Source organism: Alnus glutinosa, chromosome 6 (genome assembly GCF_958979055.1).
Source record: "Alnus glutinosa chromosome 6, dhAlnGlut1.1, whole genome shotgun sequence".
In the NCBI taxonomy this organism is placed as follows: Eukaryota; Viridiplantae; Streptophyta; class Magnoliopsida; order Fagales; family Betulaceae; genus Alnus; species Alnus glutinosa.
The window spans coordinates 17,798,260-17,870,154 of record NC_084891.1 but is presented as its reverse complement, the minus strand read 5'-3'; the positions used below and the strand labels follow the sequence as shown (position 1 = coordinate 17,870,154).

General features: G+C 39.0%; 4 protein-coding genes across 5 annotated transcripts; 2 read left to right on the top strand and 2 right to left on the bottom strand.

The window, feature by feature from the left end:
• The first annotated feature begins 20,915 nt into the window (after positions 1–20,915).
• On the top strand, positions 20,916–52,859 carry LOC133871727 (pumilio homolog 6, chloroplastic-like). Of its 2 annotated transcripts, XR_009900864.1 has the most exons (11): positions 20,916–21,074; positions 22,028–22,722; positions 23,010–24,394; positions 24,479–24,620; positions 24,711–24,818; positions 46,041–46,253; positions 46,353–46,463; positions 47,500–47,694; positions 50,848–51,019; positions 51,983–52,102; positions 52,428–52,859. XR_009900864.1 is itself a non-coding variant. In XM_062309140.1 (10 exons), the coding sequence occupies exons 2-10, from the start codon at positions 22,090–22,092 to the stop codon at positions 52,003–52,005; spliced, it is 2,982 nt and encodes a 993-aa protein (XP_062165124.1). In that variant the 5' UTR covers positions 20,916–21,074; positions 22,028–22,089; the 3' UTR covers positions 52,006–52,368. The 2 variants fall into 2 exon arrangements, 1 of the variants encoding a protein (XP_062165124.1); XM_062309140.1 differs by lacking the exon at positions 52,428–52,859 and having other exon boundaries at positions 51,983–52,368.
• A 653-nt stretch (positions 52,860–53,512) lies between these two features.
• On the bottom strand, positions 53,513–64,395 carry LOC133871867 (18S rRNA (guanine-N(7))-methyltransferase RID2). Its single transcript, XM_062309312.1, has 9 exons — positions 64,096–64,395; positions 63,796–63,871; positions 62,564–62,647; positions 62,396–62,451; positions 61,740–61,796; positions 60,578–60,627; positions 60,009–60,161; positions 58,703–58,838; positions 53,513–54,101 (listed from the first exon to the last, which is right to left on the bottom strand). Exons 1-9 carry the CDS (start codon positions 64,192–64,194, stop codon positions 53,937–53,939), a joined length of 876 nt encoding a protein of 291 aa, XP_062165296.1. The 5' UTR covers positions 64,195–64,395; the 3' UTR covers positions 53,513–53,936.
• Positions 64,396–67,082: 2,687 nt separating this feature from the next.
• Positions 67,083–67,970, top strand: LOC133871195 (zinc finger protein ZAT10-like). The gene has a single exon (XM_062308585.1). It carries the CDS (start codon positions 67,142–67,144, stop codon positions 67,712–67,714), a length of 573 nt encoding a protein of 190 aa, XP_062164569.1. The 5' UTR covers positions 67,083–67,141; the 3' UTR covers positions 67,715–67,970.
• Positions 67,971–68,480: 510 nt separating this feature from the next.
• Positions 68,481–69,478, bottom strand: LOC133871196 (large ribosomal subunit protein P3). Its single transcript, XM_062308586.1, has 2 exons — positions 69,190–69,478; positions 68,481–68,885 (listed from the first exon to the last, which is right to left on the bottom strand). The coding sequence occupies exons 1-2, from the start codon at positions 69,385–69,387 to the stop codon at positions 68,712–68,714; spliced, it is 372 nt and encodes a 123-aa protein (XP_062164570.1). The 5' UTR covers positions 69,388–69,478; the 3' UTR covers positions 68,481–68,711.
• Between the last annotated feature and the right edge of the window lie 2,417 nt (positions 69,479–71,895).

Below are 71,895 nucleotides of genomic sequence, written 5' to 3'. Positions count from 1 at the left end.
AGGCCTATGAAGTGACTGATGATCTGGGGATCAACAGTGATGATGTACCCGTCAACAATGGACTGCAGTACCATCCCGCGATCATCATCCTGCGCCACCTCCAGATTGGCATAGAAGAGTCTGACCAGCCTGATGAGAACAATGCAGGCATAGATGTAGAGGTATCCCCAGTGGTAAGTCTGGATAGTCTCATAAATACTATCCAGCGAAGGCACCATGATGTCAGATCGGACCACATTGCGCTCAACAATGACTGTGCAATCCATGATTTTGGTTTGGAGTGCGCTCCTCTCTTCCTCAGTCCTCTGGCAGACCCTGCGCTGGGAACTGATTGCAGACATAATTCTGCACAAAGAAACCAACAAGATTTTGCCAAAAATAGTCCAAAAAGATTCTTGTTAGGTAATAAAAATTGGGCAGAGTAATGGCAGTACAAAGGACTATTTAAAAAATAGATAGAAATTATCACATTTATAGTCCCACAAAGTATCACCACAAATAATCCCAACATGGCAAATATATGCATCTCATAATCTCAAAAAATTCCTAAAGAAATCAACATTCTAACAGTTAAAATAAACTGAAGAGAAAAGGACTAGAAGAATACCTGGATTGTGAGATTAATGCACAAAAAGACAAAGAGGGATGAGATAAGGCCAAAAGCACTCAAGAAATAACTCACTAAAAGCCAAAAAGTGAGATTGTGGTGGGGTAGGGAGGATAGACGTCGACTAGGGTATATATAGCTGATAAGTACTGAATGTGACACATTTAATCCCTTTAATTTACATATGTTAAGCTCTTAGTTTTGTATAGTTTGATGTTTTGTATTTTTTTGTGTTTTCTTGTATTTTTCAGGTTTTGGAAGAAAATCTGTCAATTTTTCAAGATGATAATGAAGTCAAATCCATCAATTCCAAGATAACAATGAAGTCGGCCCACTCACTTTTGGAAAGAATCAAAAAGCCAAATCAAATTTGACTTTAAGAAAAAGAGAAACCGGCAAAATCTTTTATTTTTGGAAAGAATCCAGAATGAGGATGACTCATTGTTTTGGTCATAACTCTCTGCTCAGGAATCAGATTGTGATAAAATGTGTGGCGTTGGAAAGCTAATAAAAAATGAAACAATTATGTCAAAAATAGATTTTTCCTAATTTGGACTTCCGCTATGCCAAAATCTCCCCGCAATAAATGACTGCAAATCTGGACGATTCTTATTCCGATTTCTACCATGATTACTTCCTAATTTGACCCAACAGACGATTTTCTAGAATTTCAAAGGTTCTAGGGCTTGTTTGCTCCCTATAAATAGACCCTTAAACTTCAAGAGAAAGGGGTCCTGAGGTGTGCGGGTACTGGGTGCTGTACTGGGCCTGGGTGCCTAGGTGCTTAGTTTTAGATAGAAAATTCTTCTTGGAGGCCTGACAAGTTGAAGAGGAGAATATCATGGCAGGAGGCCATCCCAGCACCACGATAAATAGCTAAATTCCTAATAGGGTGTTGATGTAGCTCTTTCCAAGTGACGATGGTTTGATTGTATTTTAGTTTGGGATTTTCTATATGCATGATGGTTATATAACTGTGAGAATTGATCTTAATGTTTATATTCAATTATTATGAATTACTTATCTTGTCTTAGAAAGTTTTTTGTATTGATTGAACTCGATCCTTCATATTTTCTGTGATTATGTGAATGATTATTATACAACGGTTTTAATTGGCATATGATCAAAAGGGTTAGATAGGCCATGCCTAGGGAAGATGGATTGTACTACACCCTAGTTAGTGTAATTTAGGTAGATAGTTCGTGCCAACCGAAGATGGGTTATACTATTCCATTGATTGTGTGTATATCCTATTAAAGACATAGCTAGTCTATACCTAGGGAAGACGGGTCGTACCGCATCTTAGTGGTTAAGTGGACGGTCCGTGCCAACCAAAGATGGATTATACTTATTCTTTAAAGGTACTTTCTTGACTACTCGAGTGAGACGAGCCCTATATCATGCATAATATGAATTTTCCTTGTTAATTTATGATTGACCTTTGTTATGCGGTGAGCGGTGAAATCAACCCCCTATTCTTTATCTCATCACTATTCTTTTTAAATTTATGTTTCTTTTACTTTTATGTATTTATTTTAAGAAAACAAAAACAAAAACAAAAAATCTTTTTAATTAAGTTATATTTAATCTCGAGAAGCTTGATAACCATACCCTCGCAGTCCTTAAGGTTCAACACCTTCTCTATAGCCGACGAACCCTATATCATGCATAATATGAGTTTTTCTTGTTAATTTATGATTGACCATTGTTATGCGGTGAGCGGTAAAATCAACCCCCTATTCTTTATCTCATCACTATTCTTTTTAAATTTATGTTTCTTTTACTTTTATGTATTTATTTTAAGAAAACAAAAATAAAAAATCTTTTTAATTAAGTTATATTTAATCTCGAAAAGCTTGATAACCATACCCCCGCAGTCCTTGAGGTTCAACACCCTCTTTATAGCCTTATCCTACAAGGATTCGTTCTATTGCGAGTGGTTTATTTATTATTGATATATTTCGGTAAACAAAAGACCGCAATCAATTTTTGGCGCCGTTTCCAGGGACTGCAAACGGTTGTGATATTAAGTTTTAAAGATTAAATTTAACTTGATTCTTTTTTTTTTTGTTATTTTATTTTATTTTTGGTTTCTTTATTTTTATTTTTTTCCAATTTTTGTTTTTATTTTCTTTTGTTATTGTCAATTTAGTTCATGTAGGGAGGCATTCCAACACCCCATGAACCATGTTCATATTGCTATAGTCCTTATCATCATGTTAAAGATTGTCCTACTGCACGACAATTTTCTAACTATGCTTATGAACATATGAACACACAGTTCTTTAAACCAAGGAATGAGTCTTACTTTGATTCCTATGACCCGACATAGAGTAACCAGTCTGATATCTCGTGGCAAGCTCAAGCTCCTGAAAATTATGCTCCACAATTTCATGAACTGTACCATCAGGCATATCCGCAGTTCAATGATCAAGCGGCCTATCCACCATCTAACTTCCATCCTCCCCACCAGCAATGGCAATCATCTCCATATTGTGCTGACTTTGAGGATAACTAGCAACCTTCTTCTCAGGCCATACCCTTTCCTCGGTTGGATTATGATCTTCGAGATTAGATGATGAAATTTATGAGCAAGATGGATCAGAAAGTGAGCAATATGGATCAGATAGTGACTTCTCTTAGTCAGACATGGAACTCTCACTCTGAATCCATTGCTAAGATAGATGCTCACGAAGAGGAGCTATCTCCCATCGACTAGTCTCCACAACAACAATACCATGCCGAACCACCTTCTACTCAGTCAGGTTCTGACTTTCAAGTTCAAATGTTGAAACTTATGGGTGAGATCAATCAGAATTTGAAATCTCAGGATCAGACAGTGACCTCTCTCAATCAGACAGAGATCACTCTTGATCGGATATTGACCTCTCTCAATCAGGTCACAACCTCTCTAGCTAGAATGGAAGTTCATATGAAGCAGATGGCAAATCAAATAGAAGAAGAAGAGCTTCAAAGACAATCAGAGGCCAATCTTAATGGGCATTACGTGGTGGATAAGAGTACTTCTTATCATGAGCAAGCCATCACCACAATGAAGAATGGAGAAGTGGTCGAAACTCACGGGGAAGAAAGGAATGAGGAACAAATTAAGGCCCCATCATCCACTCTTATTCTCGAGACGCCATATGAACCCCGAGCCCCTATTGCTTGTGACTTACCAAGAGATCAGGAGAGTAGTTTGTTAGGGATATTAGAAGAGCAAAAAGAGACCATCAATGTAGGAAACTTCTTTGTGTATTCTCCTCATTCTATTCCAGTTCATAATTCCCTTCCGGATGAGAAACTGTTCGAGAATACTCAGAGGGATCTACCTCAATATGCGGGCATTCGGAATTACCTTTCTTTAGGTAAAATTTATTCTCTTTGGTCCAAGAAAAGAAAAGATTGGTGCTTTAAATTTAAATTTAAGGGTCAGAGAGCACTGAGGGCATCAAGGATGTGGATTCCGTTGGCTTGGCGGATCCCACATATTTTGACTAAATGAGTCAACATCATAGGTTCGAGCACAGGTCATGTACGCTTGAATCCTCCATCAGGCTAGGATACATGATCTCCTTCTAGGTTTATCTTCTCCATTGTTGCTTCATTCTTAGTTTATATTTTTACAACAATGTGTTGCACTTGATTAGTATTTGGTTGAAGTATCACTCTCTTTCTCAAGACATGTGTTTTTGAACAAGTTTGGGAGTATGATATGCCCCACATCTGCTCATTCATGTATTCCTGTCCTCTCACCGTTATGTTCAGCTCTATACACACATTGGGGACAATGTGTGATTCAAGTTTGGGGGTATGGAAGAGCGAAACATTGTCCAATATTTTGCTATGTTATTCTTGAGCATACTGTTGATTTTGAATTATGATTCGTATTTCATTAGTGAGCTTAACATGATGAACACATGATCACTTAACTAGGGAATTATGAAGTTTTGTTATTTTCTTTGGCAGCATGAGATATTACTTGTTTCAATTTGATTCTCACAAGCACACTAGTACGTAGTCTGTGGGGCATGAAATTTGAAATCAGTTATGTCTGTTATCAATATCATAGATGCAACTGGGTAACTTATTAGAGGAATAACCTTGGCATAAGTATTAAAAGAGAGAGAGAGAGAGAGAGAGAGAGAGAGAGAGAGAGAGAAAGAAAAAGAAAAGAAAAGAAAATAAAGAATAATATTGATCACTTTGAGCTTTTCACTGAGTAACCGGATCTCTTGCCTCATTAAGCATTGAGTATTTGCGTCAAAAGGTGGAAGTTTACTTTGATTAATAAAATGGCTAAGTTTAGCTTCGTAGCCTTTTTTACTAGAGTTCGTAAGTCTTAAGGGTGTTTTACACCTAGTGCCCTAAAACCATCTGGTTTGGGAGTCATTGACCTAACACTCATTACATTGGTCAATTAGAAAGCTTAAGGGAGCTAAGCATTGCACAGCCTGCATATATATAAAAATAATAATAATTAAAATAAATATATATGCCTTGGTTGTTTTATCTAATGTGGAGTCCAATGAATTTTGAGTGTTGAACCATTCATAATTGAGATTAGTTTTCGAAACCCCATGACTATGTATTAAGTTCACATTACACTAATTGAATCTTGTGATATCTCATAATGCCATGTTAGTAGCTTAATTTTTAAATTCCCTAAAATTGTGAAGATGAAGTTTATTTTGTTAAGCTTACCAATGAATGAGAACCATTATTTTTATAATGCTGCATTCTTGAGGATAACATGGCAAGAACAATGTTTGTGGGTATCATTATGGGCAAACCCTCATGAGACTTCACTCGTCCACTAGAGAGTCCTAGGGGTTTAAAAGGCTTGTTGCATACGTTAAATGCAAGCGTACATCCCACGAAAGAAGGATTTATCTTTTAGTTTTCCTTTTATTTTCAGTTTTGTATTGCTAAGGGACTAGCAATATGTAAGTTTGGAGGTGTGATAAGTATTGAATGTGACACATTTAATCCCCTTAATTTACATATGTTAAGCTCTTAGTTTTGTATAGTTTGATGTTTTGTATTGTTTTTGTGTTTTCTTGTATTTTCTTGTATTTTATAGGTTTTGGGAGAAAATCCGTCAATTTCAAGATGATAATGAAGTCAAATCCATCAATTCCAAGATAACAATGAAGTCGGTCCACTCACTTTTGGAAAGAATCAAAAAGCCAAATCAAATTTGACTTTAAGAAAAAGAGAAGCCGGCAAAATCTTTTATTTTTGGAAAGAATCCAGAATGAGGACGTCTCATTGTTTTGGTCATAACTCTCTTTTCAAGAATCAGATTGCAATGAAATTTGTGGTTTTGGAAACCTAATAAAAAATGAAACAATTATGTTAGAAATAGTTTTTTCCTAAGTTGGACTTCCGCTATGCCAAATTCGCCCTGCAATAAATGACCACAAATCTGGACGATTCTTATTCCGATTTCTACCGTGATTACTTCCTAATTTGACCCAAGAGACGATTTTCTAGAATTCCAAGGGTTCTAGGGCTTGTTTGCTCCCTATAAATAGAACCCTAAACTTCAAGAGAAAGGGCTCCTGAGGTGTGCGGGTACTGGGTGCTTAGTTTTAGATAGAAAATTCTTCTTGGAGGCCTGACAAGTTGAAGAGGAGCATACCATGGCAGGAGGCCATTCCAACACCATGATGAGCAGCTAAATTCCTAATAGGATGTTGATGTAGCCCTTTCCAAGTAACGATGGTTTGATTGTATTTTAGTTTGGAATTTTCTATATGCATGATGGTTGTATAACTATGAGAATTGATCTTAATGTTTATATTCAATCATTATGAATTACTTATCTTGTCTTAGAAAGTCTTTTGTATTGATTGAACTCGATCCTTCATATTTTCTGTGATTATGTGAATGATTGTTATACAACGGTTTTAATTGACATATGATTAAGAGGGTTAGATAAGCCATGCCTAGGGAAGACGGATTGTACTACACCCTAGTTTAGTGTAATTTAGGTAGACAGTCTGTGACAACCGAAGATGAGTTATACTATTCCATTGATTGTGTGTATATCATATTAAAGACATAGCTAGTCCGTACCTAGGGAAGACGGGTCGTACCACATCTTAGTGGTTAGGTGGACGGTCCGTATCAACCAAAGATGGATTATACTTATTCTTTAAAGGCACTTTCTTGACTACTCGAGTGAGAAGAGCCCTACATCATGCATAATATGAATTTTCCTTGTTAATTTATGATTGACCATTGTTATGCGGTGAACGGTGAAATCAACCCCCTATTCTTTATCTCATCACTATTCTTTTTAAATTTATGTTTCTTTTACTTTTATGTATTTATTTTAAGAAAACAAAAATAAAAAATCTTTTTAATTAAGTTATATTTAATCTCGAAAAGCTTGATAACCATACCCCCGCGGTCCTTGAGGTTCGACACCCTCTCTATAGCCTTATCCTACAATGATTCGTTCTATTGCGAGTGGTTTATTTATTATTGATATATTTCGGTAAACAAAAGACCGCAATCAATAGCCTCTGTGGGGTCCCCGTCCGGACGGTGTATTAATGTCGTCCGAACGCGCGCTACCTCTGAACCATGCGGATAGGTCGCGTGCGTCCGGACCATATCCTTACCGTCCTGCCGTTGGTTGCCCCGCGCGTTTGAACGTAACCAGATCCTGTCCAGACAACTAAACTCTGCCCGTTCGGACTCAAAAAGAAAATCGTCCGGACAACGAAAATCCACCCGTCCGGACGCTTCACACTGAAAAACAAAAAACTAAGGAAAATGTACAGAAATCAATGTTTCTCAAGTCAGTTTCAGAACACGCATATATAATCCACTGATAACACAATCAGAGAGCATCTCAAAACTAAGCAGAGATATAAAAGAGAGTTGAGATTTTGATCAGCACAAATAATTTTTCCTGGACATAGAAAATTTCAAATAGACAACTCAACTCATGCAATGCGTGTGTGTGTGTGAAGACTTAACCCGCATGGTATGACTATCATAGATATGACAAAGAGCAACAAGATTTTCTAGACAAGAGAGAAAATCAATGCAAGATTAGTCAAAAGTCAAACCTTATAACTTACTAGGGCCTAGCCACTCTCATCTGATACACTCCCCCTGAGATGCAGCACCTAATTGTTTTACTTGTACCATGAAGGATAAAGTAAATGTTTTACTTGCACGTAGAGGGCAAGGTATAAATCAAATTCAGCACATAAGCAGTGAATAATTAAAGCACAGAATTCATATGATTTACTGCTTGATTCTTATGATGCTGCAATCTAGAGGGAACGCCAGAGTTTTTAGGTTCTAGATTCAACTAGCATGTGGTCAATTTGACCATCTTAACAAGGACCTCTCCTCTTATCCAAAATTTTTAGAAACACAAAGTCAGAGAAGGAAAGATGTACCTTTTAGGGGAGTCATGGATAGTGTACATTTTTCATCGCATGAGAAAAGAAGCTATCCTACTTTAGCATATACAGGAAAACACTTGGCAAATTATAGTCAGAGACTCTCAATTATATCTAAGCAAAGTAAATTAATGCCCAAAGAATTGAGATATCAGGAGAAAAGACATGCAATTATCTGTTATGTCAAGAGAAAAAAAAAAATCCTGCAAATTCTCCCCAATTTTTTTTTTATTTAAAAAAATGCAATATAGAAAAAACATCATATGCAAGGCAAGATCAAACTTGATGATGCCAATACAGAAAAACAGTCGCTCGACCTGCTTTTTCTGTCTTCCCCAAAAAGTACCTGCAAAATTCTCTTAAGAGAAATAGGGGGCAAAACACAATTAGTTCCTAGATTGCATACAAAATATAACAAGCAAGATAAGCAATCAAACTTGATGTCGTAGGATTAGGAACCAAATCTTAGGCATGAACACCCGAACCTGCTAGGTGTGTCTGTTCCCCCTCATAGGGTGACTGTCCTTCTGAACCCAAGCCTGCCTTGCTGTAGGTGGTTGCTGGTAGGACTGCATCATCCACTCCATCATACTCTGCATCCAGATAGGTGGCTCTCTGAGGAACTGCTCTTCTTTCACCTTTTGAGGCCTCCTAAATTGCTTGGATTTGTTCTTGGAGTTACCACTGTGATTGGCAGGTACAAATTGTTGCTGAGGTCGTTGATGCTGGGATGCCTGGTATCGTGGTCCATGAGACCAAGGAGCTTGATATCTTGGTGCTTGATGGTATGGGGCCTGATACCATGGAGTCTGGAACTGGGCCGCAGGTCTAGTGCCATGATCAGCATGTTGCGGCACTTCTTTCTTGGTCTTGGCTTTCTGAGCTTTTAGGAGGGAGCACTGAGGACGAACATGCCCACTTAGACCACAGTGATGGCATATGGAAGGTCTTCTAATGGAATGAGGCTTCTGAGTGCCTGGAACATCATCATTGACCTTGTCCTTCCCTTTATCTTCAACAGTAGGAAGAGGCTCTAGGACTGTAGGTTTGACAAATACAGTCTTTGAAGTAGAGGGAGCATCAGAAGAGGGTACTACATACCCGAGACCAGTCTCGTCAGTTGGGCTCTTCTGGATGGATAGCATACGAGTCAGCTTCTCATCGGTGACTCTTTCTAGCTGGAGCTGCGTCTCTAGTAGCTTTTCCTCGAGCTCTTGTATTCTGAGTAGCAATGAGCTCTTCTCAGTTTGTAGACTGTTCAGATCATAGAGGTGCTTCTTACGACCTTCCCTCAGCTTCTCATACTCTATATAGAGTGTCTTGTAAGCCTCCTTGAGCTTTTCCCCGTTATCACTATGCTCCGAATAATAAGAGTCTTCTTCTTCAACGTGTGGGGCTACAAAGGCCAGAAATTTTTCAGACTCTGGAGCTTCTTCTTCTAACTCATCACTGAGAGTTACATTGTATGCCTTCCCCTTGCCCTTCTTAAGATTCCCGTAATCGGCTCGGATATGCCCAAAAGCTAAGCATTCAAAGCATCTGGGCCCTCTGGGATCCTTCTTTTCTTCTTCCTCTAGTTCAGCTTCTCTGGGAGCTTTCTTCACTTTTTCAAAAAACTTCTTTTTGAATCGGTCATCTCTCATAAGTCTTCTGAAATTCTTGGCTAGCATAGCCACAACTTTTTCATCCTCCTTAGAGTCATCTTCAGATGAAGCTTTTACCTTCTTCTTGGAAGCTTTCAGGGTAATGGTCTTCAACTTCTTGACCGGGGGCAGAAACAGCTCATATGTTTGAAGAGATCCCACCAACTTTTCAATCTTCATTTCTTCTAGATCCTTGCTTTCTTCAATGGTGGTCACCTTGATCCTAAAATGCTCAGACAAAGATCTCAGAATTTTTCGAATGAGTTTTACATCCGAGATAGGCTTCCCTAGACTCACCATGGAGTTTCTCAGGTCACTCATCTTGGAGTAAAACTCTCCAAATGTCTCATCTTCCAACATCTTAATTTCTTCAAATTTTGAAATCAACATTTAAAGTTTGGCAGATTTTACTAGTTTCGTGCCTTCATATGTTGTTTCCAAAATTTGCCATGCTTCTTTGGCTAATTCGCAATTTGAAATTTTTGTGAATTCTGATGGATAAAGTGCTTGGCACAGAGCATGAAGGGCTTTATCATTTGAAAGACGTGCATTTTTCTGAGGGACTAGTTCGAGTGTTGCATCTTCTGGTTTGGTCCAACCAGTTTCAACAATACTCCAACAGTCAATAGATTTCAGAAAGAAACGCATACGTGCCTTCCAATAGCCATAGTTCGTACCATCAAAGGCAGGAACATAATTAAGAGTTTGAGACATTATAATAAATAGAAGTAAAAAAGAATAACACTGGTACGTCGCTTAACGCGACGATACGTGGATTTTAAATTTATATGTTTGAATCACTCGCAATAGTACGTATCGATTGTACTATAGTAAGAGTGATCGGTCCACAGAGATTATGGGTTGTTTTGCGTGACGGGATACTTATAGAGTGTATTTAACTTAACTTAAAAATAAAAACAAAGGCAAGGTTGTAGAATTGAAGCTACAACGAGTAAAGCAAAGGAAAACGGAATTGAAAAACAACTTAAAGAAAACTTAGGGTGTTGATCTTATCCAATCCTCAACCAATGAAATGCTTAAAGTCTATATGGTTCTTCCTAACATGCATGATATGAGCACGTAATGGGCGTCAACCATTACGACGACCTCGACGTGAAAATACTTTCGTTAAGACGTAGTTATAAAGCACATAGTTTTACATTAATCTACCCCACGTAAAGATTAGTCTATAATTGAAAAACGTTTACACTATGAAAGGTTTGGAGTGATTAATGCTCCCTAGCTTACTACTCTACAACACATCCTAATAAGTATACACAATACATTAAAACCCTAATTAGGCCACAATGATAAGATATCTAGTTTCACACTGATCGATTCATGTAAAAGTTACACTACAATTGAAAAACGGGTTAAACTACCAAAGGTGTGAAATGACTGGTATTCCCTAGTATACCCTATAAGGTAATTCTAATAGGTAAATACACATTATGTCAAAAAGCATCATTGCAAAAGACATCGTTCTTGTTTCCAAGAACGTTGGTTTTACTCAAGAATCCAAGAAAACTTATAGACAAGCAATCCCTTTTTCATGAATAATTAGATTTGAATTTTGAAGACAAAACCTTTTAGCATGGGTTTTGAAATCCTCTAGCCTTACACAATCATCAAACATATCAAGAAAAACCAAGAACATCAAGAACACTTCATGGTTTTTGGAGAGGATTTGGATCAAACCCTAAGAACTAAGTTAGCTAGACATGAAGTAAACTAATCTAAGCATGAAATTAAAGGAAAACAGTAAAAGAACAAGCTAAAATTGAACTAAAACAGTAGATTAAAACTTAAGAAATTCGGATTACAAGTAAAGAAAATAAACCTAAGCTAGAACATGAAGAACAAAGGAAAAACAATAAAGGAAACAAGCTCTCTGGATTTCGGTTCAGAGAGTAGCATCAAAGTAAACTAGAAATACAAGAAATTAAGTTGATACACCTGAGCAAATCCAAATCCCCAAAAGATGCATCCTTTAACCTAAAATCCTAATCTCATATATATAGAGATTTAATTTACAAGGGACTCATCAAGGATCAATTCTAGCCGCACAAACAGAGCTGGTCGCCGTCCATTTATGTCCATTAAACCCAACTTTTGATTTGGATTGCACAAATATTTGGAAATATCTTGACCTTCTGAAAGATGCGAAGTCGATCGATCGACAATTTTGTGTTTTGAGAATCGATCGATCGCATCTGGATCGATCGAATTTGAGTCTACTGAAAGTCGATCGATCGAATTATTAGCTGTACAAATAATCGATCGATCGAAATGCCTTGGACGATTTTTCATCTTTTTAGGATCAGCCTCGAACTCTGGAAATGACCAAATTGCCCTTGATGTATTTTCAAGTCTAATTCAAGTGTTTTGAACTAGATTTCAATTAAGACCTGAAAATAAGACAAAACACAAAAACTACAACAACACATTATATATACAACAAGAACTAGGTCTAACAAATGCAAACTACAACAACACGTTATATACACTACAATTGAAAAACGGGTTAAACTACCAAAGGTGTGAAACAACTGGTATTTCCTAATATACCCTATAAGGTAATTCTAATAGGTAAATAGACATTATGTCAAAAAGCATCATTGCAAAAGACATCGTTCTTGTTTTCAAGAACGTTGGTTTTACTCAAGAATCCAAGAAAACTTATAGCAAGCAATCCCTTTTTCATGAATAATTAGATTGGAATTTTGAAGATAAAATCTTTTAGCATGGGTTTTGAAATCCTCTAACCTTACACAATCATCAAACATATCAAGAAAAACTCAAGAACATCAAGAACACTCCATGGTTTTCGGAAAAGAATTCGATCAAACCCTAAGATGAGATTTAGCTAGACATAATCAAACTAATTTAAACATAAAAACAGTAAAGAAACAAGATTAAAATGAACTAAAAACAATATATTTAAAGTATGGAATTCGAATTGCATAAAAGAAATGAAAAGCACTAAAATTAATTAAGAAGATACATTTGAGAAAATGAAACCCCCAAAAGATGCATGATCTCTACCTCTCATGTTGCTCTCTATTTATAGAGGAAGAGATTTACAAAATAATATCTAAAGAAGGGATAAGATAAGAGATAGGATAAGATAAGATAGGATAGGATAGGATAGGATAGGATAAGATAATTTAAGATAAGAGATATTTGGAAATATCTAATAATATCTAAGAAATATCTAGGAAATATCTAAAAATATCTACAAATATCTAGGAAATATCTAAAAATATTTAAAAATATCTAGGAAGAGTGACATGTCATCATTGTTCCAGATTGTTCTGAAAATATCCAAATTCGATCGATCGATCGATTATAAAGTCGATCGATCACATTCGTGGTTGCCCTGTCTCGATTGATTTTTCTTCGACTGATGATTCGATCGATCGATTATAAAGTCGATCGATCGATTTGCCTTAGCCGATTCTTCACTTAGCAGGAGCAACTTTGAACTCTGAAAATGATCAAATTGCCCTTGATGTATTTTCAGGTCTAATTCAAGTGTTTTGAACTATATTTCAATTAAGACCTGAAAATAAAACAAAACACAAAAACTACAACAACACGTTATATATACAACAAGAACTAGGTCTAACAAATGCAAATTAAGGGGTCTTGAATCGAATAATTCAAGACTTATCAAACACTCAAGAAATTAATCTTCTCAGAGTGTACCAAGCTCTGATACCAATTGAAAAACGGAAATTGACTTCTAAAAATAAAAGGCAAGTGTGTGCTTAACGTGTTAACAAAAATAACAATGCGGAAAATAAATAACATGAGAATTTTTATTAACGAAGTGGAAACTCAAGATGAGAAAAACCACTCCAGGGCATCCAAACCCAGGATATCCACTATTCAGAAAACAAAGCTAGATACAAAGCAGTAACACTCACATACCCCTGATGCAGTGGTCGTACCTTGCTCTCTAACGTGTAACCCAACACGAATGCTTCCCAACCAGGTCTCCTACCTGAAGGGGTCTTCAATGAAATCCTTTATCTTAGGCCCGTCTCCTAAGATAGACTTCAGTTGTAGCACAGTAACAGCACACTTGCAATGGCTTGAGAGAGAACGAATCAGCTCCGACAACTTCACAAAATAACTCTCTAAGCTCTGAAGGAATTCAATACCGAATTCTTGCAGTTCTCAATGCCCAGGGGCCTCTATTTATAGGCTGAGGGTTCAAATGGGCGACTGCAGTAATATGTACGGAAGCCGTCCGGACGGTGAACCTGAGTCGTCTGGACGGACAACTGTGCGACCAGAATTTCTGAGGTTTTCATTGAAAATCTTTCCTGTTTGAGAGCTGCGTCCGGACGGTGAGACACTGTCGTCCGGACGGTAGCATGTCCGCTGCAAGTAATTTCCATATAAGGTTTTCGCACGTCTAGACCAAGGGGGATGGCCGTCCGGACGGTTGATCTTCAACACTCAATTTCCATATCTGTGTTGCGTGCATTTGAACCATGATAGGCAGGCGTCTGGACGGTTGAAGCTGAATACGCAATTTCCATATCAGGTGCACGCGCGTCCGAACGATGGCAGACTGGCGTCCGGATGGTTGAATTTGAATTGCGATTCTTGCCTTAAGGAGAAGCGCGTCCGGACGGGAATCCACGTCGTCTGGACGGATGGAATAGTGGACAGATGAGCATTCGGACGGGATGGCACAATCGTCCGGATGGCTGACAGGGAACCGGAAATCTTTTGACTTGCAAGCAGTGCAGAATCTTCTGAAACACTTCTGAATAACGGAATCCCTTGTAAAACAACATCTTTACATACAAGTGATTTTGTCCAAACAGAATGAGGCCAATCATAAACTAACATACTGGAATCCTACTGATCCCAGCATTAGTTATATATTAGGACTTTAGACACCCTATTTTGTCCACTGACTAGCGTTTTTTCCCCTTGCTACTACATTAGCTTTATTTATGGCTATCTTTTCAGCTATTTTATTATTTGAACACAACATGAAATTCTTGAACAATTATCCAAGCAATAAACAAATCTAAGACAGTCCTAATGAAAAATAGAATCACCCTCAATAAGTACATCCATACTCTCCTTGGTGTAGTTTCTTAATTCATTTTCAAATAAATAAACATATAAGAAGAATATAATATATTCATCAGTCCTTTTTTCAATATTAAATCTATATATTTTTACGTCAATTTATTCATCATTTTTAGTCATCAATTAAAATGTGATTACTTATAAGTCTTTTGACATTTAAGCTCTATGTTCAAACACCGAAATGCGGTGACATAATGTTTAAACATAAGTCTTTCAGTCAAAGCACTTAATAAGTATTTTAGAGCAATTATGATTATCCACAAGAATTGTAAGTATAAAACAAAACAATAACATAAGAATATAAATACTACAACGATTCATGTTTAAGCACCGAAACACAGCATAGTGCTTTTCATGACATAATACTTAAACATGAACCCCAACAGATATATATAAATAAATAATAAGAAAATATGTACTATGATGATTCATGTTTAAGCACCGAAACTTTGTGATATAATATTTAAACATGAACCCTAATAGAATATCTATATATATAACAATAATATATATTATCCCTTATGAAGCCATAAGATCAGTCATAGGAGTAGCTACTAATTTGATTCATATTTAAACACTGAAACACATCATAATGCTCTTGATGACATAATGTTTAAATATGAGTCTATATATATATATATATATATATAGAGAGAGAGAGAGAGAGAGAGAGAGATACACAATTTATATTTGATACTTATTGTTAGTATTTTTATTGGCTACATTCTGATTAAAACAAAAACACTTTTTGTAATGATTGCATTTTAACAAGATAGTCGGTTTTCAAATTGGAATCTTCATATATTCAGGCATCTACTGTTCACAAGCTTCTAGAAGTTATCCATGAAGAGTCCTGTGCAAAAATCAAGTCAATTGAACCGGTTCCTGTGCAACCCTTCGGACGGGCCTTTGAAGGCGTCCGGACACCCCTCAGTGTCCTACAGATAAACATTGACGACGTCCGGACGTCAGAGCCACACCGTCCGGACGTTCGGTCAATCAGCATTCTACAAGAAGTCTTTTCTCAGAAATCGACACTGTTTGGGAAGTTTCAGTATTTTGTCCGGATGACTCGGCATCACGTCCAGACGATGTTCATTATCTGCAAGCCATCCGGACGACTCGACAACACGTCCGGACGATATACAGTAATTCAGATAACTCCAGAATTCCGTTCGAACGCAGAAAGGATTTCAGTGAAGACCGTCCGGACGCTTGGTCAAGCCGTCCGGACGCACACCTGATAAGGATAAGATATGCGCGGTTTCTGAAGGATATCGCAGAAACCTGTCCGGACGAGGCAAACTTCCGTCCCGACGGTCAACAGATAGAGTCCGTTTTTCAGCAAATTTCAAGGTCTCTTGAAGCCTATAAATAGGGGGATCTAGGTCTGTGTTTTGTACTGAATTCTATAGTGCTTTGAGAGGGTGCTTAGGGAGAATCGAAGATCCGCTAGCTCTCAAGCCGTTGTCGGTGTGTGCTCGTTGTTTGTGTGAAGTCTATCTTAGGGGTCGTCCCTAAGGTAAATGAATCCATCAAAAACCCCTTCAAGAGGAAGATCTGGTTGGGAAGCGTTCGTGTTGGGCTACACGTCAGAGTTAAAGGTATGACTACTGCATAGGATTATGTGAGTACGAGTGTCTTGTAACTAGCTTTGTTTTTGGATAGTGGATTTCTTGGGTTTGGCTGCCCCGGAGTGGTTTTTTCTCTTCATAGAGTTTCCACTTTGTAACAAATATCTGTCTCATTTAAATTTCCCATTTAAGATATTTGTTAGCACACAAACACACACACTTGGTTTGTTTTAGAAGTCAATAAATATTTTCACTCATGAAAGTCATCATATCAGTCATAATGATCACTTTGATTTATGTTTAAACACTGAAACGCGGTGACATAATGTTTGAACATAAATCTAAACAGGATATATGTAGAGATATATATACATATACAAGATATATTCACTATTTTACAAAAGTCATTAAATCAATTAAAACCACTACTTTAATTCATGTTTAAGCACTGAAACGTATTGACTTAATGCTTAAACATGAATCCTAACAATTAATATGGAGAGCTATATAATAAATACACAAGTAATAAAAATTACCTATGATTATCCAAGACCATCACAAGGCTAAAATACAACAAGAATATATATATATATATATATATATATATATCCACAATTTCATAAAATTCACAATAATATTAAATAAGATCAAAGAGAGGTATATGTGTTCTTTTAGATAATTTTCTTGAATCATTTTCTTTTTAACCTTATTTATTCTGTGTTCTATATTTTAGACATCATATTAACATAAAATACATCTTAAAAATTTCTTATGCAACACTTGAATGAATAGAAAACTTACCAAACAATTTTTTTGAAACAAAGTTGTCTCTCCAAAGTGCAAATGGCCGAAGAGATGGTTTTTTAGAGTGTTCGAGTTTCTGATCATTTTGGCCTATGTTTGGAACGTGAAAGAGGGAAGAAAAGGTGGTCCTATGAATTCTAAAGGTGCTGGACAGTGGGCTAAACAAAGGAAGACAATAGCTTAAAAGAAATCAGAAAAGTTCCACTCATTTTTCTAAGCTAGCTGAGAGGTTTTCCTATAGTGTTTTGTCTTTTGTTTTTGGTTTCTAAAATAAAGTAAAGAAGGCCAGAAGGCCAGTACTGTCTATTTATAGAGGATCAAAAGGGGTGGCGTTGGTGAAGAAATCAAGCTACATAAGATGCTAGAAAGGGTGCTGAAATTCAAGAAGTAAGATAGCCTTCGTTGTTGACCAAAAAGTTTTTTTCACACTTAAAAGTCCAACTTTTTATTTAACTAGACTTAGCTTTCAACCAAATTTCTCTAACTAAGTAAAAATCAGCTTGTCTTCAGTTTTGGAGATAGTTAGTGCCAGCCACCTTAGTCTTTTAATTCATTTATGCTAAAAATTTGACAATTTGGTCATTTAAGCATTGGTTTTGGCTAAAAAGTCAATTGTCATCAAATTGAATTTTGACTTCCACAGAATTCATGTATTAACTATATATAATTTATATTGAGCTATTGTAAGCCCTAAAAATACATTTATCATGTCTAAATTTAGAAGTTAAATGTTAGTAAAAAGTGTCAATTGACACATAAATAGTCAACTATAAATCTAAAAAGTCAACCGGTGGATTTTTTTACCAAATTTTATCACGTGATAGATATTTTTATTGTGAGCATAACGGGCTTTGAATCGACTAAATTTGAGTTCGTTTGACCTGTTTTTGGTTCAGACAAAGTTTTAAGTTTAAATGCTAACTTTATGTTTTAAAGGTTTTAAGACTTGATTTTTTAGCTTTTTAACAATGCTCTAGGTTTAGTTATAAAAACTTATGGAAATTGTCTTCCTAACAATAGCAGTGAGTTTTTAAGAGCTTAAATTTATTGGGCATTACATCCTAGTCGACCATGTGGTTATTGTTCACTACCATATCCACATGCAGACCATGTGCAACAATGCACACCTCGATCTACTGAGCTTGTTCTGGCAGCTTCACTATCTGCACTTAGTTCAATTTCGACTCATTTCGTGACTCGATTGCTCCAATTTTTAAAAGGCATTCTCATACGTTATAAACAAATATTGTGATGATTTAATTCATATACTTTGACAACATTTTTCAATTATTTTATGTGACTTAATTTATAGGTCATTACAACTCCAATAGTTCAAGGCAACCATATAGGGGTGGCCACATGGCTACCCTCTTCTTCGATAATTTTTTTTTTTTTTTTTTTTTTTTTTAAAAAAAATTTGTGTCAGTTTTCTATTATTTATTAATTTTTTATTAGTAATAAAGTCAACTTTCACGCTTGAAAAAATAAATTGTGATTGTATATTTAGTATTGGTTTCTTTTAAAATATAAAATACTTGAAAAAAGTACACATATCTGCCTCAAACTAACACAATTTACAATGTTTCTTTGACTTAAAGATTAAATCAATGTTACATTCAAACTATCAAAAATAACATGGTAAAAATATTTTTAATAAAAAATAAAAAATAATTCAAAAAAATATATAAAAAAGTGGTGACAGACCTGCGGTACTCCCTTGCATTACTTTTTTATTTTTCCAAAATTTTAGGGATATTTTTGTCTTATTAAAAAATTTGAAGATCATATTTTTTTTTGGGTAACAAAGAGGTACATAATAAATTTTTAATAATTTAGAGGGACATTAATGTAATCTTTAATTAGAAGGAACATTACAAATTGAATATTAGTTTGAAAATGATATGTGTATTTTTTTAAAAAAACGTTTTTAAAAGGTTTATCAATTTTTTTTTTTAAAAAAAAGCCCCACAAGTAATATTTTTTAAAATATAAATCCTATTAAAAATTTAAAATCACTTCTCAACTTTATACTGTATTTTTTTTTTCTCTCCCAGAAGTTTCTCCCCAAAAAGAGCCCCCTCCAAACACCGTCGTCGTTGCCGGGGGGAAGGAGGTCCTTGCCTCCTTCCCCCTCGGCTCTGGGTTGTCTCCTTAGTCTTGGACTAAGGCGGTTTTTGTTTCCTCACTGGAGTTTCCTAGTGGAGGTAGAGTCTCCTAGCCTTTAAGGCTGTGGTGTTTTGTCCCACCGGACTAGATCCGGTTGTGGTAGTTAGTCTCCTAGTCCTTTTAGGACGATGGAGTGTTGTGTTTCTTTGTTTTTGTTCTTTGTGGTTTATGGCAGGAAGGTCCTCTCCAGATGTGCCGAAGGGGAGCGGTCGTGTCTCCGATCGTGTCGACAGCGTGAGATCTAGCTGAGTCTCTAGTTTTGAAGCCAAATTTCTTATGATCAGCTGTCTTCTGCTAGACACGTGTTTCGACGTCACTCTCTGGTACGGGTTCTGCCTTCTACGGCCGTGGTGTTTCTTGGTGCTCGGCGCGTGGCCAGCACGCGCCGGTTTATTTGCTTATTTCTATGCGCGTGACGGTCACGCACCGTTATTTATGCGCGTGACGGTCACGCACCGTTATTTTTGCTGTATTGGGTGTTGGCCGGTGCTTGGTGGCGTTCGTTTGGCCGTTGGGTGCTTAAGGAGATGATGGTTTTCCCGGAGGTGGATTTGTGAGGTGTTTCCTGTTTGGTTATTTGTTTGTGCTGTAGTTAGGTTTTTATGGCAATTTGCTCTGTTTGAATTAATCTAGTCATTGGTATTAGCCCAGAATGGCTGACCTACTCCCAGATCAAGGATTTAGACCTTATGTCAACGCAGTAGGCATCATTCTGTTTGGCTAGATTTCTTTGTTAGCAATTGTCTAGTGGTGTCTGAGTCTTTGTTTGGCTCAGTGGGGTATTCACCTTCATGAGGTGTTGTATGTACACCAATTTGGTGGATTGTTATGTACCCGTATCTTCTTTAATGAAAGACTGATCTTTCCTTTAAAAAAAAAAAAAAAAAAAAACTTTATACTGTATTAAAAACTTTTCCCAAAAATAAAATAAAAATAAAAATAAAACATTTAACAAGCATACGTTCTTAACCTTCATGTCCCAAAAAAACTTCACACGTGTCATCAATATGTCTCGTTCGTCGTGTCAATGCTATGAGAAGTGTTATTTATACCCAAATGGTATGTACATATATCACAAACCCAATGCCATGTATATAAAAAGAGAGGAAAGATATAAAAGGAGGGGGCTGGGCACTCTTAATTTATGAAAAATGTTAGAGTTTTTTTTTTCATTCTTTTTATTTTTTTTAGGGTTTTTTTTATGCTGACTTGACATCTTAATTTTAGTCTTTAAAGGGTAGCTTAATCGGTTAGAGATCACAGCTCATGAAGTGGAAGTCATTAGTTTGAATTCCCCTCCTCATTTTATATAGACATGTAAAAAAAAACAAAAAAGACATTTTATTTTTAATAAAAAAATTACAATTTAATTTTTTTATTAAAAAAATAAAGTGCCATATTAGCATAAAATGGCCTTCAAAAAACACTAAAAGGACGTTTAGCATTTTATTACGTCGATGGTATGTTCGTCCGTATCCCTTGTGCCACTTTCCTAATTTCTGTCATTCCCTGCGCATGGAAACTCCCAACAACCAAAAGACAAAAGTCACTAAAACCCAAACATGACTGAAACATAGCAAAACCTTATCTGGAAATAGCACTTTTTCTCTTTATAGCAAACAAAGCCTCAGATACTCAAAAGACCCTGACTCCAAGCCAAATATATCATTTTGGAACACCGTTTCTCTCTAGAAAGAATCTAGGGTTCGAACAGTGAATCTTCCCCCTCAGTTTTCTGGTAAGAGAATCTTTGCCATTTGCTCTAACTATGTTGTGGAAAATGGTGCAGCTAGGGTTTCAAAGCTGAAACCTTTCCTCTTTCTGTCTGTTCTGCAACCATGAATTGGGTTTTTGACCATTTTCATTTTCATTTTTATTTTTTTATGAATGCTTGACTTTTGACGGGGTTTGGTTCTTTACCATATTTCTTCATGTGCTTGATTTGGTTAGCTGAAAGTTGTGTTTAGGGTTGGAAATTTTGTATCGAGGTACGTTGTTCTCGATGATGATTTTTGGTGTTTTGACTGCGGGCGTTCATGGGTTTGATCAAGTCTTTTGCCTTTCCCTTTTGTTTGGTTGGTGAGGAAGCTGAGGAAAATAGAAGAAACTTTTGAATTCTATGTTATTCGTTGTTTGGGTCTATTAGAAAGATGGGTAGGTAACTCATATTGCCTAGACTGAGTAAAGTGTTTGTTTTTCACGGTTTTCTTTTTATTAGATTTTTTTAGCAACAAAACTGGGTTGAAATTTGTATATTCTGCTAGCAAAGGGTTAAAGCTTATGTATTTATCTGCATATACGCAAGACTGCCTAGGTTAGATTTTTCACGTGCGCACAGGTTTTTGAAAGTTTTGCTGATATTGGGATTGAAACTGTTTTTTTTTGTATTTGTCTCTACCGCTCAAATGTTTGAAAAACATATCTTACTGATATTCAAAATGAGTTTATTAAACATCACTATTTTATTAATTCTCATTGTAAATCCGCCAAAGTACATTTTATTTTAGTTTTTTCTGCTATAAATCCACATGTTGCTCTACGAACAGCAGTACAACTCTAATATCTTTGTCATGTAATTGTAGTATATTATGCTTTATTCTATCTTTTAGTATACTCTGTTTTTTTCTTGTGTAATTTTATTTATTTTCTTTTTGTCTTCATTCTTATTAAAAATGCATGGTGCGCTTTCAGGTGACCATGTGAGATTTCTTGATACTAATAGGAAAGAAAGAACATATTAATCTTCTGATAGTATGGCGACAGAAAGTCCAATCAGAATGTCAGAAACTAGTGGGAAATGGCCTTCCCATCAAGAGACTGCAACATTTGCAGTGTCATCTGCTAGTGTGGCAGCAGAGGAGTTGGGATTGCTTTTGAAGGGCCATAAGTTTCATGGAAGGGGGAGGGATGCAGTCCCTAATCGAAGTGGAAGTGCACCCCCAAGCATGGAAGGTTCGTTCTTGTCCATGGACAACCTTTTGTCCCAACAGACCTACAACTTGAATGAAAGCCTTGCAAGTCTAAACAGTGCCTATGAGTCTGAGGAGCAAATGCGTGCTGATCCAGCTTATTTGGCTTATTACTTTTCCAAGGTCAACCTAAACCCTAGGCTTCCTCCCCCACTTACCTCATCAGAGAATCGCCGTGTGGTACGCCATTTTGGTAGTTTTGGCAACAACTGGACATTGACTTCTGTGGATGATAGTGGCAACAGTTCCTTGCATATGTCTCACGGAACCCTCTCTACGCAGTACGAAGAGTCTGAAGATGATCAGTCACCCCAAAAGCCTTCTGATGATTGGGTAGATGGGACAAGTGGGTTTTGGTCTGGCCAGGATGTGGCTTCATTGGCAGGTCAACAGAAAAATATGGTGGATTTAATAAAGGTGAAGATTTAGTATTTGAACTTTTCATTTCCTCAAATCTGACCAATTCTAATTTCCTTGATTTGTTTTATAAGTTTAATTTCTTTGTTAGAAAGTCGAAGTGTGATACTAGCTGTCTCCCCCCACTCTCTTTTTGCTGAATTACAGAAGTACCATAGTGAAAACTCTGAATTTTTTCCCATGGCTGTAAAACACTGGAGTTGGTTGGTACCGATCAGAATTTGCTTCTAGTCTTCCCATTAAAATTGCATCATTTTGAATGTGTAATCATTGTCTTAAATTTTCAGGAAGATTTACCCCACACTCCTCCATCTGTATATAGTCAGTCTAACTTGTTAAGCCATGGAGTAGTAGAGGAAGCAGTTGACCACAATGGTGATTCCAGGTCCTTGTGCGATCCGCTTATTAGCACATCAAATGGCGTCACATCTACTCCTAGTGCAGATTATAGAAGGGCATCATCAAATTCCGATCCTTCGGTTGGCCCTGATTCAAGGTCATCATTTCATGATCGTATAGGAAGTGCGGATGTAAATGATTCAAACATTACCACTATTGAATCTGAAATGAAGGCTCTTTTTAGATCCAATCCTCCAAATCCAGAAAATCAAAAAAATCAAGAACAATGGCAACATGGCAGCCAGAATAATATCTTGCAACCCCTGGTAAACCAATTACAAAACAATTTTTCTCAAGTTCAAACCGCCAAGTCTCAAGTGATATCTCAAGGTGTAAACTGCACATATGTTGGTGCGGACCAGTTTCTCCATAATCCCAGCAAGTTTACAGTAGAGGTACAACCAGTACTACAGTCGTCTGGGTTCACGCCTCCACTCTATGCAACTGCAGCGGCTTACATGACTTCAGCAAATCATTTCTACCCTAATCTGCAGGCCCCAGGCTTATATCCACCACAATATGTAGGTGGATATGCTTTGAATCCTGCATCTGTTCCTCCATATATTGCTGGATACTCTCCTCATGGTGCTGCCGTTGTTGTTGATGGAACTGCTGGTCCAAGCTATACTGCTCAAACACCTGGGGTTTCAACTGGGGGAAACATAGCGCATGGAGCTGATATGCAACATTTAGGCAAGTTCTATGGACAGTTTGGTTTTCCACTACAACCTTCCTTTGGTGACCCTGTATGTATGCAGTACCAGCAACAGCTTTATGGTGAGGCATTCAGTGGCATTTCTGGTCAATTTGATCCATTGGCTTCTAGAGGTGGCATTGATATTGGGAGCCAGGTTAGAGCTCTTGATTCACAGAAAGGTTCCAGTATTGCTGGTTATTTGGATGATCACAAATTCCATCAGATAAATGGAGGCTCGAATAAGTTAAACCCAAGACGAGGTGGGATGATGAGTCCTAACTATTATGGGAATCCTACAAACATGGGTTTTCTGATGCAGTATGCCAACTCGCCACTTGCAAGTCCAGTTTTGCCAGGATCGCCTGTTGGTGGAACTGGTGTTCCTGGGGGAAGAAATGAAATGAGATTTGGTCCAGCTTCTGGTAGAAATGCTGGTGTATATCCTGGATGGCAAGGTCAAAGAGGCTTTGAGAGTTTTGATGACCCCAAAATATATAATTTTCTTGAAGAGTTGAAATCTGGCAAAGGCCGCAGATTTGAGCTGTCTGATATCGTAGGACATATTGTTGAATTCAGGCAAGTTCTGTGTTCAGTTTTCTTTTCATATATGATACTTTATTTCTTTGCATAAAGTAAGTCATCATGAACTTCCACCTCCAGTGCTGATCAACATGGGAGTCGATTTATTCAGCAGAAGTTGGAAAATTGTAGTGTTGAAGAGAAGGCATCCGTATTTAAAGAGGTTCTCCCTCATGCTTCCAAGCTAATGACTGATGTTTTTGGTAACTATGTTATTCAGAAGGTATATATATTGAAACCATTTTCTGTAAATTTATTCCTAATATCTAGTTTTCTTAATGCTGTACCTCCTTTTTACTCTTGCGTGCTTTAGTTTTTTGAGCATGGAAGCCCTGGACAGAGGAAGGAACTTGCTAATCAACTCACAGGTCAGGTTTTGCCTTTAAGTCTGCAGATGTATGGCTGTCGTGTAATCCAAAAGGTATGTTTGGTTCTTGTATTCATCTATGTGGCCCTGCAGTATAAATATAACTCTATGCATCTATGTGCTGTCTATCAACTTCATGCTGTATATGCATGTTATGACCACTTTCATCTGACAAATTGTTAGGTAAGTTGACAAAGTATGGAGGCATTATGTCTTTACTGTTGCTTACTGTTTGTTCTTCAGCCATCTTCTATACACTTTTTATTTTCTTTTAATACAAATAACATTTTCTGCTGTATAAAAATCCCTTGGTTTAATAAAAGCACATTATTATTTTACAAAAAATTTGCTAGTTACAATTTTTAAGAAATTGTAATTGGTACCAGTGGATTTTACGATGCTAGATATGAATTATGTGTAATTCATCAAAAAGATATGAATTATATGTAGTCCAGCATCCTTTTCTTGCGGGTGTTTAAGAAGTTATTTTTTTCCTGGTCAGACCCATTTTTGATTGCCTTTCTTGCATTAGTGTCAAAAGTCTCCTTCAAGAAATGTTTTTCATTCACAGCAGATTTCAAATGTCAGCCAGTAAATGGTGTTTTCTAGTGGTGTTGGAATGGGGTAGCAATCTATTCAGAGCCAGAAAATCACAGAGAGAATTACAGACTTAAAAAGTATTGGAATTATAGGGAGCCATCTAGGTACATGCAATGAATTGAATATCCCCAAATATTCATTAGTTCTCTCTTTAATTTAGCTGGCTTGCTTTTTTGCTGTTTGCCTTTGTTTTGGTCTTATTATCACATATAGCACCTGTTGGTAAAGGTGATACTTGGTGTGTAGTTGTGCAATTTGGAAATAGTGACCATAAGCCCTTTTGAAAGTCCTCATATTCTTTTCTCCCTAACCTTGCTACCCCCTTTCCCCTTAGGGACTTCAATATAGTTATTGTTGAGGGGCTTATAAGGGTTTTCTGATAAGTTTAGTTTGTTATTCATGTAATTTTCTTTATCTCTGGGACTGTGTTTCCATGGATTTAGATCTTTTCATTAAGATGTGGATTTTGATAATTCTATAAAATATTGTATTTGACTTTTGTCATAAGTTGTAGCTTATAGAATGTAAATGACAACCGAAGATGAAGCTTAAATGCTTAGACAGATTTGTAGTATTTTAACTAGTCATGTTTATTCCTTGTCCAATTTTGTTTTGCTGAATTTATAGTATGTAAAAGAAAAATATATATTAAGCTTAATGCCTTACATAGGTATGGAGTGTGTTGATGAGACATTGTTGTATATTATCTAAATTCTATGCACCAGTCTGGCAGACTAGGGTAGTAGCATTTGTAGTGATCTTGAAACTGATTTGGACAGGCCATGACAGAGAGCCTACTACCTTGAAATATGTGAGGAATTTGGGAGTTGGTTCAATGTCAAAGTTGGGTCAGCAATCCAGCTTCAAACAAATTCAGCCCTCAATTTGTGTGGTCCATAATGTTGTCTGCCTAGAACTTGACTAGGGAGTTGAACAATTTTATTTTTGAAAGTAATTTTTCTTTTAATGATTTTTAGTTGTGTTTTGTGGGCATCTTTAGATCAGTTTTAATCAGTCTTATGGGATTAATGTGTCCAACTTTCAGCTTGTTTTCCTTCCAAGTTTGCTGTAATTTTTTTTCCTAATTAACTCATGTAAATTGTAGCTGAAGAATGTTTCAGTTTACGCTCCTACTATTATATGGATATATTGAAAAAGGCGTATTTTAAGGAGCTGAAAAAGCCCTTGAAATTAATTGCTATTTTTGGGTGATGTTTAATAGTGTGCCTAGGTTTTACTCCATTGTTATCTATACTTCATTTATTTAGCCTTATTTTACCTTTAAATTTTAACCCCTTTAAAGCTTCCAGCGTTTTGGCCTGAAATTGTAGCCCTCTCAACACAAATTCTAAGAGTTGCCATGACTTAATTTTCTTACCCTCAGCCAAAAACCAACTATTAATGAAATTTGGTGTTAAGTTAGTACAAGGATGGTGTTGAATTTGGATATAGAGGGTGACTATGTGCCTTTTATGGTGTTTATGGAGAGAAATGAATGACAAAAGTCTTGAGGATTGGGAAAGGACTGGGGGAGATTAAATCCTTATTCTTCAAAACTTTGTATTTGTGGACAGCTCCTTATGTGTCTCATTTGTCAATAAGTTACAGTGATTTCCTTCTTCTTTTTGCCTTTTCTAGTTACGTGTTTCATTTTGTATATTTCTTGTGTACTTAAGGGCGGCTTACACTTTTAATTATCAAAGTGACAAATGATGTAAAAATTAAGATGACTTTGTAAAAATGCATGAAACACGCTTTAGGTGTCATCCTGGAGCCAAAGTTGAAATAAACAAAGATGTTATGAGATGTCAAACACTAGAAATCCCTTATTATTGCATGCAAAAGTATCCAGAAAGGGCTGGAATAATGGACAACATACCCAAAGCAGGTCAAGATGAACTGTGCATGTTGCTGATACTCGTATCATAACCCGATACTTCCTCTACCTTTTAAGCTATCTACATACTTGTTTTACATTATATTTAAATGGAGCTGGAGGTTCCAAGTAATTACCATGTATTGATGTTTGTTAGAGGGGTATTTTTGTCTTTGTATTGAATTTTACAATATATATATACAAGGTGAGAGAAGCTACGTAGAAAACATAGTCTCCTTCTCCTCTATTTTCTTCCCATGCAAACCCTACAACATGGTATTAGGAGCTTTAACTACATCTCACATCCTCTGATTGCTTTTGATTTTTGGGTTTTTTTTTTTTTTTTTTTTTTTTGTGAGCACGCGCATGTTTTTTTTTGTGCTACTGATCGTGGGCTTCTGAAAATTGGGCTTCATTCCTGTGATTGGGGGTAGATGGTGCTAATATCACCGTCACAGTGGTGTGATGTCTTCGTCATCGCCGTCGTCAACTTTGTCATTGTTGGTGGTTGTGGGATAAATGGCAGAAATGGTATTTTAGCTGCTGTGGTATGAGTTCTACCCTAGATAGAAACAATTGATCAGTGTGTGTGGGTGTGTCGGTCTGTGTTTTTGTGGTGGTTGGTGACGTATATAGTGGTGGAGAGTGTTGCAGTGGTTCAGTTGAAACGTTTGCTTTAGTGGCAACTTGAGTTGTTGAAAAGTTGCTTTGTGGTCTTTGGTTGATTCTGTGGTTACCATTGTTGTTGTTTCTGGCAAGGTCTGCCTGTCGTCGGCAAGCTTTCGGCAAGTTATTGGAGGCGAGAGTCCCTGTTTGGTTGCTGGTGGTTTCTATTCCTTATCAAGGATGAGGATATCCTCATCGAGGTTAAGAGTACCTTCAGTTTGGTTTGGGCCGAGACCACCCCAAACGAAAACTGGGTCAAACCGGTTCAACTCAGGCCCAAAACGTTCTTTAGACCGACACATATCTTGGTCAACCTGGTTGTTATCTGGATCTGGTTTGGTTCAGTTTTTGGTGTTTTGTGGCTGGTTCAGTCTGGTTCAAGCCGATTTTCCTTGTTAATTGGCCGGTTTGTGTTGGTTTTTGGGTGGTTTGTCAGTATTTCAACCAGTTCCTGACTCTTTCTACAATATTTTGGCTGATTTGCTTTGGTTTGAGCTGTTTTTGGCCTATTCCAGCATTGTTGGTGGGGGTTTGTGGTTATTTTGATTGGTTGTTGTGGGTGATTGTTTGTTACATTTTGTGGTGGATTATTTGGCTTATTTATTGTTGTTTACATTGATTAGTGAGTTCGATCAACATTATGGCCACAAAATCAGATATTGTTCCAATGGCTTCCCTAGTTAATGCTCTGATGACTTTTGTGAAGCTGAATGAGAAGAATTATATTTATTGGGCACAATATGTTGAAGTATTTCTCAAAGGAAAGGGATTGTATAATCACTTAACTTCAGATAAGCCTCAGAACATTAGTTCCACTAGCCTTTGGGAACAAGAAGATAATCAAATTATCTCTAATGTTGAATAGTCTTTACCTTCCTATTGCCAAGGATATTTAGGATTATCTCAGTCATATGTACTCTGGTACCGGGAATATCACTCGGATTTATGAGGTTTGTAAACAATATTTTGGGTTTGAGCAAGGTGCATAGACTGTGGACGGATACTACAATCAAGTTGTGGTCGTCTGTAAGGAGATGAACATGTATCAGCCGCTCTCCACTAACCTGAAGACCATGGAAAAGCAATATCAAGATGTGGATGTGGTTTGGTTTCTTCTCGGTTTGAAACCCGATTATGAGTCTGTTCGTGCATAGATTTTGGGTGTTTTGGAGGTCCCATCTCTTTTTGAGGTCTTTCCTCGAATTCAACGCTCTAATCTTTCTGATATTGGTTCTTAGTTGAGTTCTAAGCATCATGGAGATAGCGTTGCTTTTATTGTTGCTCGTGGCTGTACTGGTAGTTCCCTTGGGGGATGTGGAGGTATAGGTGGTCATGGTTCTTGTGGTGGATGTGATTGTCAAGGTGATACTTGAACTGAGAGTTGTGAGCCTTGCAAATGCATCATTGTGGCCGCAGTAATCATTCCGTGGATTATTGGTGGTATTACACGACAAACCCTCTAAGTTTGACAATCAAGTTTCTTCTTAGGAGGATTCTCCAGCCACATCTGGACTACCTGCTGGTTCGGGTCCAGCTCTAGATTCTGATTTGATTTCCATTCCGAGAGATGAATAATGCTCAGTTCTTAGCCCTTAAGCGAGTCCCTTCCTCTTCCACTACTATTACTCAGTGAGGTAGTGCATCTCATTGTCTTTTATCCTCTACTGACTCGTGGGTCATCAATGTTGAAGATGGAAAGATTCTCTCGCTGATTTCTGAGCCTAATTAGATTATGATTTTATTGTAATATTTTATTATTCGTTTCCATATTAGGTTCTAGGTTTTAACCCCAAGGGGTTGGCTCAAGTGGTAAGGGCCTTAGTCTTTGTGGTAGTCTCAAGAGGTCTAAGGTTCGATCCCCTTGAGTACAAACAATTATTTGGGGCCAGCCCGTTGGTGAAGCTGGAGTATTACCCGATCTGTGAGGAGGTGGCGCTTTACATGGGCCCAAGGTTTATCTGACTGGAGTGGGTACACGAAATGACCCTGCCTTGGAGGGGTTCCTCGTCATAAAAAAAAAAAAAAAAAATTTAGGTTCTAGGTTTTTCCTTATTTAACGCATGGTAAATAGAGTATTTCTATTTCTCTACTTTTCTAGTTGGTATTTAGATCCTAGGCTAAACCCCTCATTGTGATATTCTAAAAACCCCTAGTTTGGTTCTTTATTTGGCGGCAGCACTGCCCGTCTGGGCTATAAGCCCACATGGGTTGTGCCTTGATAAAGCTCTTAAGAGTTGTACATGGTGGCCGGAACGTCTTTGGTAGAAAAGAAAAAAAATTCCTTTACCGTGCATTTTGACGGTGGTTCTCAGTGGGTGTTTGTCGATTGGCTCTTTGGCGGTCCTAGTTGGTGTCACCAGCGAGTTATGATCCTCTCCGACAGTTTCAGATCATTTGTGGCGACGTCTGCTTGTCTTCGACAAATTTCTGGCGAAATCTAACAATTTTTTGGTGGTTTTAGTTGTTCCGGTGGCTGTTGTGGTATTTTCTGGCAGATTTTGAGTTCTTTGGCAACTTCTGTAGTGTTTGGAGGTGTCGCCGGCAAGTTGTGGTCGTTTCCGACGAGAACAGGTTGTCGCCGGTGATTTTCTGGCATGTGGTTGGGGAAGAAAACCCATATTTGGTTGCTGTTAGTTTCTCTTCCACATCTGGGGTAAGGCTATCCCAAGTTCAAGACAGGATAAGGTTATCCACGGTTCAGGCTATTCCGGGTTCATCCTAACGCTGACTGGTTCCTGGTATTGTGTAGTCGGTTCAGGTTAATTTTATTATTGTTTTCGACCGGTTAATTAGGTTTTCCTACCGGTTCAGTGCTTTTACTGCCGGTTCAGTGCATTTTCTGGTCAATTCAAAGCTTTTCCTGATTGGTTCAGTGGTTTTTGGTTTGGTTCCAAGCCTTTCATGACCGGTTCAATGAGTTTCAAGTCCAGTTCAGTGGTGTTTTATCTGGTTTAGAGTGTTTCGAGATCGGTTTAGTGCATTTCCAAACCGGTTCAGAGTTTTTCCTACCGGTTCAGGCCATATTCCGGCCAGTTCTTTGGAGCAACGATCAGGTTAGTTGCTCAGGGGGGTATTAGAGTAAGTTACAAGTTGCAGTTGTTGGTTTCTTCAAATGTTGTTGGTGGTATTGATGATAAAGACTTTCTTTTTATTCACCCTTGAGCTTGAGCCCAAGTGATTTTGTGTTGGAGCGATTTAGTTGGATTTTGAAACTCTCAAAATGGGGATAGAGAGTCCGGTGACCTCTCATAGTGGGAATTCAACCCTTCACACAAAAAGGAGCTATTTAGTTGGATGTCTAAAAATGGGGATAGAGAGTCAGATGACCTCCCGTAGTGAGAATCCAATTCTCCATGCATGAGGCTCAAGATGCTAGGAGACTTGTTGGAGATTTCATGGCCTTCCTACAAGAAGTCTAAGGGTCCTTCAGAAGATATCATCTAGACACCATATGTGAAGATAAGAGAATAACTTGTGGATAGAGAACAACTTGCCAATATCTTTGGCAAAGGGAGTATCTAGTAGTGTTTTTCATTCAGCTTTATGTAAGCTGAGCATACAAGACATCTATGATTCAGCTTGAGGGGGAGTGTTGAAGATGGACAGATTCTCTCGTTGATTTATCAGCCTAATTTGATTATGATTTTATTGTAATATTTTATTATTCCTTTCCATATTAGGTTCTAGATTTTTCCTATTTAACCAACGTAGTCTTATGGCACTTAAAAAAGTAAAGAAAAAAAGAAGCAATTAGAGTTTCTATTTCTCTACTTTTTTTTTTTTGATAAGTAATATAAAATTCAATAAAAAGCGCAGAGGGACGCAACCCTAATACACGGGAAGTATACAAGAGAGCCCCTAAACGGGAGGAACAACTAATAAATTAAGAAAGTCCACAAAAGTAGAAACACCTAGGTGGCAAAGATGGGGTGCTATCCATAGATATAGCGTGTTAAGAAGACGCTTCCTTAATACTACCATTACAGTCTCAACATCTTCAAAAAGCCTCGCATTCCGCTCCCTCCAAATGCTCCACAAAACACAGTGAGGAACTAAACGCCAAACATTCTTTGCTAGGCCATACCCTCGAGAAGCACCCCAAGTAGTCAACAAACCCAGCACCGATTGTGGCATGACCCATTCAATTCCAAATAAAGAAAACATAAAACTCCAAAGCTCACGGGCGGTGTCGCAATGAAGTAACAGATGATCAATAGACTCCCCTTTCTTTTTACACATACAACACCACTCAATAACCACAATATTCCTCTTTCGTAGATTGTCATGAGTCAAAATTTTACCTAAAGCTGCAGACCATACAAAGAACGCCACCCTTGTCGGAGCCTTAGCACACCAAATATTCTTCCACGGGAATGATGGACCTTCTTTCCTACTAAGTGCTTCATAATATGACCTTACTTCAAAATAGCTCCTTGTGGAGAGGTTCCAAACTAACTTGTCACCCTCTCCTTGTCGAATCAGAGTGGAGTACAACCGCTCGAAGAAAGAAAGCACCATCTCCAACTCCCAGTCCTGGAATTGCCGCGAAAAGAGAACATTCCAATGAATATTGCCATTATGAACAGCCATATTATCTACCACCATTGCCGCTTTGTTCCTCACAAGACTATACAGAACTGGAAAACAAAGCTTCAAAGATCTCTCCCCACACCACCGATCATGCCAGAAACTGATATATGACCCATCCCCTACCACAAACCGAACATAATTGCAAAACTTCTCCCACCCTTTCCTGATATATTTCCAAACCCCTACTCCATAGGAACCCGACACCTCAATAGAGCACCACCCACCCTTTAGGCTCCCAAATTTGGCGTCAATCACCAAACGCCATAAAGCCTCTCTCTCCCTACCATATCTCCACAACCATTTACCCAAAAGAGCTTGGTTAAACTGGGTGAGGTTGTGAACTCCCAACCCACCTGAATGCAACGGAGTACAAATCCTGTTCCATTTCACTAAATGAAATTTGGCTTCATCCCCTATGCCACCCCATAGGAAATCCCTCTGGATTTTTTCAAAACGATTAGCCACCTTCAAAGGAATAGGGAACAACGACAAGAGATACGTGGGGAGATTGGACAGCGTGCTCTTAATAAGAGTCAACCGTCCGCCCTTTGACAAATACATACGCTTCCAACCAGCCAGCTTCCTTTCCATTTTCTCAACCACCCCTTTCCAAGAAAGAACGGACTTGTAAGAAGCACCCAAAGGCATACCCAAATACGTCATAGGCAAAGATCCAACCCGACAACCCATAAGTTGGGCCAACCCTTCAACATCCTCCACCTCACCAATAGGAACAATTTCTGATTTTCCTAAATTGATCCTTAATCCCGAAACTGCCTCAAAACAAAGAAAAATGCACCTCAGATGTCGAATTTGATCTTCTTGCGCTCCACAAAAAATCAACGTATCATCAGCAAACAATAAATGATTCACTACTATTGCCTCTGACTCTCTATGTCCCACAGTAAAGCCTGTCATCGAACCCTGCTCCACCGCAGCAGCCAGCATCTGGCTCAAAGCCTCCATAACCACCACAAATAATAAAGGCGATAGAGGATCACCTTGTCGCAACCCGCGAGAGCTAGTAAAGAAACCCGCCGGAGTTCCATTGACAAGGATGGAGAATCTCACCGTAGAGATACAAAAACGAATCCAAGCTCTCCATTTCTCCCCAAAGCCACAACGTTGTAATAAGTTTTTTTTTTGATAAGTAATAATCTGACTTTATTAAAAGCGTCAGGCGCCCCTTAGTACACCGGCAGTATACAAGACAACGCAATGCTTGAAAATAAAAAAACAGCCCTAAAAAAGAGAGAAGGAAACCCACCGAAACCAACCCACAAAATCCCATTCATACAAGGAAGATAAAACACCCCAACCCCATCCAAACCCTCAGAACCCAACACCCAATAACCCCAACCCCGACCCTCAACCTACCGAACCTGAGCCTTTCCTCTCCTACTCCAAGGACGCACACTCACACCGTCGTAGTTGATGGAGCTCTTCAAATTCTGCAGTTCCCTCCTTCCTTTGTTCTTCTGCCGCTTCCCCATAGTATCCCGATGAAAATCCTCCTCAATGTCATCCAACATAGCCAGGGCTGCATCTTCATACACCGCACCATCGGACTCCCACTCCAATAGCAGATCAGGAGGAATAAACCCCAGGGGGTGGGGAGAGTCACCTATTTCTCCCTGATCCCACACAACAATCTCCCCAGAATTACTAAACCCTACCGGCCACTTCTGAGATTGGATACAACCATTCGGAGTGGGATTCTCACCCTTGACATCTAACTTCGCTGTATCAACGTTCAAGGGGGGAGGATCTTTCGGGAGAAGGAACCCGCGCCGAAGACCCACACCCCCAATCGACTTCGGCAGAATCTGCTCCACAGCCCCGTCCAAAACCTGGGATGTACCCGAACACTGCGACTTCGGCGAGCCCAAGGCAATCACAGCCTCATCAATCAGAGATTTATCCATCTTACTCGTTTTAGCCTTCGATTTCCGCTGATACCTCATGATCGATTTTGTTTCGGACGGGTAAATGAGAGACCCACTGTCCGTCATCACAGGAAGAGACAATCGAATCCTCTCACCCAGAGCAACCGCACCCGAAGATGGGAATTCAAAACCTTTAGTACCCGCCTCCAGACCCCCAAGTGCATCCGGAGTTTCCCCCGTGGTATCACCCTCCCTCAAAGACGCGCCTACCTTGGACCCCCCACCGGTAGCCGAAGAGCCCAACCTCCTACCCAAGGCAGAAACATCCGCAAGCTTCCCTACCTGCCGACGGAGAGACGAAGTTTCTGGCGCACTAAGAGCAACGCCTACGTGGTCACGCCCAGCACCGACAGACGAATCACCAATCTCCCCAAGCTGAAGAACCTCTACGTCCGACCTCACCCCAGCTGACAAAAGCCTCTCAACGGAACTAGCCTCCGACTTCGACGCCTCCGGTGGGGAGGAAAGCAGAGCCAGATCTCGACGACCCGGATTCGCAGCCCTCACAACTGGCTTAGGCACCTTAGCCCCAGCCCGACTCCTGGACCCTATGAAAGCAGACCATCTCTTAAGCTTCCGGCCCGCAGCAAAACCCAACCTACTTTTGGGCCGAACTGAGGATATCAAGCCCAATCTATGAGAAGACCCACCAGCCCACCGCAAAACCTTGGACAGGCGCCCAAGGACCTTCACCATCTGCCTTAACACTCCAGACACGCACGCCGAACAGCAACTGAGACGCTCAACAGCATGGCGGTCCTTACCCGTGGGTTCAGTCGCTACCTTCTCCATGGCGTTGCAACCCACTTGAAGCGGCTTCTTCTCCAAATCGCACCAGCCCGACTTCCACACCTGAGATCTGCAACCCTCGACAGAGGCGGTATCTCCCGAGCGCACCACCTCCGCAAACGATGAAGATCCCACAACCTTTCCAACCCATCCCCCCACCTCCTTCCCCCTTGACTTCTCTTCCGGCGGGGAACCACCGATCCCGCACCCTACCGCAATACCCACCACTTCTAACACCTTGCGCAGCTCAGCGATGAACTTGAGCCAACCCCATCCACCTCGCCCCTCAGGAATGCGAAGGAACCCTCTCTGAACGTCCACCCCATAGACCGCTACCTCCATAAACCTTCCATTAATGTTACCTCCGGTACGGACTATCGTCACCTTCTCCCCCTCCCGAAACGATTTCACAGAATCAGTCTTACCAATTTCCCCCCTCAGCGCCTCCATAGTCGAACCCAGCCATTCGATACACTGGTAGTTCAGAAGTACCGCACCGGAATAAAATTCCCGCTTCTCCTCCACCCTTAGAACTGACTCCCCTTCAATAACCGAGAAGACAAACGCTTTTGCCTCCACCAGAAATCGTCTTTCCATCCCTCACAACCCTAAAGCGACGCGCCTCAGATCCCTATAAGAGATCGAAAATCCATTATATCTGAGAGCCACCTCCAGTGAGGCGATACGAACCCTTCTGTCGCAGCCAACGAACAGCAAGAGCTAGCGTGACGCGCCTGCACGCGCCGCCACTAGCACGGCAGAATAAATGAGCGGGATGGCAGTAGGAGAGAGAACGGAGAGAATTTCAAAATAAAGTAGGAGAGCAAACAAAAACACAACGTTGTAATAAGTAAAGTAAGAAGTCCCAATTCACATGATCATAGGCCTTTTCCAAATCCAACTTACACAACAACCCAGAATCCCCTGAACGGATTTGACTATCCACACATTCATTAGCAATAAGCACTGAATCCAAGATTTGTCGACCACCAATGAACGCATTTTGGGTGTTTGAAATAATCTTACCCAAAACTGATTTAAACCTGTTCGCAAGGACTTTGGAAATAATCTTGTAGATTTCCCCAATAAGACTGATAGGCCGAAAGTCCCTCACATCCACAGCATCATTCTTCTTTGGAATCAGAGAGACAAAAGTAGCATTGAAACTCTTTTCAAACTTGCCTCGAGAGTGAAAATCTGCAAAAACAGCCATAATGTCATGCTTTAAGATATCCCAACACTTTTGAAAAAAAGCCATAGAGAAAGCGTCGGGGCCCGGAGCCTTATCTCCATTGAAATCTCTGATGACATCCCACACCTCCTTCTCCTCAAACCCTCTCTCTAGCCAGCTACTCTCATCTTCATCAATTGAAAGAAAAGAAAGGCCCTCTACCCTTGGCCGCCAAGAACAATTCTCAACATACAAGTTTTTGTAAAATTGAACTATATGCTCCTGAATCTCCCTTGGATTTTTGGAGATTTCACCATCTATACATATAGAGTCCACTTGATTAAATTTGCGACGCGAGTTGGCCATCCTGTGAAAAAATTTTGTATTCTTGTCCCCCTCCTTCAACCACAAAGCTCTGGATTTCTGTCTCCATATTATTTCCTCAAAAAGAAGAGTTTTCTCCAGCTCTCTAGACATATCTATCTTGCGAACCTTCTCTTCCTCCTCTAGACCTCGGCCTTCATCAACTGAATCCAGCTCACGAATGCCCTCCAATAATTCTTTCTTCTTCTTCCCTACATCACCAAACACTTCAGCATTCCATTTCTTCAAGTCTGTCTTCAATGCCTTCAGTTTAAACGCCAAAATGTGACTTGGAGAACCCGAACACTCATAAGACAACCACCACTTTTTGATTGGCTCAACAAAACCCTCATAATTCAGCCACATGTTCTCAAATTTAAAATACCTTTTTCCTCCTCTTGGTGCCCCACAATCCAAAAACAAAGGGAAGTGATCGGACAGAAGTCTTGGAAGCCTCCTTTGGATTACTTCGGGATAGTGTTCCTCCCACTCCACAGAAATTAAGAATCTATCAATTCTAGACCATGTGTGGTTATTTGACCATGTAAATTGGCCATCTTGAAGAGGTAGATCCACCAAGTTCTGCATGAAGATGAAGTCTGAAAATTCTTCCATAGCAACTGAGAAACTGGCAATGCCCGACCTCTCACTCGGAAAGCGAACAACATTAAAATCTCCCCCAATACACCACGGCAACTCCCAACAACTCATCAATCCAGCTAACTCAACCCATAAATCCCTCCTATCCCTGTCATCATTTGGGCCATAAACCCCCCCAAAAGCCCAAGAAACATTATCACCAATGTTGCGGAAAGAACAAGCAACCGTATATCTACCTATACATACCTCCAATTTCTCCACCACTCTCCTATCCCACATAAGTAAGATCCCACCCGATGCTCCATTGGCTCCCAAATAACACCAATCAACCTGATTACACCCCCATAAACTCCGCACCACCTCCCTTGAGATTATTGCCATCTTAGTCTCCACCAAACAAACAATATCCGCCCTCCATTCTCTTAGAAGCCCTCTAATTTCTACTCTTTTTTTCATCTCATTAAGCCCTCTAACATTCCACGAAAGTAATTTAGGCATCATAACTGCATAAAGAACCCCTACCTTTAGTGCGATCTCTAGCCGATAGAACCCCTTTCTTCTCATAATTCAAGGACCAAGCCAACCTGTTTAGTTCTCTCTTCCCTTTTGTCCCTTGGTTCAACGGACACAAAGTCTTAGGACTGGCCGAGGATCTTCCTCCAGCAGCTTCTATCTCCTCAAACATAGCTAACATTCTGTCCTCAAATCCTTCGCAAGATAATCCGATAGCTTGATAACATCTCATAACTTTTTTCACCACCCATCTAGGTGATATCCTGTGCTTTTCTCCTCCTTTTGCTGCCAAAGGTGTGATTTCCAGCGGTGCACCACTCGTCCCCTCGTTAGAATTATTTTCTTCTAGTTCTAACAGGAGATTGCTTCTAACATCCTGTGTACCACTGTCCAGAAGAGCTTCTCCCTCATCTGTTACACCAGAAACTTCCCAAAGGCAGCTCTCCCCTTGATTTCCCACTAAAACAGGTTCACATATCACCATCTGCAAATTGTTAATGTCCATCATCTTTGTCACTGAGCTTGTACCCACAGCAGGAGCAACCATCTCATTACAAGTACAGTCTGTAACCAGGAGCTCCGGCAAGACTCCCGCAACCTGCTCCCCTACTTCAGAATTTTTGTTACCCTTCAAAGAGCCACCGTCCACCTGAGGAGCCACTGCTGCATCTTCTCCTTCTTCACCACACATCACGACCTCAGACATACTCAGCCGAAGGGAATTTTCTGGTTTCTCAGACCTCATGCTCTGACCCGCCACAGGGACTTGTCCCTGTTTTCTTGTCCAAACAGCCTTAGAAATTCCAGACTTCCGGCGTTGATAAACACGTTGAAAAACACGACTGGAATGATCTGAACCAGACCCACGAGCAGAGACGCCGGAATCCTTGTCTTTACGCACCTGATGTGCTGCGGAAGTTGACGCTCCAGCATGCATAGAAAACAAAGGGGTCGGAATGGGTCTTAGGCATGATCCAGCTTTAGCTTTAACAATAAACTTGGGCTTTTTGATGGGAAAACCCAGAGGGGCTTTACCTTTAGAAGTATGGGCCACATTAGAGGATTTGGAGATGGGCCGGGTATCCTTAGAACCCATAAAGGCCTGCTTGGTCTTAGGAGCAGCGTGAGAAGCAAACTGCTTCTGACTGAAATCCAGGTGTCCTTCGTCCAGCAAGAGAAGATCCGTTAGACAAAGACCAATCTCCTCGTGCAGAGCTGCCAACGACTCCCTTAGCCTACGGACACCTAGCCTATCACCATAGAAGTCCTTGCGTGATGCAGCGGAACACGTGTTGGCAGACCCAACAGCTTCTCTCCTTGGGAATGAGACCTGCGACTTTCCCGATGCGCGAGACACCGGAGTTGGTTTCTTCTTCAAGACCTTCGCCGGAAAAAATTCTCTGGTCAGGCTATCGTGAGCCGCCGTTGAAGGAGACATCGACGAAGTAGGGGCCGGAAACACCGGAGCCTTTGCATGAGCACGAAAATCCTTAACCGGATCCTGCACCTGATAAAGTTCCTTCTTCCCTGTTTCATTAGAACCTTCCAACCACCTTGGAATTCTAGCTAAAGGCTGGCTGGAAGGACCAAACGGTTCTTCATTCACTGGCAAAGCCGAAGTTAACACCTCTGCAAAACTCCTCCTTGTCTCCGCTTTAGTCCCAGCTAGTGGAACTTTCGGTGCACTAGTCTGCTTTGTGACCCTGGACTGATCCGCTTGAAGATGACTGATGGCTAGGCGGAGCTCCACCTCAAACCGCTCCCAACCCTCACCGTATCTCCCTTTCGGCACTAAAATGGAACCATTTTTCTTCCTGCCCTCATATTCTTCAATAAGCAGGAAAAAACCATGCCTATTAGAGCATTGTTGTCCAAGAATACGTGGGAAGCCAGCAACAGATTGATTCCAAAAGACTCTAGAATCTTGAACCGAAACTAACTCATCAAACGACTTGATCAGCTAGACTGCGTCATCTCTACGTAGAAGGATAGACCTCGTCACTCCTTTGCATTTCTCTCGTATCCGAATCCCAGTAAAGCCTCCCACCACCGACAAGTCGAAGTCCTTAGACTCAACAGACCATCGACTCACAGACCTCATCACCTTACTCTGCCATCAATTCTGGAGCAAATGAACATATGACCGGTTTGTCTACTTCCTTCTTTGATTATCATCCCGTTGATACAGCTCAAAGTGTCACCTTTGCTAATGGTTTCCTCCCTAGAGTTGTCGGTTCCGGCATTACACATTTGAGTTCTGATATTCAGTTATTGTCTATTTTACATGTTCCTAGTTTTCCTTTTAATTTGTTATCCATTAGGAGAATTACCAAAGCTCTTGTGTTGGGCCTTATTTATTAAAGGGGAGTGTGAGCCCACACGTGAGAGAGAGTGTTAAAGTATTAACTAAATGATTAAATTTTTATTTATATATAAAAAAAAATTACCAAAGCTCTTAATTGTTTTGTTAGTTTTTACCCTTCTTTCAGTTCTTTGTGCATTTCCCAGGATCTCGAGACAAGGATGATGATTGGTATGGGGCAGGAAGTTGGTGGTTTATATTAGAGCAGTGCTAGATATTATAATTCTATCCAACATTCATCCAATAAGGCTAATGTGGCTCTCCCAATTAACTCTTGATTTTTTTTATTTTTTATTTTTTTATTTTTAAAAAAAATCCAATGGTTGATTTGAAGTGCCATGTCAACATTTTTGGCTGTTCATAATGGTGTAATTCAGTGGAATGTTCTCTTTATGCGACAAATCCAGGATTGGGAGATGGATATGGTCCTTTCTTTCTTCGATCGACTATACTCCATTTCGGCTCGACGTGGAGAGGGTGACAAGTTAGTGTGGAATCCCTCTAAAAAAGGTTTATTTGAGGTGAGATTCTTCTATGAAGAGCTTATTAGGAAAGATGGCCCATCTTTTCCATCTTTTCCTTGGAAGAATATTTGGCGTGTTAAGGCTCCAACAATGGTGGCTTTCTTCGTATGGTTAGCGGCTTTGGGTAAAATATTGACGCATGATAACTTGCGTAAGAGGAATGTTATAGTGATTGAGTGATGTTGTTTATGTAAGAAGAGTGGGGAGTCTGTTGATCACTTGTTGCTTCACTGTGAAGTCGCTTGGGATCTTTGGAGCTACATACTTATTTTATTTGGGGTAATGTGGGTTATGCCACGAACGGTGTTGGAGTTGTTGAAAAGTTGGGGGGCGGCTATTGGGTGTGGTCATGCTAAAGAGGCTTGGTGGTTAGCTCCTTTGTGCTTGTTGTGGTGTATTTGGAGGGAGCGGAATGCGCGGCTGTTTGAAGATGTAGAGACATCTATGGTGGAGCTACGGAAGCGGTTGCTCAATACGTTATATATTTGGATAGCACCCCATCATAGTTTGAGTGTTGCTACTTATGTAGACTTTTTAAATTTATTCTCTGTTCGTCCCTTTTAGGGGTTCTCTTGTATACTTCCCGTGTATAAGGGTTGCGCCCCACTGCGTGTTTTTTTTTTTACAAATTGCATTTACTTATCAAAAAAAAAAAAAACAAATACAGTATCTAACATTACTCTTTATATTATCTGGATCTTGCACCTATCTCTCCCTCTCATGCTCTGCAGTCATCAGTCTATGCACTTTAGTGGCATTGTCGTCTTGGTCACCCTTAAGTGTCAAATCCCTAGTCTTCATCATTAGTTGTCCACGCATTGTGAAGCTTGCCAGCTTAGTAAGCATCATTGTGTCTCTTTTCCATCAAGAGTTGTTCTTAGGGTGTCGAGTCCTTTTGAGTTAGTTCATTATGATTATGGAAACTGATTAATGTGGCGTCCAACAAATTTCGCTATTTTGTGACATTTGTGGATCATTTTTCTTGTATGCCATGGGTTAGTTTTAATGAAAAATTGTTCTTACTTATTTTCTATATTTGAAGTTTTTGTTATGCCATTAGGACTCAATTTGCTCAAAGCGTTTTGATAATGTCAAAGAATATACATCTAGTTCTTTTGCATCCTATTTGTTTGACAAAGGCATTATCCATCGGACCTCGTGCATTCACACTCCACAATAAAAAAATGGTGTGGTTGAATGCAAGAATCGTCATTTATTGGATGTTACAAGTGCTCTCTTATTTCATATGCATGTCCCGAAACAATTTTGGAGTGATGACATTTTCACTGCTTGTTATCTTATTAATCGAATGCCTACATCAGTCTTAGATGATGCATCTCCTCATTCTTTCTTGTTTTCTTCATTCCCATTCTCCTTGCCTTTGCAGGCTTTTGGCTGTGTTTGCTATGTTCATAAGTTTGGTCGATAAGCTTGATCCTTGTTCTCCTAAATGTGTCTTCCTTGGTTACTCCACAACCCAAAAGGGATATTGTTGCTATAGTCCTATTCTTCAACGCTACTTCACTAACGCCGATGTCACATTTGTTGAGTTTGTTTCCTATTTTCCTTCTGCTACTTCTTTGGTTGACTCTACCCTTGAGCCTGATGTCGTGTCTATTCTGCTACCAGTTCCACCTCTATTTGAGTCTGCCTCTCCTTCTCCTCTAGTCTTGTTGCCTCCATGCTCACTTGCTCCACTCCAGGTTTATATGCGTCAGCATCGCCTATCAGCCACTGCATCCCCACAATCATCCTTCACGTTTGTAGATTTGGTGTCCTCACCTGGATCCGACCCCTTGCTCATTGCCTTACGAAAAGGTAAACATTCCTCCGCTACCACTATCTTCCGGTTGTATCTACTAGTTCTTTGTCTCCTTCACTTTCTTGCTTTATTTTCCCTCTCGCTTGTGTTTCTATTCCAAAGATAGTGCAAGATGCATTATTTGACTTTGGTTAGAGGCAAGCTATGGGGTTGGAAATGAAGGCCTTGCATCAAAATGGGATGTGAGAGCTTGTTCCATTATTGCATGGTAAAAAGACTGTTGGTTGCAAATGGGTATACACATTACATGGTTAAATTTAATCTTGACGTTTTAGTTGAAAGATTGAAAGCTTGTTTGGTTGCTAAGGGTTATACACGTATGGCATTGATTACGATGAGGCATTTTCTGTAGTTTCCAAAATTTATTCTTTTTGTGTACTTATTTCTTTGGCTGCTAATCTTGATTTGTTTCAATTGGATGTCAAAAATGTTTTTCTGTTTTACATAGAAATTTACATGAGAAGTTTATATGGAACAACCAATTGGGTTTGTTGCTCAGGGGGAGTATCAAGGTCGTGTCTTTAAGTTAAAAAAGGCTTTGTATGGTCTTAAGCAATCACTGAGGTCATGGTTTGGAAAATTCTTTGAGGCAGTGTTGGAGTTTGGTCTTCAGAGATGTCATAAAGATCATTCAATGTTTCACTTGCATACTAGTGTAGGTTATATTTTCCTTGTGGTATATGTAGATGATATTGTGATTAATGGTGATGATTCAGGAGGCATTGCTTGATTGAAACTATTTTTGTAGCAGAGGTTTTGTATAAAAGATTTGGGAAAACTTAGATATTTTTTTGGGATTGAAGTTTCTAGATCTCAAATAGGTATCAATTTATCTTATAAACCAATCACAAGAATACCAGTTACAGTACCTATTATCCAAAGAGGAATCCTTCCAGTAGTATCGGCCATTTGTCCCGCGTCCCTCCACATTTCATCAAGTGGTCAGGTTCTATTTTGCTTGAAAAATAGAATATTACTTCGCTACCTTTCTCTGAGCTCTACTGGGCTAGCTTTCTCGCTCAACTTTCTTACTTGTGCAAGAGGTAGTTATATAGTGCCACCCAGGTTTGGAACCCATCCTCGGCTCCATCGTAGTAGCAAAGGAGTTTAATTGATTTCATTTTTCCCTTCCTATATAAAGCCATTAAAGCGACTTCCCGTCTTTCTTGATGCTGAATTCCCTACTACTTATTTAGCTCTTAGCTAGGGCGATACTCCCAACAAGGCTAGAAGTGAAGTCTCGGTTAGTATAATATAATACATTGAAGAGATTTGTTAGAAGATATGGGTTTTTTGGGTGCTCGTCCTTTTGACATTCCAATGGATCCTAATCAGAAATTACTAAAGGATGAAGGGGAATTATTTGAAGATCCTGGTAGCTATCGTCATCTAGTTGGAAAGTTGAATTATCTAATTATTACTAGGCCAAACATCTCACATGTAGTTTGTTAGTTGGAGTGGGATGAAAAGTGACGTGTCTCACATTAGAAAGATGTGATAAGTGTGAGTAATTAATATAGTATAGTTGAGCCCAAATCCATAGGCTTAAGTGTTTGGGTTGAGTGGTGTCTCAACATGCTATATATTGGGCTTATTAAAAGACTCTTCAATGTATCAATCTCCTTAACAAGTGATATTAGAGTTGATGATGGTGTACGGTATGATAGAGTGGCGCAGGTACGGACAAAGGTCCCTAGAGTAGGGACAAAGGTGCGAGCATGGATGATGGTCCTTGGAGTGAGGGGCAAATGTTCATTGTCATTTTATTCGAGATAAGATACTCAGTGGAGATATGTATACACCATTTGTGAATTCTAGAGACCAATTAGCTGATATGTTCACAAAAATCCTTGTGTCGAAAGAGGTTAGAGTTTATTTGTTCCAAGCTGTGCTTATAAGATATATATGCTATAGCTTGAGGGGGAGTGTTATAATTAGGGTTAAAAGAATATGTTGGTGACATGAATTTGTTACAAGGGCATTTTGGTCTTTGTATTGAATTATATATATATATATATATATATATATATATAAAGGTCCACCTGTGACTTTGGAGTTCCCGACGTTTTCAGCTTGAGCATGAATCTCATGATTTTTCCTATATATATATATGCATTATGAGGTGAGAGAGGCTACGTAGAAAACATGCCTCCTCTTCCTCTATTTTCTTCCCATGCAAACCCTACAACAATGTTATTTAGTTGATATGTGCCATACTCACAATGACTACCTCTATTTTTTTCCCCTTATTTTTTGAATTAGAGTTGATCAAAATAAAAGTTTTCAGATTTTAGTAAGTGGAGGCTGTCATTCTGACCTTCTAAATAATGTGGAGTTTACAAATAGATGATATGTCAAGGACAGGGATCCTGGACTTCATATTTGTGTTCGTTTTCTTAAAATTTCATTTTTGTTTTTTGTAAGCATCCCTCTTTTGCTACTGTAGAGATGGGGATCACTTCCAGCTGTGATGCCTTAACAATCCATATGCATCTATCCCTTACTCATCAAAAAAAAAAAAAAAAAAAACAATCCATATGCATCTAGCCTTCATTTTACAATGTTACAGAAAGGTTATGGAGTCACTTTTCTTGACATTAGGAGATTCAAGGGGAATTGCAATACCTACATACAAGAATGCCTGTCCATATATAATCTCTAGTTTGCATGCATGCATTTGCATATGATATTAATGGATTACTTTTTTATGGTAAGTAAATGCATTTCATTAAAAAGCACAAAGACGCAATTCAAGTACACATGAAGTATACAAGAGAAATGCTTAACCAGAAGGAGAGAAAAGATTAAAAAAAGAAAAAAGAAAAAAAAAATCACTGCTTGTTGAAGCTCAGCTGTATTACAGTTTCTCCGTTGATATTAAATATTAAAAGTTTAATTTTTGGAATTTATTCTTGAAATTCTGTGGCTCTGGGGATCCCTTCTACTACTGGTGATGCCCCTGTTTATTTTGCTGAAAGTTTCGTTCCATTCTGCTAAGCTTTTATTTCTGTGTTTGTAACTGCATTAATAATAATAATAATAATAAAAAAAAAACTGCATTAATATATATGTATCATATATGTATCATGTATGTATCTTTTGTAAATATTTTTCTGTTATTTGGAATTCCCTTCTCCTTTCGTTGGTGGCAAAACTTCAGTGTCACACATATCGGAATGTAATCATGTGGATGTTCTCAACATTCTTGCCATACAATTTTACCTAATACCTAATATTTAAGAAACATGCCAACTTTGTGTATATCCTCAAAAAGAAAGAAAAAAGAAAAAAAGGGATAAGTTTATACACTCCAGGTTAATTTAGATATATTGGTTCCACATGTAAGCAATGAGCTGAGTCTACAAGATGTCATTGCCATCCTGCCAGTATCTTGACTTCTTTTCCTCCTTTCAATGTTAAAGAAGATACTGACTTTGATTCTATGCTGTTGCAGGCACTTGAGGTTATTGAGCTTGAACAAAAAGCACAGCTTGTTCGAGAGCTGGATGGACATGTTATGAGATGTGTACGTGATCAAAATGGGAATCATGTAATACAAAAGTGCATTGAGAGTGTTCCAACAGAGAAAATTGAGTTTATCATATCTGCTTTTCGTGGTCAAGTTGCGACGCTTTCTATGCATCCTTATGGTTGTCGTGTCATACAGGTAATGTTAAACTTGAGTGGTGGAAGCAGTTCCTCTTGCCGTACTTCCTCTGGTTGTCTGCATAACACTAAGAAGCTGTTCCGTGATGGTTTTTTGTAGAGAGTTCTAGAGCATTGTACAGATGAGCTGCAATGTCAGTTTATAGTGGATGAAATATTGGAGTCTGTTTGTGCTCTTGCTCAGGACCAGTACGGAAACTATGTCACCCAGGTTAGTTTTTTGTTTGGGCTACGGCACTTTTAAAGTTTCTCCTCTGTCGCTCCTCACCTCTCCGTCTCTCTCCTTTTGTCAAGTAAACTGCTTTGTATGCATAGTGGAGATTAAGTCTAGTTCTTGGAGGCGATGTTGTACTCATGCAGTTAGCATAGTGTTCATCTGCCATAGAGTGAAATGTGGATGGAACTTGTCCTCAAAAGAAAAGAATGAGCATGAAAATTAAATGTCGTGTACAGTTTTAGGTTGCTTTTAAAGATTATGAGCTCTTGGTCTTTTAGAAAAACTTACTCGGTTGATTTAATCCTTTTCAGGTGGGAAACCCTTTGAGTAGAAATACTATGGAAAATTCTTGGTCATTCAACATCACCAAAAAAAAAAAAAAAGAAATAAAATAGAGAAAAAGTTTTTGGTTCTGTCATACTTTTGAAGAATAAAATGAATTTTACTTGTGTTCTGTATTAATTGTTTTTTTCATCAAAAAGAGAAAAATGTGGATGTATGTGTATATGTTTATTTATGCATGTATGTACCTATTCAGGTATGTCTCTACTAATTTAAACATGCATACATGATGGCCAGGCAGCGCATTTGTTCTTGATAGAGAGCTAGAGAGTTTTGTTGCCCCTTGGTTGATAACGAAATGAGGAAATTCAAAATTGGGAAATAGGGAATAATGCTTGATATAAATGTACAGAAATATTATATTTGTTAAGCAGAAAGTACATGGATTCTGGATGCGGGAAAGTATACCAAACTGTCAATTTGAACTGGAATTAGTTCTCAAGTATATATGCATGTAGGTATGTTCTGTATGTAAGCACCTTTGTGTAATCATTGATATTCTTGTATTTGTTCAGTTATTCCTTATATTATGCATATGCAGTGAAAAATGCTTCTTACCCTTTGACTTTCTGGGATGTACTGTACTTTTCGAATTGTGTACCCAAAATTCTTTTCCTCCCTTTCTTCTAGTGTATTTACTCTGTCAATTGTTGGATGGTAATGCAATGCTTGTGTTGATTTATATCAGCATGTATTGGAGAGAGGAAAGCCTCAGGAAAGGTACCAGATTATAAGCAAGTTGTCAGGACATATTGTACATCTGAGCCAGCATAAATTTGCTTCAAACGTTGTTGAGAAATGTTTGGAGTATGGTGGGGCCACTGAACGAGAACTATTAATTGGAGAGGTTTTTGGGCATACGGAAGGAACTGATAATTTATTGGTAAGTTAAGTTAAAGCATGGGTTATATATGCTTATTATTCATTAGAATACTTGCCTGCCCTAACAAAGAAAAAGAAAAGAACAAGAAAAAGAAAAAAGAGAGCTAATATAGTTATTCTCCTGGGGTTATTCTAAGTAACAATATTCTAGAAGCTTTGGGAATTTTTTTTGAGTTCATAAGCATAAAATTTATTCCTATTTCTAGTTGCTATTGATTATGTTTCTTGAAGGTACACATTTCTTATATATTCTAGTGAGTCGTTTATTTGTTTATGTGCATAGGGGGTGGGGCCATTGGTGTTGGTCGTCTGCTGTTTTATTTTTATTTTTTTAGGTAGAGACCAAAACCTTTGAGCTCTCGGTAGCAAAAGGGGGTGTCTTCTACGTTTGGTTGAAGGAGACAAGTGGTTTCCTGTGTGGTGGTGTTGGGTAAGGTTAGTGTTGCTTGGCTGACGTCCACAGTGGAGGAGTTGGTTCATAATGCAAAGTTGTCCGAGTGTTTCAAATTGTCAAGGGATGGGAACAAAGCTGTCATAGACTAGAGATGCTCCAATAGTTTCAGTAGATATTTGGGGGTGGCGGTCGTAAAGGTTCCATTGTTATTTTGGAGGGGCAAGAAAGGAGGGGATGGAGAAGCTTTGATGCTGAACTGGTAAAGGTTGTGGCTTACTTCAAACTCTTTCACAGCAAGGGGAGCAGGTGGTGTGTTTTCTCGTCAGAACAATGGTGGTCCGCAGTCAACCATTGTGGGTGGCTCTTTGTCAGTCTCTATGGATAAGGCGTTGATAGGTGGCGGGAGGACCTAGGAGGTGTTAGGTAGGGTGGGACAATTGCAGGATGTCCACAATTGGTGGTAGTGATGGAGTTAGCTCCTTGTACCTTGTCCTGTAGGGAGGGTTGCCTCCGTAACTCAGGCTCAGAAGGTTGTTGCTCGAGGTGGTGAAGGTGGTGTTGCAGACATGTCCTTTCCCTATTTTCGTGCTGTAGTAGGCGATGAGGCTGTTCGAGGGGGGACATGGCGAGTGTCGGTGGGAACCTTTGAAATGTGAGAAGTTAGCTTGAGTATTTAAGAGGGGAAGTGGATTGGGCTCTTGCGTTAGTGGATGAAGGATTGAGTTCTATTGGGCTAGGAGAGTTAATTGTTGTGAACTAGGCCGATTATGTCTTGTCGAAGCCTATAGTGATGGTCCAACCTGTCTCGTCATTTCCTACTCAAAGCCCATGATTGAGAGGTGAATATTTTAGCTACGTTTTTTGATTTATTGTATTCTTTTAGATTTTGGGGCGGGGAGGTGAAGACAAGCTTTGCTGACCCCCTCCAAGAGGTGTTTGTTTGACATTAGATCATTCTATAACATCCTTGTCCCTCATGATGGTTCTCCCTTCTGTTTGAAGAGTATTTGGCGGAGTAAGGTTCCCTTAAGAGTAACGTTCTTTGCTTGGTTGGCCACCCTCGTGAAGATTCTCACTTTGGATAATCTCAGGAAGCGTGATGTCTTGGTGGTCAATTGTTGATGTATGTGTAAGAGGAGCATGGAGATTGTAGATCATTTTCTTCTCCACTGTGAGGTTGCTAGTGCTTTATGGAGTGTTATTTTCAGTTGTCTTGGCTATAAGGCTACACGAGTGGTAGATCTTTTTACTTGTTGGAGAGAGTTATATGGCAGTCCTTCGAGTGCAGCAGAGTGGAAGGTGGTGCTGTCTTGCCTTTTGTAGTGTCTTTGGAGGGAAAGGAAGAATAGAAGTTTTGAAGACCACGTGAGGACGGTGGAAGTCTTTTTTCTTCAATACTCTTTACCTCTGGGCAGCCACTTCAGAATTTCCTAATGTGCTTGATTTTCATGCTTTTATTATCTTTTTTCTCCTTTTAGTTAGGTGTCTCTCTTGTATACTTTGTGTACCGGATTGCACCTTTACGCTTTTAATGAATTTTTAACGGAGCGGTACATTGAACACCCACGACATCTCGACGAAATCAAAGAAAACTACAAGCAACTGCCTCACTACTCTTCCTGAAGTGAACTCTAGTTGCCCTTGCTCCGCTCATATACTAAAAAGAAACCCCGCTATACCATAAAAATGGATCTTCATCAAACTTCTTTATAATAAAATATCAAGATTCATAGTAGCAAATGCCCTTGATTCACGAGAACCAATCCAAGGTTTCAACCGCTTTACTACTCTCTAGACGGTTGAGATGATGAAATTAAGTTTAGATGTCTCTGTGTCATACCATGATAGTTATGGTACATCTGCAAGTATGTTTAAAGTTTTACGCTTTGTCAATTTCCTTTTAAGGTAAAATTGAAATGGAATGAGTATGGTATAATCATAGTTCTGGAGATCTTCCCCTCCTTAAAGATGTCTAGGTAGGAAAGAAACTAATCCTTCTCCACAAGTCCAAATGGCATACTCTGCAGAAGATTGTTTGTACGGTGTGAGCTTGATAAAGAAAGAAACTTCAAGGCTTTGTGGTCTGTCTTTAACGGTGGTGATGATAACTGTACTTCAAGTTGATGTTTGAGGTATTCTTGGGAAGTCTTTCATTAGATAGTACATACATCAAACCATAAAAAAGGTGTTATAATTTATTGTTTCCTCTTCATCATACAACTGTATGAGAAGTATGACTTTTTTTTTTTTTTATAAACTTTCTATCTGTAATTTATTTACCAACTGAACTTAGAGGTCATTCTAGTGCAGAACTGGATGTTTCATTCTTCCTCCTCTATGTGCCCTGAAGAAGTTATAATTTGCAATTAGGTTCTTTATCTTTTAAACTTTTATTCTTTTTTTTATTGAATAATTAACCCAGATTGCCCCAGCACTAATTGAGAGTCCTCTTAGACATTTATGTTTTGGGGCCAGAAATTAGTTTACTACATATCTCTTGAGGTTTCTATACATGTTCAATAATAAATTATAGACTGTACTGGATGATAATCGTGCCTCTTTGGTCAATGCTGCAAATCTTTGTTGCATAATCTGCATAAGGGTTGTTTATTTGGAGTGTAGTAGTTGAACAGTTATGGATAGTGTAGGGTTGTCATTTTGTTATATGAATTATTAGGATTGTTTTGAATTTGCTGTGATAGTAGTATGAAGTTTGTATTCTGCTTGCTTAATATACTATATTCTACTTCTTTCTTATAGATAATGATGAAGGACCAATTTGCAAATTACGTGGTCCAGAAGGTTCTTGAAATATGTTCTGATAATCAGCGAGCAATATTGCTTAGTTGTGTAAGAGTTCATGCACATGCTTTGAAGAAATACACTTACGGGAAACACATTGTGGCTCGATTTGAACAGCTATTTGGAGAAGGTGCGTACATGTAGATAAAAGAAAACTGCAATGCACTTCTTTTGTGGTGGTCTCTTTTGATACTCAAACCCATATGTTTGTGTGCCCACTAGCCAAATACTTGCTTTCTACCTTTCAGGTGTATCATCTTAACTGTCATTTACACCCGATCAAGTTGATTTCCCCTCATATCGTTTAACTTAATTTTGGGTTTGGTTTTCTTAAACACCATCTCCTTTTGATCACTGTTTCCACTTTCGATAGGAAAAAGCTTCTGAAACACTTTAGGCATAGGGGAATAGCAGTCACGGAAGACTACTAAAACAGTACATGCTGATGATCATAGATGGGTTATTATGCATTGCCATCAATCATGCTCGGTATTGGAGAAAAAAATTAAATCACGAACTAATCTGAGGGATCGAGTAGAGTGTTCTATACTGTTTTATAGAGTTTCATGAACACACTTGGTAGGAATTGGAAATTTGAGAGGAAATGTGTCTGAGAGGGAATACTTCTCTTTTACAAATGGAACTTACTGTACATAAATAACACGACTTTTATTTTGTGACAACTTTTGTTGGGAGAATGGGTGATTAGCCGAGTGATACAATCAACTAAAAGTGCTTGCCTTTATCTGATGAGCTTTGTTAATGCAATTAAAATCAATGGGCGAAGACAAAAACAAGAAAAGGTAAATTAGCAGTGTCTAAATGGCCATTAGCCAAAAAAAGGTCTCGAAGATTACATATATCTGTGGACTGTGGTTGTTCAAGTTTTGTGGGGAATAAAGTTTCAAAATTTGATATTTTTACTTGTTTGCCTTTCATTCCTTGTCTCTTCAATCTTGAGCCTCATGGTTGGTGGGATTATCTTGCAGGAGTCTGCTGAAAATTTTATCTGCAATTCTTTTTGGTTTATTTGAGCATTATTTCAGGGGCAGATCACGTTGCCTTGTTGTTTTGTTTTTCTATCCTCATGCAGAAAATCCTACGTCTGGATCCTGATGCAAAAACAGGGGGAATCATCCATGCCTCTGGTTGGTGATGCTATGGCCCATCTCGTACTTGCAATCAGTGAAAAGAAAGGAATAACATGAGACAGGTATATGCTTCTCAAGAAAGCCGTCCTCTGCTTCCATTTATGAAATTTGGTAGCCTCCACCCAAGGAAAGCTTCAACTAGTTAAATCATTAGCAAAAAGGGTTGATGTTGTAAAGTTAAAACTATAGATAAAAATATATGTATGTATATTTCAAGCAGAGTATGTTTTTATATGGTTACTGTAATAGGGTTGATTGGTTTAGATTCCAAGGATAATTATTTGGAAGGAGAACCTTCCTAATATGTAAAATTCTTTACTGGGTTTTATCTTGCGGTGTGTGTGCGCTTTCCAAAAGAACTTAATTGTGTTTTTTTTTTTTTTATAGGTTTTAAGGTGAGATTGCAGGTGATAGAGTTGATACTAGGATGGATTTTAGCAGTTGTGTAGGATGTCAAATTGCTGAGGGTGAAGAATATTCTCATGGGAATCACAACAAATGAATATAATCTTTGAAAACTACTACTTCTGGGTTGTCACCTCAAAATTTATCTTAAGGTTGTTTCTTTGGCCTGGGGAGATGGGTTTATTGCTTTGCTACAAGAGATGTGATCATGCTCTAGGCGTTCATATGCTGCTCTCTAATTTTTTGTGGTCTGGGTAACCGATTGAATGGCATTCCTTAAAAGCTTTGACTGCATGCAAAAAGAAAAGGGTTACTTTTTTCGGTTAATATTTTAAGGATGTTCCTGATCTAATCTAAAGGTGAGATTGCCAGCAAACTGTTGGGATTGAAATAATGACAAGAATTTCCTACAAACTAGTCTAATTAATTGCCAAATTGCCTTGCATGTGAAAGGCATATATACTTTTTAATATGCTTTTGCGTTCAAAATTGCAAAACATGGGAAATTATTACATAATCTCTATGACAAGCGCACCTTTTTACTTCTACTAATAAGTTCTTTAGTCCTTTCTGCAATTTTTGAGACTAAACATATCTCGCAACCGAAACGATTTTACAAAAGGTTTCAATCTCATATTTCACTGCAGTTTCTTGTTCTCAAATTATGTTTGAATTTGAGAGAATTTGGACAGTTAATTGTAAGAGACCGCTTATGAGATTTACCTAGCCGGACAAGTAGTTGGGCAATCCAATATATATTTTATTAAAGAGAAATGCTACAATTCCCACCCCAATCCCACCAACACTAAAGTGATTTTACTTTTTTATTTAATAAATCAATTTTCAACTTCTTACACTTAGGAGTGGTGGGATTGAGGTGGGATAGTGGTGGGAATTGTAGCATTTCCCTTTATTAAATGGGTCTATAAGTGATTTTTTACAATTACTTGCTTAAATTTGAACAACAAATAATTTAAGAGAATTCTAATTCATAACAAGAACATAAATTTCCTACAAACTAGCATCTTTGTTAGGAAAATATTTGATATCCAAACAAATAGAGCAAATAATCCTCAACCTTTAACCAGCTATCTCATAAAAACACATAGATGTTCTGTACAACAGCATCAACAAGCCATCAATCTAAACTTGTGATGTATTTCCAATCAAATTGAATAAAGAAAACCAAAAATTTCAATTGTTCTCTACCAAGTTGCTTAGGATCCTCACAATGGTAAATAATCTAAATAACCAACAGAACAATGTCTTGTCCCAAGTAGTCAGGGTTGACTTTGACTATAACAACAGTAGTCACCATTACCATTGGATTCCATGGTAATAAAAGCAGGCTACTAAAAGTTGAATCACAATGGACTTAAAAAGAACATTGAAGGGAACAGGCAACGAATGACTGCTCACTAGCCACTGTATATGGATGGAATTTGTTATATGCAAGCGCTGAAGACACAACCCCTGCTGCTGTTAAACAGATCAGAAGCGAGGCTTTCTTTTTCGAGCCGTGTATTTTGTATCCGGAGGCACATCATCTCCTCTTCTTCTCCTCTGTTCCTTCTTCCTCATTATCCATTCTCTTCCCCTTCCTTTCTTGCTTATTTTCTGCTTTTTCCTGGGCCTATGTCGGTCTGAGATGGAGACCTACGTGACAAAAGTTTATTCATTTATTCATTTCTTTATTGTAAGTAATGGAAATATCACTAAAAAGCACAAAATGAGCAAACCAAGTACACAAGAAGTTACAAGAGATATACCTAACTAGAAAGAGAATTAAGGTAAATTTTTTTTTTTTTTTGATAAGTAAATTAAGGTAAAAAAAAAATCATAAAAACTAAGCAAATTAAGATGGTTTAAAGCAACTGTCCAGCAGTAACGAGTTTTGAAAAAGAATGACTTTAGTTCCACCACTGTCCTTTCGCGGTCTTCAAAACTTCTCTACTTTCCTTTTCTTTCAAAGACACCACAAAAGGCAAAATAGAATCATCCACTGATGGGAGCCACTAGATAAACTCTAAGCGCTATGCCATGAAAGCATACTTAATGTGAGCAATACTATACAAATATGGGAAAGCTTCCTTAAGCTTACCAAACACCAGCTCGTCCCAGACTCTTAAATTAGCTTTCAAGGCCTTAAGTTTGTGAGCTAAAATGAAGCTTGAGGAGCCTTGAAAATGATAAGAAGACTACCATTGTTTCACCCTATTCACAAAGCCTTCAACTTTTAACCATAAATTCTCAAAATTTAAATATCTTCCGCCACCCTGGTCAAAAATCAAATTTGAGAACTCCACCAGAGCGGGACAAAAAATAGCTTCACTCGATCTTTCACTATGAAAATGAGTGACATTGAAGTCTCCCCCAATGCATTATGGCAAGTTCCACCAACTAAACAAGCCAACCAATTCCTCTCATAAATACCTTATCTCACAATCGGAATTAGGCTCATACACCCGCAAAAGCCCAAGAGAATCCATCTTTGACGCTTCTAAAAGAGCAGGCAACAGTAAACTCCCCAACACTCATTGATTTTCTCTACCACCCTCCTCCTATCCCAAATAAGCAAGATTCTACCGAAGGCCGCCCTAGAAGTTAAATAACACCCATCCACGTGTTGACATCCCCACAAACTACACAACACTAATACAAATGAGCTCCAATTTAGATTCCTGCAAACAAATAATATATGCCTTCCAGTGTTTGATCAAGTTTCTGACTCTAACGTGTTTGTCACCCTCATTCAACCCTCTCACATTCCATGATAACTTAGGCTTCATAAAGATCCAAGAATAGCCCCCATTAACTTTGCCTTGGCTAGAACTATCTCCTTTCGAATCATAGTTAATGGAATGAGATGATCTTTTTAATTCTCTATTTTCTTTGTTGACCAGTTTGGAACTAGAAGCTAACTCCTCTTGAGAGTAGCTCGCTTCGATGGCCGTTAGCAAGGCCATATGTTCCTCTTAGAAACACTCACACTATAACCTCACATGATGATAAATTTCCTTCATTTTCTTCAATACTCAAGATGAAGACTTTGCCCTTGCACATTTCTCATTCGAAAATTGGGGGTAGGAACTCAGCAAGATGGGCTCCTCCCCATAGAACACTTCCAAATCCAAACAAGGTGATATTACATTGACAAGATGACTGCTCCTATCCACACCACCCACGACACACCCTGTAACACTAATGTCTTACATTGGGAAGATGAGGAATAGCCCACATAGAGTGGGTGGTTTATAAAGATAGTCAAGAGTGCTAAATCCTACAATGCTTAGTTACTATGTGAAACTAGGCTTTATAAAGGATTATAGGGAAACTCTAAATTGACTAGCCCTTTGGGGGTGATAGCGTAAATGTGACTAGTGCTTTCCCTGAATTATTACAAATGGTATCAGAGCCACCTAGTTATGCCAGACTATATGGTACTGGAGCACCGCATGACATGACTTTGACGAAGACGTAAGGGGGTTTAAGGGAAGAGTTTGTAACATCCTTGTCCCATATTGGGAAGATGAGTAGCCCACAGAGTGAGTGGTTTATAAAGATAGTCATGAATGTTAAGTCCTACATTACTTAGTTACTAGGTGAAACTGGGCTTATAAAGGATTCTAGGGAAGCTTTAAATTGACGAGTCTTTCTGGGTTGATAGCGCAAATATGACCAATGTTTTTCCCTGAGCCATTACAAATGGTATCAGAGCCACTTAGTAATGCCAAATGGTATTGGAGCGTTGCATGATGTGGCCTTGATAAAGACGTTAGGATTTTTTTTTTTTTTAGGGGGTGGGGGGGGGGGGGGGGGGTTGTAACACCTAGTCCCACATTGAAAAAATGAGTAGCCCACATATAGTGGGTGGGCTATAACAATAGTTATGTGTTAAGTCCCACATTGCTTAGTTACTAGGTGAAACTGGGCTTTATAAAATATTCTAGGGAAACTCCAAATTAACTAGTCATTTTGGGGTGATACGCAGATGTGACTAGTGTTTTTCCCTGAGTCGTTACACATTCATCTCAAAGGATATAGCATCTTTCCCCTTATCAACACAAATACTCCCCACCCCGTCCAACGCAACTCCTTAGGGGGAGCATGGTAAAGAAGGATAAAATTTTGGCAAAGGAACCCACTTCCCCCATTTTACAACAATAGCCCACTCTGACTGATGAGGAGCTATGACGACTCCCAAAGAACTCATATTGAAGGCAGGGATCTTCTCAAACATTACAAAAGCTAACTTGGCCTTCAAACCATCAATTCTCAAACAAATAGAATTAACCACATAACCATTGCTAGAACCATCTTGCCGAAACAGGCACATCAACCCTCCTTACCTGTACACGTTGCCGCCAACATCCAAATCGAAGAGTCCAGTATCGAGAGAAACCAATGTAGCCTCATTACTGGCAAAATCTAGAAGGGCGCGAGATAGGTGTTACGACTAGACACCCAGAGGCTCCACCGTGTATGGATGGACTCCGTTGAGCATAACTCATTGCATGCACCCTTCAAAAGGTTTTGAGCATCTTCCGCACCGCCATTCATGAAATTGAGGATTGTTGGCAAAACCACCAACGAACCGCTGAGCTGAGTAGAGCAAGCGGCCGCTTGACCCACTTCCGCACTCAAGCCTTTACCCGAAGAAGAGGCCCTCCCCAACCCATGTCTTCATCACCCAATTAAACGTGGGCTTAAGTTGATCCAAGTGTTTCACTTGACTTGGGTACAAGCCTTTCTTACTTTTAATTGCATGATGGGCTTTGTTCTATGTATTCGGTTTTGGACAATGGCATATCAGTTTAAAGCGGCTTGGGCCCATGCTGAGTGACTGGGTTCTCTGTTACAATTTTGGCCTGTTCCAATTGACTTTACTCCTCCGAATCAATTGGATTTTTTTTTATTCAATTGATTCCTCCAAATCAATTGAAATTAGACCCACATCCACTTTTGCTAGAACCCAATCCACTTCCCCTATCAGATCATCCATCTATCTTCTCAAATTTTGTAGGGCCCCACTAACACTTGTCACATCATTCCCTCGTATTGACACATCTCTTGTTGTAGTGCGAAAGCAAGCACCAATTGTTTTTGCAGTCCTTCCTTGAACATTGTTTTTCCTGACTTGAGGTACAGTTGCAACAGTCCTGGCATGGCCCTCCTTGTGGGATGAAGAGCTCGTTGTACTATGTCTCTAAGTAACTAGGACCACCGTAGACCGCTTCCTCCCAGCAGTCTCTGCAAGAACTCATTCCATCGTCACCCTCGGCATCGATGGTCCCACTTCCATTTGCCCCGCCCTACCCAATACCTCTGCATAGGTCCTACCTCCAACACCTTTCTCCCGCGTCTTTTCCATTGACACCAAAGGAAATCCACCCACGACGTTCAACTGCAAACCACCAATGGGCTGGCGTGGGAACATATCAACAAAAGCCACCACCTTTCTCAGCTTAGTGGCACAACTTCTCCAACCCCTCTATGCCCCTCCGAGATTGCAATGAAACCTCAGTCCACCACCCCTATACTCTGCCACCACCAAATATCGGCCAGACCTATCAAAGCATCTCTATGGTATGAAAGCCTTGCTCCCAACCCACGACAATTTAATAAACTTGGTCAACTCTTCTCTCTTGGACCAACGTATCCATCGTGGTCAACAGCCATGCAACACTCACCTTACCCAAATACATTGCTCGAGATACCCCTCGGCTCCTTTCAACAAAATGCAAAATTGATACCCCTTCAGCAACTGGAGGCTCAGCTAGTACATAAAACCAACTCAAGAAACCTATCACAGACAACCAAAAACCATGGACTACAACCACCTAGCATCTGAGGAAAGACATAGAACAAGAAAGACGTCAACGGGTGTGCCAACGAGAAAGAGAGGGAGGAACCATCTCATATATATATGTACAGCCTAAATGAAGCCAATATATATGTACAGCCTAAATGAAGCCAATAATCAGTGAAAAATCAATCGTAAAGTAAATAGATAAAATGCTTATAAAAATTTATTAAAATGAACAAAAAACAATTGTAAAATTAGGATATCTAGAGAGAGAGATCAGATTTATGAACCACTTTGAGAAGACCGGACCAAATGACATCTCGTCCCCACTAAAATAAGGTGTGGACGATGAGGTCATGGGTCAATCCCATGCATTGAGTTGTATTTGCCTGTTAAAAAAGTCCCCTAAAACAGAATCATAAGTTAGTAAAAGTGCGTCATGAGAACTCACCGTATGATTTTCTTCATCACCACTACTCTCATCTTCAGAGCAACTCTCCTCATCTTCACCTTTTCCCTTCGGTACAGATGTGCTTATGGATGGTGGACCACACGTAAGGACAAGGTATTCTTTTCTACTCTTAGAACTGTTATAAGACAACCGCCCTCAAGTTAGTGAACCATCGAAGATTCCAAGAGAAAAAATGCTACAAGGATGAATTTGAGATGTTTTATTTTAATTTTTCAAGTGAATTTAGCACCTGAAAATTCCTATCCCAAAGAAATGCTAGTCATTGTATGTTATAGCCAGTCATTCAATTTTCTTGACCTTTGTTCAAAAGTAATACGTTAATGGTTAAGAAACAGGGCATTATGTGAGAATACAAACATAAAATACTTCAGAATTATCTTTGCAGTGGAGAATAAACTGCCACCCACATAACACCATATTCAACTAAAAAAGATGGCACACTCCTGGGATGTCATGTCACCAACAAGTCAAAAATCAACTGGTTCAGAAGTTGCTAAGTTTTCATATGGCTGTGCCTTTTGAGTTGGCCCCATAATGCCCTGTGTATGCCATAATAGGAAACACTTGGCAATTATAATATCATTAGGCAGTATTTCCTACTTATATGCCAAATAGACAAGGATTGGAGCAAAGACAACAATCAAAATACATATATGTACTTAGATCCCATTGAGCTTCATAATATTCTCTTCAATCACTCAGCCAGGGCATGTCACACGTTACCAAGAGAAGTATAGAAAATGATCTCTATTGAATAAATGTAAATTAGATGGTCTCGTGAAATATATAAGAAAAATATCCAATTCATGAGGATTAACAAAAAAAATAGACAACATTCAGCTGGTCTCCTTCGAAGCTATTGCCATACCATGACTAGATCTTAAGACATCCTATACCTGCTGAGAACGCTTGCATGCACATTATTTATTACTTCAAATAGAATGAGGAATTCCTAACTCTAACGTACAAAGTGAATGTGGATGTAAACTCAGAGCTCTCAAATGCGTGGATGCTTTTGTCACTGTTTGTGGGTCCCATGTGATCTGTTTGTGTGCATCTCATCATAAGAGAGAATTTTATGACAAGAATAAACAAGCATATAATAGAGAATTTTTTGATAAGTTTTAAAATATTTAAATGTAATGATACATATAATAGAGAATTAAAAATAAAAATCCTTAAACTAGAGCCTTCAAGTAACCCACCTGAGATGTTATGAACAGACACAATTTTCACGTGCAAGAATACCCTATTGTAAGATTGCCCTAATAGATTCATTGCATACCTGTGTGGGAAATCAACAACCACACCTCCAGCAAATCCAGCACGCATTGCAAAACTCAATATCAATTCACGCTGGGCTAGATTTTCAGGATACACTTGAAGTACTGCTCTAGCTCCCCTGGCTAAGCATCTGTATAATGATCCAAAGAAAGCCCTAAAGAAAAGATTGAACCAAACACATCAATACTGCAGCAAAAGAAACATCACAGCATCAAGCATGCTTAGTCTCATAAAGGGGGGAGAGAGAGAGAGAGAGAGAGAGAGAGAGAGAGAGAGAGAGAAAGAGAGAATCCCTCAAAAGATAAAGAGAAATGCTAGAGATACCAAATTTTTTACCAAGATATGGGTACCAAGATAATGTGGAGCTTATTCATTAGTACCCGTAGCATTTATTTTTATTAATTGTTTTCATCATCTCCAATGAATAAGCTCCACATCATCTTGGTACCCATTTCTTGGTAAAAAAAAATGTGTACCCCTAGCATTTCTCAAAGGAAAATGAGAGCACTTTCGTTGTAATTCTAGCACATCATTTTACGATAAGAGTGATGGATAAGAATGGGGACATACTTCAATCTTAATCGTGGATCATGAGAGGACTTGTCAGCATTGCATAACCACTGCATTGCCAAATCAAAACAAGGAAAAAAATGAGCAACATGCATCCAGTGGATTTTTAAAAGCATTTTGTATTTCAATGGAGAATCAGTAATCCCTAAAGAAACTATCTCCAAAAAAAAACCCAAAAGCAGCAAAGATTATGGATATGAATGTACAATGACCAAGCCAGATTGGTGGGCTTTAAGGCTCTCACAAGAGTACATTAAATTTGCATAGGAGGTTATATTAAAACAAATATAAACATGAGCAGATAGTTGTCAACACAGGAAGATGCACAAAGCAATGAGATGCAGAATGCATCCCAGCAGAAAATGGGACGATGGACTAAATCAATGTCATAAATCCAAACAGTTTCAGAAACAATCTCACATCAAAGAGACATCTTAAGTTGAAAAACCCAGGCTCCCTTTCTCCATATTCTTTTCACTGTTCTAAAATTGGGAACTCAAGCAACCTGAGAATATTTCCCTTGTGCAAAAGACCCATAGAGCATCTTTTTCAGTCACAACAGGTGTGACAGAAACATATTTGATACCCATACCCACGCCATGTGAGTTTGTCATTGTTACTTAACATATTTAGAAGAGTCTACGTATCTTCGCTGCCGTACAATCATATTTAGACTAAGTTAACATCCCATATAAAGGTTAATATTTAAAACATGAACATGCAGCAAGAGTGCCAATTTAATTAATCACTTCACAAAATTTTGTCTAGGCCCAGAATTGCCACCCCTGTCCTAATAGTGTGGTCCCTCCCATCAAAGAATCCTCTCTAGTACATAAATCAAGTTAAAAATAAACGTCTCGGGATGTCAAGCTTCACAGTATTAGATATATGAGTAACAAAAGGCTAATCAAGCTCAGGAAAAAAAAAAAAAAAAAGCACAGTTAATTCAGATACAGAAAATCTGCATAGTCATTGGGTATGAAACTTGGGGATACAGACTAAGCAGAGGTAGAAAATAGCTTCACCAAACAATATATTGATCTGCAAGTTACAAGCAAGGGTTCATCATATACAGCAAGTGCTAACACACAACACATCTTTGAAAACATAGCAAGCAAAAAAACTCATTTCAACAAATATTAATTGAAACAAGAAGGTAAACCTGAACAGCAGAGATACTAATGGCCCCATCTATAACCCCAGGACGAAGTCCTAAGCCCTGAAACAAAATTGAAAACATACACTGTGATAACTTTCAAGTTGAGTTAAAGTAAAGCAATTATTCAAGTTGACTTGCACACATCCTTTTCCTTTGGTGTAAGGTTAAACAGCCTGCATCATCAGTAGGAGATAAGATGAAGCACTTATGATAACAGTATGGTAACAAGAACCAACAGCCAATGGAAGTAGGACTAATCCTGAAGGTAAGGAAACTTTTGAACAAAGGTAGTGAGGAAATTCCACAATAAAACCAACCAGAGCATCAAAATTGCAATAATGGTCTCAAGAAATTATATTGATATAATTGAATTCAGAAAAGAAAATGCAAGAGAAAGAATGCAACTTGAATTAATATTTTTTCCAAGAATATAATAGTTTCTTGGCCAAAATTGAAACTGCACATAAAATTCAGGCAAATACTTTTCTACAATTCTCCACTTTACTTTGATAAAATCACTTGCTAACATGCAAGCAACAGGGAAAAAAAATACACAGAAAATTGAAATAACACGTATGAACCTAATCTATGAGGCATGATCTATTATTTTACCCACCCTAGCAAGACAAGTGTAGAAAGCTCAAAACTTAGGCGGATACCTGACCCATGTCACCAAGTAGAAGGTCACCCTCAGCCTCCCGCTCTAATGCAACATCTAGATTTAAGAAAAATTAAATTAAATTAAACAGGAAAAGAAAGTGGAATGGAGAACAACAGAGAGGGAGGGAGGGAGGGTTCAGCTTCAATCAAACCCAAAATTTACATACTAAGCATTGACTGCGAAATATCTAAGCCAATCCATTGGTGTCCATTCTCTGAAAGAGTCTCCCCACTAAGTCCTGATCCACAACCTATAGAAAACGACAATTTTCAAAGTTAAATTGCTCATGTTTATTTAGCCTCTCATTGAATTCTAAAGACAACATGGCAAGGCTCATAAAACCATCAAGAACGTTGACGAAATCAAGCAATATTAGCAGCTAACAATTTGAAAGCTCAACAGTCAAGCTCCTAAATTATAATCCATGGAAACAAACATAAAAAGGTTTTTTTTTTAATAAGGTAGATGATCCGCTTTCAAAGTAAAGAGATCATGCAGAGCCCTTTTAAAATTTGTATTAAAACTCCATCCAGCATAATGTAGGGGGGTGAAAAAAAAAACATATAAGGTAGAGTCCTAATTCTTCACCCTTTTGATAGCTGAGAAGAATGATGATACAAACAATCAAATAGCTAAACCTGGTAAAACTAAGTACACCAATGAGTTGAGTTCCTGGAAACTACGTAAAGCTAGAAATAATCCGAGTACTCAATCCGCACACTAGATACAGCACTTCATGAGCAACACATTCATTTCCTTCAATCATATCTAATTACCTGATCCTCATTCTTTTAATATAGTCCACCAAAATATATGAACAACGGCATCAATACCATTTTCCCCTTCTTTTTTTTTTTTATTTGTTCATTAGTAAATCAATCTCATTAAAAGTATGGAGGCGTGCAACCCTAATACACAAGTATTATATAAGAGAAACCCCCTATAAACGAGAAAAATTTTTAAAAAAAAAAAAAAAAAAAAAAAATTGGACTATTATACGCATCCATATATAAAGAGATTTGAACATGACATTCTTTAGTTCTTCCACCGAAGTCTTGCAATTTTCAAAGCTCCTAGCATTCCACTCTCTCCATCTGCACCATATTAAGCACAATGGTTCCATTCTCCAAGCTACTAAAATGTTACAACTTCCTAACTATCCTCTCCAACATGCCAACAACTCTATTGCCTTCTAAGCATGACTCAATCTATACCAAAGAGGCGGAAAATTGAAGCCCATAATTTTCTTGCCACCTCACAGTGAAGAAGAAGAAGATTTAGGGACTTCCCATTTTCCCATTTGAAGTAGTGATCATCAAACCAAACACCATTTATATTTACAAACACACACTCATATATGCATCGGTGCGTGTGTAGAGAGAGAGAGAGCAAATATACCAATGTCAAGGAGCAATCTGGGTACATCATCATCAGGCAAAGCAAGAAGCTCCAGTGCTCTCCCTGACAGCTTCGCCTGTTTTAACATCACTCATAATAACATCATTAAATATCAACACAAACCCAATTCCCCAAATTCAGCAAAACACACTCACGTCCCACTCCTTTGTCAATATTTAGAAACCAAACCCAAAACAACGCACAATACGTAGTTCAAAGACTTATCTTATCTACTTACTTAATTATCATTTTCTATGATTTTCTTAGGAACCAAACAGAGCGGGAAGAGAAATAGGGTACCTGAATTTCGATGATCCGAGAGGAGGAGGTGTACTTTCGAGCCTCAGAATCGTCGTAGAATATCTCAGGTGGCGCTTGCAGCTCAGGCCTCGACGACATGACCACCGAGAGACTCTGAAAGTGAGAGATTAAACCCTAAAAACCGTAGATAGTGACGAGAAGCGTTTGGAGCAGCTGAGGATGAGACTGGAACGCTAAAGAAACCCTAAACCCTACTACCCACGCACGAAACACCTGTTCCCAAACACTGGTTCTGGACCGTGTTACCAGGTTTCAACTTTCTCACCAATAAGCCTCTAATATGTTAATTTATTAATTTTGTATTGAAATTCATATAAATATTTGAAATAAGATTGTAATGATAGCAAAATCAAATATTTTTGGATGAAGAACCTAAAACTATAAGTCATAGGATTTATGTTTTCTAGAATACAATTTAACTCTTGTTGATTAGCCTTCATACTTGGAATAAGAATTTTTTTTTTTTTTTTTTTTTTTTTTTTTTTTTTTTTTTATTTCAAATGAAATTGATAGTATTTATTTAAAAGTTAGGATTTAAGTTGTTAGTACATCTAATAGTGTACATGATATCACATTAGTTATAAAAGACGTACTAAAATTAACATCGTGTACACCGTTAAATGTATCAACTTAAAATCTTGATTATAAAATGAATATTATCAATTTTAAATGAAATAGAAAGGATCTTTATTCTCCATTCTTTGCCACTTTGTCTCTCCACTCTCTAATCATCACTGTTAGGAATAATGCTACTCGGCCCGGCCCATTATAAAGATTACGAGTCCCTGAGTCCACATTGGCTCACTAGCGATTGCGAGCTCGTAATCCACCAAGTACGAGCTCGCGGGTATAAATTTGGATATCCTAGAGTTCCGAGAAGGTTTCGCCTCGGGAATTGACATAGCTCGTACCTAGTTCCTGAAAATCTGAGACCAAAATTAATTTTGGATTTGTCACCTAGAATCTTGTTTTGAGATAAGAAAGGAAAGAGTCTTAAGATAAGTAAGAAAATAGTCATAGTTTGGGAAGGTAGAGGATTCAAAGTATAGGCCAAACTCTGACGGCGCTCCTAAGTCAAGAGAGGAGCACAGAATCGTAATGTAGTTTGGCTTCACTTCTCAACCTATAAATAAACCCTTACACATAAGTATAAATCTAATACTTAATTATCGTACTTGATCATTACTTTCCCTTAGAAACTTACTTAGGAATCAGAGTGAAATTCGCTGGCAACTCCGGTGCGTTCTCTTCGGCAACTCTAATGTATTCTCTTGACGATGTTGATTATTTTTACAGTAAAATGGGAATCCTTGGAACGTAAAGATTATCGGTGATCGCTAGCTCACGCCATATCGAAAATCGTACTAACATTCACTCTCACCATTGGTTGCTAATCACTTGTTGGCATTTCACTCACTCTTTCCACCCAAAATCCTAAGTTGCTCTCCTTTGTCCTTCATCGCCGATAGCTCGATATAGACAAGGTAGGCACTCCTCAAACATCGAGCTCCCTCAAATTAGTTGGTCATGTTGCTCAAACAATGAACTGACTGAAAACACAAGGGGTTCAATTTGGTTATATAGTCGACCCCCTTTGTTGGTCGATTGGTTATCACACTTGATTACATCACCTAAACATCAATAATTATAAACTCAAAAACTTGAAATAGAAAACCAAAGTATTGCTTAAAAGCAGAAAGGATTTTCTTAGAACTAGGAAAAAATATTGACTAAGCATTCAAAAATAGGAAAAACTTTTTTCAAAAAATATTTTACGCCACATAAACCGGGACTAAATAACATATTAAGATACTAAAATTTGTCTCAATTAACATTTTAATTTACATACTCCAACACTTAGTATAGGACTAAAAATAGTCATAAACAAGGACGTTTGAGAATGAAAAACAATTTTCTTTTGTTATGCATATATATATATATATATATATATATATATATATGATAGTTTCGAATGATTTAGATGTGGATCGTAGTACCTTACTAATGATTGGTGTTGTAATTTTCTACATCATTTTGGCAACATTCTATGTTCTTGCTTACTGGTTCAGCCATGGATAGTGAAGGGCCATTTATTCGTTTTAATGGAAATTGTTTTTCCTTATTGGGTAAATGTCGAAATAGATGGAACCTAATTAAATTAACTTGGTTAGGATGAAAAACCAATTACAAAAATAAGTTACTTTAATAGCCATTTATTTCGCCCACAGTAAAGCTAAAACTTGGGCTGTTAGAATTGGATCGTGATTCACAGCATTTAGCTGCACGAATTGCTAGTAATTTGAACAGCTAATGTCAACTCAAAATTTATTTAAACAGGTTAAGTCTTTTATGAAATCTCTCACATTAACTGCACAAATTGCTAATAATTAATTGTGAACAACTAATTACTATAAATCCTTATCAGTTAGATTGAGTAGCCATCTTCCTAACTGATCATTGCGCTAGTGAAGGGGGGGGGGGGGGGGGGGGGGGGGGCTGATCTAAGCTGTCTTCCTAACTGATCATTGAGCTAGTGAAGGGGCTAATCTAATAAATTCAGCTATTATATAAATAACAAGAAAATTAGCAGGCCACCATGTAATTCGTTGTAACAAAGTACATGTCAATAATAATGTATGAAGTAATTATTGGTAACGCATGACAGTTTTCTTTTCCAAAAAGAAAAAACCCTTTGAATTTTCAGAAAGTTAAATATTAAGAATGCTTGATTGAGCAACACGTATTTAGTATCTATAGCTTGTAGTGATGAACACGTCAAATGTTGACATGGAAGCAGCCACTGAACTCACCAATCCCCTCTTGCCACGCCATCTCGACTGCCCACATCTTCCAATCTTATGCATTGCCAACACAGATTCAAACCCCAATCCAATTGCTATAAGCCTTCACACCTCACTCCTTCCTTTTTGACCACCTCTCCCTCTGTATAAATAAAACCCAACATTATCCTTTTACACAAACACTCACTCTACAAACTCTCTATCAATTCACACAAACCCATCAAATGGCTTTGGAAGCTCTAAGTTCTCCGATCTCAGCTGCCCCTTTATTGCACAATGACAGTGCAGAAGACCACTATGTTGAGCTGTGGGCAAAGAGTAAGCGGTCTAAGCGTCCCCGTCTCGACAATCCTCCGACTGAAGAAGAGTACCTGGCTCTCTGTCTCCTCATGCTAGGAGGTCAAGGTAGTGGTGGTGCCACCACAACCACAAACACCAAAAACCAACCATGTCCCACCATGCCATCACAAACTCTCCCTTACAAGTGCACCCTCTGTCACAAAGCCTTTCCGTCTTACCAAGCCCTAGGTGGACACAAGGCCAGTCACCGGAAGCCCGTTGGACTGGAAGACCAATGCTCCACCACCACCACCACCACCACCACCGCTATCACTACCAATTCTTCTAACGCCTTAAACCCTAACGGTAAGACCCACAAATGTGCAATATGTCACAAGACTTTTCAGTCCGGGCAGGCCTTGGGTGGACACAAGCGTTGTCACTATGATGGTGTCATCACTGTGAGCCATAGTCATCGTGACTTTGACTTGAATTTTCCGGCCTTGCCGGAGTTCTAGCATGGTTTTAAGTTTCACTGTGCACAGAAAAGGTCTACTTCCCGGTGAGCTAGTAGTTGAAGTCCCTGCTTGGCCATGGTGCTACCTGCTGGAATTCCAAACGGAGTAGTCTACCTTAGCTTCGAAATAGATTCAATTAATAATCACGTGGGACTTTTGAACCACATGTATTTGTTTAGTAGTATGCTAGCATTGTTGTGTATTAAAATTCTTATTATTTGAAAGGTAATTGATTAAATAAATTATTTTAAAGCAACCTCAAAATGCCTATTACTTAATTACATGATTACATACTTGTAAGGGAAACACCATGGCTTTCACGGCTATGCAGAAAAAATTAGCATAGGTTTCCCATCATGAACTTTATCCTCAAATCCTCACTTTCTTTGCAAATCAAAAAGGTCAAGAAGGGCTCTAATTAGGATCCACAACAATACTCCGTCTAGCAATTCGGGTAGGTAATATTAAACAGCCCATATAAGACCCACCAATTTTGAGCTGCCCAGCCATGGCCACCTACTTGAACAGACATTACTTGCCCAAATTGCTTGCAATTTGAACAGTAATTGCCACGAATCGTTATCCGAGCGGGATAGCCAGCCAATTTCTTTTCCTTGAAAACCTAAGATTGAGCTCTCTACCAAGACATTAGAACTCCTGTTTCCTCTATTCAACATGCACTAACTAAATTTTGATAAGTAACATGCACTTACTAAATGATATCAAAACTATCACAAAAGGCATGTTAGAAACCAACATTCTCATATAGCCTAGGAAGAAACAATCATTTTCAATTGAGAAGCTTAAAATGCAGACAGCCCTTGAATTGTCCAACAAAGATATCTCAGCACAAAAAATTATCATGTCCCTTGATCATATCATCCCAATTAACAAGATCTAATGGTATTAATAAGTCGCAAGGACCCAACAAAAAAGATAGAACTAAAACCAAACCATAATAAGATAATAGATAACTCGATGGCTACTGAGAAATGCTCTAATCAAAGAGTGAGAATCCCATGTCTCCCTCATCACTCTCTTCATCCTTCTCTTCCTTCTTCTCTTCTTTCTTTTCTGCTTCAGCAGCTGGTGCCGCACCTCCTCCAGGAGCTGCCGCAGCTGCTCCACCTCCTCCAATGAAAGCACCACCGCTGGCACCGCCAATAATCACCTGCACCAAGCGAATTTTACTCAGATCTCGCGGAGAGCAAAGTTATATACTGGGCCAAGAAACAAACCCAACAAGGGCGTACACTCGCAATCATAATTCACCAAAAAAGATAAACCCCAACAGAATTTGTCACGAGAGCAATCAACCAATCCCCACCAATCCCCAAGCAGGAAACAACTAAGAAGAAGAGTAAACTAATAAAAACAATCTGAATCAAAAACAACGGCAGAATCAAAACAAGGTTTTTCAAATAAAACCATCGAAAAAGGAAAGCAGACAGAGAGATGGGAAGAGAGAGGGAGACCTGGAAGACTCCGGAGGTGGGGGTGACGAAGGAGAAGGAGGACTGGACTCCACCGGAGGAGTCGGCGGAGAGAGCGGTGTGGACGAGCTTCCTCTGGAGCTCAAAGGTGGACCCTGCCGACGCCTCCAGGTCCCCCGACAACGATTTGCCCGTCCACTCGTCGCCGGAGTTCCTGCACACGAACGTGAACACTCCCATTGCGGACCGAAACCCTAGTTCCTTAACAAAGAGAGAGGGAGGGCTTGTGTGTGTTTGACGGCTTCGATGGTGATGGAGTTGCGCACAGCCTTATATGTTGTCGTGGGAGACCCAAAACCCTAGCACTGGTGGATCGGAAGGCCACTTGGAAATGACATATGTGTCCCTATCCTTTTCTGTAATTCTATTCCGCCTTGTTTGGCCTATCGGATTGAGTTGGACTGAATTTAAATAACCCTTAATTCTAGTTAACTTTTTTTGTAGATAAAAAAAAGGGGAAATTACACTTTACCCTCCCGATGTATCCACCTATTGGCAATTTGACGCCCAATGTTTAATTTTTGGTAGATGACCCCCCTAATCTTAGCTACGTGTGTCAATGTGAACCTTCCGTCTACTTACCCGTAATTTTAGACGGAAAAAAGGTCACCTGCAACGCACGTGACTGTTTAAGCACATTTCGTTCCAAAATTGCCCCGATTAAACTATTTTGTTTCAAAACCACTCTTTCCCAACATGTACACCGTGGCTCTCTGTCTTCACTGGATGCTCACTAGCATGGGCCTCTTCATTGACGCATACGACCTGTTCTGTATCCCTTCGATCATGGCACTCATCGGGCGTCTGTACTACAAGAACGAGCTCGAATCCATCTCGTGGAAGCTACAGAAGATAGAAAAGGAAAGAAGACGCTAGAAGAAGTGGAAAGTGGACAGTGTGTACGTGGACTAAGAAAGTGATTAATACACGTGTGGATTTAACAGCTTTGACAGCTTGGAGGCCCACAAATCACGGACTAAGCTGCCTCCACTTGCCTAAACAACAACCAATTAAACGGCAACCAATCAAACAAAAAAACCAGTTGTTTTTGTTGTTCCTGTAAATTGAGGGAAAACTAGATGAATCGATGATGATGATATGAAAGGCTCTGCCTTTGTCTCTGAGCTTTTCACGTAGCACGCTCTCAAGTCTCAAGCAACAAAAACAACAGTATATATATCCCATCTGCTTCTATAGAAAATTAATTTGGAAATATTTCTTTAATATTTATGTTCCTACAGTTGCTGAGATTCACTATAATGCCTTATTTATAATAAAATCATATCGTTTTAGCTTGTAAGACATCCTTAAAAGTGAAAACTTGAACCAGTAAATTGAGTATACAAAGGGAAAAAAAAAAAAAAAGAAAAAAGAAAAGAGAATCACTAGGCAGCTTGGAGGCCCACAAATCACAGACTAAGCTGCCTTCCCTTGCCTGAACAACAACCAATCAACCGCCACCACGCCTCTCTTACTAACATTACTCAGCTTCTTCTTCTTCTTCTTCTTCATAGCTCTCATTCCCGTTCCCGTCCCCGTTGTTGTTGCTATTCTTGTACCTGTATTTGAAGAAAGATGAGGAGGAGAAGAACATTGATAGTGGTGGTCTTCTCTGTGTGATGGTGACTGGTCCCCTAAAGAACATTCTGAGAAGTAAGATATCGACATGTGGAAAATCGGCTGCAGCCGGTGCATTTGCTCTATTCACGTTCAATATAAATGCACCAGCTGAGAAGCGGAGAGAAGTACCTAAAACCAAAGCTAAAGGCATTGACTGTGAGTGTACTGTGAACGTAGTAGCTACAACACTCATCAGACGATGACCATGCCGTTCAGGAATATTGCCATCGGAAGGACGGAGGAGGCAGCCCACCCGGACATCCTGAAGTCGGCGTTGGCGGAGTTCATATCGACTCTCACATTCGTGTTTGCTGGGGAGGGCTCCGACATGGCCTTCAACAAGCTCACCAACAACGACTCCACAACCCTGGCTGGGCTCGCGGCGGTTGCCCTGGCACACCCTTTTGGTCTTTTCGTATCCGCCAACATCTCAAGCGGCCACGTTAACCTAGCTGTCACCTTCAGCGCCTTCTTCGATGGTAACAACACCCTCCTCCGTGGCATCCTCTACTGGATCGCCCAGCTCCTTGGATCCACTGTTGCTTGCTTGCTTCTTAAGTTCGCCACCAACAGCCTGGTGAGAGAGGCTATCCATTTTCTGTTAGTTGTTACTGCTAGTCTGACACTTTATGAGTCCAGGGATGGTGACACGGGCCGGACCATACTGCATGCTGTCCAAGATACTCGTCCATTGAAGCCCGCAGATCATGCGGAATTTTCCTTTTGGTGCTTTGCTATCATGGTTTGCTCAATTTTGGCGTCTGGGTAGTCATTGACGGTGTATTCATTGCTCTGAGGTGTCGGAGTCCTGTTCTTGATTCATCCAGGACATGCATGACGTGTCTTGTGCATGTCCTGTTCTTGATAGAGACACAACTGTCATCGACTGGGTACACGCGGCAATCTTTGATGTGGGCCTGCGGACAGAGCGCAATTAGGAACCAATCGTTCAACAAAGGCCACCAGCAAGTTGGAGCTCCTCCTAATTTTTTTCGTTGGACCCAAGAACCATAAGAAAGATAGGGAGCACGAGCATGAGCACGGCTCTGGTCCCTCACTTGCAGCTCC

What these genes read in the sequence shown, in the direction of transcription:
- LOC133871195 (XM_062308585.1), top strand. Translation starts at nt 67,142, where the DNA reads ATGGCTTTGGAAGCTCTAAGTTCTCCGATCTCAGCTGCCCCTTTATTG.
- LOC133871196 (XM_062308586.1), bottom strand. Translation starts at nt 69,387, where the DNA reads ATGGGAGTGTTCACGTTCGTGTGCAGGAACTCCGGCGACGAGTGGACG. An exon ending in CCACCTCCGGAGTCTTCCAG is followed by an intron (nt 68,886 to 69,189) that starts GTCTCCCTCTCT and finishes CGCTTGGTGCAG; the next exon opens with GTGATTATTGGCGGTGCCAG.
- LOC133871867 (XM_062309312.1), bottom strand. Translation starts at nt 64,194, where the DNA reads ATGTCGTCGAGGCCTGAGCTGCAAGCGCCACCTGAGATATTCTACGAC. An exon ending in CTCGGATCATCGAAATTCAG is followed by an intron (nt 63,872 to 64,095) that starts GTACCCTATTTC and finishes ATGTTAAAACAG; the next exon opens with GCGAAGCTGTCAGGGAGAGC. An exon ending in GTGATGAAGAAAATCATACG is followed by an intron (nt 54,102 to 58,702) that starts GTGAGTTCTCAT and finishes TTTGTCACGTAG; the next exon opens with GTCTCCATCTCAGACCGACA.
- LOC133871727 (XM_062309140.1), top strand. Translation starts at nt 22,090, where the DNA reads ATGGCGACAGAAAGTCCAATCAGAATGTCAGAAACTAGTGGGAAATGG. An exon ending in GCTGTCGTGTAATCCAAAAG is followed by an intron (nt 24,819 to 46,040) that starts GTATGTTTGGTT and finishes ATGCTGTTGCAG; the next exon opens with GCACTTGAGGTTATTGAGCT. An exon ending in AAGGAACTGATAATTTATTG is followed by an intron (nt 47,695 to 50,847) that starts GTAAGTTAAGTT and finishes TCTTTCTTATAG; the next exon opens with ATAATGATGAAGGACCAATT.